General features: G+C 46.0%; 7 protein-coding genes across 7 annotated transcripts in view; all 7 read right to left on the reverse strand.

Annotated features, from left to right (window-relative positions):
• LOC145358648 (zona pellucida sperm-binding protein 4-like) overlaps positions 1-5,808 on the reverse strand; it is a 5,891-nt gene extending 83 nt beyond the window's left edge. Inside the window, exons 1-9 of the mRNA XM_080212865.1 lie at positions 5,486-5,808; positions 2,960-3,138; positions 2,789-2,886; positions 2,575-2,708; positions 2,300-2,489; positions 1,123-1,267; positions 942-1,014; positions 119-226; positions 1-48 (exon numbers count right to left, since the gene is read on the reverse strand). The exon at positions 1-48 is cut by the window's left edge and continues 83 nt beyond it. Of these exons, the coding sequence (XP_080068991.1) occupies positions 1-48; positions 119-226; positions 942-1,014; positions 1,123-1,267; positions 2,300-2,489; positions 2,575-2,708; positions 2,789-2,886; positions 2,960-3,138; positions 5,486-5,792 (1,282 nt within the window). The 5' untranslated portion in view covers positions 5,793-5,808. The remainder of the gene's footprint in view (positions 49-118; positions 227-941; positions 1,015-1,122; positions 1,268-2,299; positions 2,490-2,574; positions 2,709-2,788; positions 2,887-2,959; positions 3,139-5,485) is intronic.
• A 6,831-nt stretch (positions 5,809-12,639) lies between these two features.
• LOC145358654 (zona pellucida sperm-binding protein 4-like) lies at positions 12,640-18,831 on the reverse strand. The gene is made up of 9 exons (XM_080212869.1): positions 18,512-18,831; positions 15,192-15,370; positions 15,021-15,118; positions 14,807-14,940; positions 14,530-14,719; positions 13,668-13,812; positions 13,487-13,559; positions 12,861-12,968; positions 12,640-12,790 (listed from the first exon to the last, which is right to left on the reverse strand). The coding sequence occupies exons 1-9, from the start codon at positions 18,816-18,818 to the stop codon at positions 12,660-12,662; spliced, it is 1,365 nt and encodes a 454-aa protein (XP_080068995.1). The 5' UTR covers positions 18,819-18,831; the 3' UTR covers positions 12,640-12,659.
• A 3,902-nt stretch (positions 18,832-22,733) lies between these two features.
• Positions 22,734-29,044, reverse strand: LOC145358680 (zona pellucida sperm-binding protein 4-like). Its single transcript, XM_080212903.1, has 9 exons — positions 28,725-29,044; positions 26,995-27,173; positions 26,824-26,921; positions 26,610-26,743; positions 26,331-26,520; positions 24,325-24,469; positions 24,159-24,231; positions 22,938-23,045; positions 22,734-22,867 (listed from the first exon to the last, which is right to left on the reverse strand). The coding sequence occupies exons 1-9, from the start codon at positions 29,029-29,031 to the stop codon at positions 22,734-22,736; spliced, it is 1,368 nt and encodes a 455-aa protein (XP_080069029.1). The 5' UTR covers positions 29,032-29,044.
• Positions 29,045-32,676: 3,632 nt separating this feature from the next.
• Positions 32,677-37,919, reverse strand: LOC145358731 (zona pellucida sperm-binding protein 4-like). The gene is made up of 9 exons (XM_080212981.1): positions 37,561-37,919; positions 35,767-35,945; positions 35,596-35,693; positions 35,382-35,515; positions 35,105-35,294; positions 34,238-34,382; positions 34,057-34,129; positions 32,878-32,985; positions 32,677-32,807 (listed from the first exon to the last, which is right to left on the reverse strand). Exons 1-9 carry the CDS (start codon positions 37,865-37,867, stop codon positions 32,677-32,679), a joined length of 1,365 nt encoding a protein of 454 aa, XP_080069107.1. The 5' UTR covers positions 37,868-37,919.
• Positions 37,920-43,626: 5,707 nt separating this feature from the next.
• On the reverse strand, positions 43,627-49,185 carry LOC145358681 (zona pellucida sperm-binding protein 4-like). The gene is made up of 9 exons (XM_080212904.1): positions 48,852-49,185; positions 46,368-46,546; positions 46,197-46,294; positions 45,983-46,116; positions 45,706-45,895; positions 44,844-44,988; positions 44,663-44,735; positions 43,834-43,941; positions 43,627-43,763 (listed from the first exon to the last, which is right to left on the reverse strand). Exons 1-9 carry the CDS (start codon positions 49,156-49,158, stop codon positions 43,627-43,629), a joined length of 1,371 nt encoding a protein of 456 aa, XP_080069030.1. The 5' UTR covers positions 49,159-49,185.
• A 3,622-nt stretch (positions 49,186-52,807) lies between these two features.
• Positions 52,808-58,001, reverse strand: LOC145358682 (zona pellucida sperm-binding protein 4-like). Its single transcript, XM_080212905.1, has 9 exons — positions 57,682-58,001; positions 55,884-56,062; positions 55,713-55,810; positions 55,499-55,632; positions 55,222-55,411; positions 54,355-54,499; positions 54,173-54,245; positions 53,009-53,116; positions 52,808-52,938 (listed from the first exon to the last, which is right to left on the reverse strand). The coding sequence occupies exons 1-9, from the start codon at positions 57,986-57,988 to the stop codon at positions 52,808-52,810; spliced, it is 1,365 nt and encodes a 454-aa protein (XP_080069031.1). The 5' UTR covers positions 57,989-58,001.
• A 6,060-nt stretch (positions 58,002-64,061) lies between these two features.
• The window catches only part of LOC145358684 (zona pellucida sperm-binding protein 4-like), a 5,517-nt gene continuing 621 nt past the window's right edge, over positions 64,062-68,957 (reverse strand). Inside the window, exons 2-9 of the mRNA XM_080212906.1 lie at positions 66,789-66,967; positions 66,618-66,715; positions 66,404-66,537; positions 66,134-66,323; positions 65,272-65,416; positions 65,090-65,162; positions 64,260-64,367; positions 64,062-64,189 (exon numbers count right to left, since the gene is read on the reverse strand). Of these exons, the coding sequence (XP_080069032.1) occupies positions 64,062-64,189; positions 64,260-64,367; positions 65,090-65,162; positions 65,272-65,416; positions 66,134-66,323; positions 66,404-66,537; positions 66,618-66,715; positions 66,789-66,967 (1,055 nt within the window). The remainder of the gene's footprint in view (positions 64,190-64,259; positions 64,368-65,089; positions 65,163-65,271; positions 65,417-66,133; positions 66,324-66,403; positions 66,538-66,617; positions 66,716-66,788; positions 66,968-68,957) is intronic.

Below are 68,957 nucleotides of genomic sequence, written 5' to 3' on the forward strand. Positions count from 1 at the left end.
AGCCAATGGCTACTCCTTGCACAAGCCAAGCACGAGATTCAGCAGCACCTAGTGGAAGATTAGAAGACATTATATTCAAGAGAGCTCACAGGTGCACTATTGAAAAGTCTCTACTTACCACTTGCTTCATGCTGTTTCTTGGACTGAAGCCCCTCATCTTCCAGGATGATGGGGCCCGGAGCACTCACTAATGTTCCCTCATGGTCACGGGGACTCCTGCGTCTCTCTATTGGGAAGAGAAGTCAGACAGATCAGACCCAATTCAGATTAATTTTCCAAAATCCTCAAGTGATGAGAACAGATTGTCTGCACTCCCTTCATATTATGGATTATAATTTAGAGTTGCCAATAAATGCCTAGACTAACCCTCACTCTGATCAAACTTTAGTGCAAGTGCAGAAATCCTGAAATGGTGTCAGGCTCTGCCACACTGCACAAGCATTAGTGAAATCAGTCATCTGGCAAACACATTCACTATATTGCTATTAGATACCAGGTTTCAGGGTGAGATCTGAGCACTAACTGATGTTGATCATCAAGTTCTGTTTAGGGTTTGATATTTCAGCTTCTCACTTAACAATTCTTAGTTTACAGATTGATGACACTACAGTTCCCTAAAGAACATTTGTATCCAACATGGAGAAAAGGGATCTAACTCACTACAAATTGCTACATTGTCAACTAAACTTGGTGGCACCCTTGTTTCAGACAGAGCAGACCCATGTTTGCAATGATGGGCATTCAGAGGGGTGCAGACAGGCCTACAGTTGGAGCACCCACTGATAGAAAGGCTCCTCCCATTGATAGAGGAGCTGTTGATGCTGAGGGATAGAGGAATCCCCCAGTCACAGCACACTAACCAGATATTCCATTCAAACATCATCTCTGCCGGTCTTAATGAAGCATCATCCTGATTCAGGAGACATCAAACAAGAACTCACTTGGGACACATTTGGGTGCACAGTCATCCTGAGCAGAGGGTGAGCAGACCCCAGCACTGCAGTGCAGATAAACCTAGAATGGAAAGGAAACATTTTAGGGGGATCTTCATGTTCCTGGATGAACCAGGCTGTTAAGGAGCCAGGCACAAAGGGAGTCCAGGCTTGGATTTTTCTTACTTACCTGTCCAGTCAGAGGCTGCTCCGATTCTCTGTCCAAGAAAACAAATGTTTTCAGTTCAAACCGCTTGTGATGTGTTGGGAACTTCAGGCCAGAAAACATGACTGGGTGTAGGAGAGTCTGATAGTCATCACCCTCATAGGGACACCTGGAACAGTCAGCAAATGGTGTCAGAGCAGGGAGGAGTATTCAGTTGAGGTACTGGTGTGTACTAGAGTTGAACCCATTCTGTCAGTGAAAAATTCCCAATTTGTTCACTCCAATGTTCTAAGCTGGGTCACCATTTGGTTCAGTGTGGGGAGAATTCCATGTGGAATATTACAGAGGTCAAGAATGTTTCTGACAAACTGGACCTAAAACATATTGAAACGATTCACCACAAGTGGTACTTGCCATTTACAATGATGATCGTCATAGTAGAACCCTACAGTGCAGAAAGAGGCCCTTTGGCCCATTGAGTCTGCACCAAACAATCCCACCCAGACCCTACCCCCATATCCCTACAGATTATACCCACTAATCCCTCTAACCTATACATCTGTAAACACTAAGGGGCAATTTCTTAGCATGGCCAATCGTCCTAACCCACATCTTTGGACTGTGGTAGAAAACCAGAGGAAACCCACACAGACGAGGAGAGCATGCAAACTCCACAGAGACGGTGACCCAAGCCAGGAATTGAACCCAGGACCATAGAGCTGTGAAGCAGCAGTGCTCACCACTGTGCTATTGTGCTGCCCATGATCTGACTGTAGAGCACCAGAACCACTGGGGTAACAACCCAGAGAGATTCCCAATTTAAAGAACTTGCCACTCATTGACCTGCACCTGGAGAATTGAGTCATTGGTGGCCACAAAAAGGCTGCCTGTCATTTCCAGGTGAGGTAATTAGAACACATTTCCTTCAACTTGCCAATGAGTTTCTGGAATACTTTATTAGCTGGTACAATGGGTGCTGACACTGCAAATCAGCAAGAGGTCACAGGGGTTTCTGAGGGGAGCAGATCCATTTGGCCGAGTGCAGCCCATGTGACCTCCCTCAGACCAGAATTCCCAAGACCCTCTCCTTGGTGGGGTTATGGTTACTGGGGCAAGAAGGGAAGAGACAGGAAGCAGCCTTGTCATGTTTCTCCTTCACTGATGTCCAAAAGCCATTAGCCTTCCCATTCACACTCCTTACCCATCCACCAGCAGACTCCATTGCACCTCATGGTTTGGGGCTGGCACAGGAGTCGCCCAGCAGTCATGCAGCCTCAGGACAAGCGCTGGGTCACTGCGACCCAGGACACGAACCTCCACAAACACTGCCTCCCGAAGGATTCTCCAAATGGGGTACTCACTGTCCACATACCATGATCTGTAGTCACCATCTGAGAGGTACAGACAAGAACCAGTCACTCCCTGTATGGATACATCCCCACTAATCCCATTCTCCATTCCCCAGGGCACCTCTACCTTTTGCTATTCGAAGTTCCAGTTTCAGAATCCCATCTTCTGAAGCAGGAGGTGGTGGAGAAACCGTGTAAACTGTGACATTGATCTGTAAGCCAGTCTCTTGCCTCCCTCTGTACTTGCACTGGACGTGCAGGCTGCAGACAGACACAAGTAGTTGCAGCTTCATTCAGTAACACATCCCCTCCAATACCAACAACTCCCACCATCCTCCTACCCGAAGGTGCTGTCCCGAGTTATTGAGCCCAGCTTCCCAGTCTCAATCATCCTCTTGCCCAAGACGTCTGTTTCGTAGACCAAGGTTCCATCTTCCTCCTGCAATGAAGAGGCTGCTTAATAAGAAGCTGGCTCACTTACTGGGAGAATGCCTCGACCCTTCAATACTCACCCGCTTGCTGGAACCACAAGAGGTGACTGGAAAGCGGAAGGCCGCAAGTTGCCCAGTGGTTAGTTTAGGCTGGCACTCAGCCTCTTGTCCATCTTTCACATACAGAGATGACAGGTTGAGGGCAGGACGGGTCAGGTTCTTGGAGATCACGATGATGAAATGACCATCAGCTGTGCACGCTGCAAAGAGAGAATTTATTACCACTGATCCTATTGGGGCCTCAGATCGTTGAAAGCCACAAAAAGCTCAGTTCAACTATTGTGTTAATTGGAAACAGGAAAATTGGAACTAAACACGCTGCCTCCAAAGATGACAAGAGCTGGGGGAGGGGTGAAGAAAGTCTTCCCCAGCAGGAACATTGCTAACTTTCCAACTATTCACCCAGAGCTGGAAATCTTCATGTTCTAAAACTATCCATTCTGGATCAGTTACTGCATCAATCTATAGCACTTCGAGATATCACAGACCATTATAGTTTGACAAAGCAACTACGATTTAGTTACTCTGACCAAGAAGCAATGATATTTGCAGCTTCCACTCCCTTGAGCAGGGAGATTAGTCAATGGGACCAGTTCTTGCTTGCCCACTTGATTTAGGTCCATCAGTTATGACCCCTCAAAATCCAACTATCCCCTCATCCAAAAGGAGAATGACTCCAACCTTTTGTGAAGCCTAAAATCCCATGTACTTTACCAGTTACTCATTCTGCACTGATGCACATACTACATGCAGACTTCAGAACTGCCAATCCCCACCACCAAAATATATCACCTCATCATTATCAAATGCCATCAGCCATGTCTGCCCATTCTACAGACCATGTGTAGTCACAGGGATGTCCTGTTCCTCAGTATCTAGTCTTCCTGGCAGCTCCACATCATTCTTAGAATCTATGCAAATAGATTCTCTGTCAACTAATGTGTTCAAGCCCTGCCCCCATTGTACCTTATAACTGACACACTGCTAGGAGATTCAACTTGATTTGATGTTGACTGTTTCTCTACTTCTAGTGTCTCTCTATTAGATTTCCACTGTAAACCACCCATCATATCTGATTTCAGTCTCCCCTTAACATCCAAGGAGCCTGGTTTCTGCTTCCCTGAGATATAACTAGCCTGTATTTGGACTGTCATTTCCTTCATCTTCCATTGTTCCATCAGTCTCAGTTCCATTTTAACCAACAAATTTAGTGTTATATTAAAATATACCCTCTTCCAAAGAGGAAAGCCCCATCTCCATCAAATCCCTGCAGCACAGCCAGAGGGCTTTCAACCCATCAAGTCTGCATCAACTCTCATAAGAACATAAGAAATAAGAACATAAGAAATAGGAGCAGGAGTAGGCCATCTGGCCCTTCGAGCCTGCCCCGCCATTCAATAAGATCATGGCTGATCTGTCGTGGCTCAGTTCCACTTTCCCGCCCTCTCCCCATAACCCTTAATCCCCTCTCTTATCAAAAACCCATCAACCCGCTTCTTAAAAATATTTAGCGAGGCAGCCTCCACCACTTCAACGGGCAGAGAATTCCAGAGATTCACCACCCTTTGAGTGAAGAAGTTCCTCCTCAACTCCGTTCTGAACCGCCCCCCCTTTATCTTGAGGCTGTGCCCCCTAGTCCTACTGTCTTTTTTGAGCGGGAAGAGTCTTTCCACCTCTATCCTATCCATCCCATTCATCATCTTATACGTCTCAATGAGATCTCCCCTCATTCTTCTAAACTCTAACGAGTACAAGCCTAGTTTATTCAGCCTCTCCTCATAGCTCAACCCCCTCAACTCCGGTATCAGCCTAGTAAACCTCCTCTGCACTCCCTCCAGGGCCAAAATATACCACTCAGGCCCTATCCCCACACATCTATTCCCTCAATCCTACAGATCTCAGAACACCTAGGAATGGACAATCCATTAAACCTGCACATAATCCTGACCCTGTGAGGCAACAATCACTTACTCAAAACACCTCCATTGACATCTGGGCCAAATAACCCACCTCATGTCACACCAATGACTCCTTTGCAGTTGGGCCAATATATCAAGTTCTCCTGATCGTAACATCCCACTCCAACTCCCACGTTTCCCTGCAGATGTTGATCCTCTGCTGCTCCCATTATTTAGGGGTCTACAGAATGCTCCAAGTCACATCATTGCACAGACTTGACCCACACTCCCAAAATTAGATGGCCAATCACAGGCTTGGTTAAACAGGCCCATTGGGATGTCTCAGGGTGAGCACTATCAGTATAGGGTCACTCATTGTGGAACTGGGGTAAATATTATCAAACTGAAGCACATTTGCTGATCCCATGCCGGAGATTCTCTCTAACTCCAGTCACAGAGCCTCCCACCTTCAGAACTCGGTCTAAAACCATCCAAACCACTCAGTTAGCTCCTTCACTCAAGCTGAGGATTCCCTCCGTTCCTACACTTCACACAGTGAGGCAGCAACAAATGCCCCATTTCCCAGTTAGATTCTCTCCTCTCTCTGTCTCCACTAGACTGGGGGGGTGGGGGTGAGTCTTGTTGTTACCTGGGCTCTTTCTCAGACTGGAGAAACAGCGATGGGGGCTGGAGCTCCGGGGATCAAAGCAGCAACCCTGGCGGATACACTCAGCGCTGCTGATCCCGGAGTGACCGCACTCAAATCTCCAGCCTGCCTCTGGGACACAAACATCATCCCTCCCCAGGAGTAGCGGCTGGCCTGAGAGTGAGGAGGCGGCCAGGAAGCAGAGAGCCCAAGAAAGCAGCCAAGCTCCCATCCCGGCCAGTGAATCAGGACAATCACTTCCCGCAAACACCAGCCCGTTTTCTAGCCGGGAATCCAGCTGCAATCCCATTGCAGAGGCTCCCTGTCCCACGGGATACTCGGGAAGCGATTCCGCCTCTTCAATCAGCTCCAATTCTCTGTTTCTCTCCAGCTCCCAATCACACTTTAGTGAATGAGCCCACTCAAGTCTGTTCCAGGAAAGAAAGTTTGACTTGGAGCCGCTCTGTGGGATTTGAAAGTTAGATTTAGGGGAATATAGAATGACATCAGCATATAGTGCAGTCCACTGGTTCCCAACCCTCCAGGATTGGCCTGGACTCTCCAGGAATTGAGGATCAAATCTCCAGGACGCTGCTGTGTCCAACCCTGGAGAACAATCAGAAAGATTGGTTTCTTTTCCCATTTTCTTTCCACATTTCTCTTTCCCAGATATAAAAAAACATTGAAAATGGGGGAAGGCTGCTTGGCTGACAGTTATCCTGTTGGGTGATCAGTCTTTTTGCTTTCTAATTGGTGTAGGAATGCAGTAGGTCACAGGGATGGGTGTGTTGGTGACTAATGGCTGGAATGTTGGGGAAGATCGTGTGATGAAACCTCCAGGAATACATTGAATCCCAGTTGGGGATCCTGTCAGTGAGATGGGGTAAGGGCAGGTCCAATAGTTCCAAATAAAAGCAAATTACTGCAGATGCTGGAATCTGAAACTAAAAGGGAAAATGCTGGAAAATCTCAGCAGGTCTGGCAGCATCTCTAAGGAGAGAAAGAGCTGATGTTTCGAGTCCAGGTGACCCTTTGTAAAAGCTTTGATATTGCGCCGTTTTCTGCACTTTCCACAGCAAAAGCAATTTGTAACACCTTTTTTAGGGTTATTTCACATTCTCAACAGTTTCTTCAGTCTGGAAGTATTATTCACCCCACACACTAACCGGTCTCTGAACCACTCATTAAGAGCAGATCCAAATTCACAATGTTCAGCCTCAGCATAAAAGGTGCTTTCACCTCCCCGGGAGCTCTTCCCATTGAGTTAAATCTATATCTCTGCATAGTTACAGAGAGCTTTGGGTGATATTACCCTTTGACTATTTCTGTGAGTTCTTCAAAGGTTTTAGTGTCAGGGCATCCGGAGAAGTCAAGCTTCTTATCAATTTATTACTTTGGGCACCCCAGGCTGTTAACAGAATTGCTCTCTGCTACTCCTCCCCACGCTATTTCGATTGCTTTGAAGGAGTATCTCAGCTGTTGAACATGTTGAACCCAATCCTCCAAATTAGGGTTGAATGGGTCAAGGTTTCTGAATAGAGACATTATAATAACTCACTGGGTGCTGAATAGACGTGTTTCCAACAGCGTGCACATGAGGTCTGCTCTGTGGCAAGTGGAAAGCGTTCCGTTGATCCTCCGTTTATTTGAGGCCGCTGCTACACAAACGTCAATCATGCCGACCGCTCTAACCCCCATCCACACTTTGGCAAATTGAACCACAAGGCTGTGATCCTGCTCCTGGGTTCTATGCCTGTTCTGAGCAAGAGGTCAGTGAGAGCACACCCTTCATCCCGGAAGCCTTGGTCAAACCGGTATCCAAGGTCACCATTGCAGATCTCAGATCAACCTTCTTGACAGTTAACTCATGGAAAGTGCCTGGGGTACCCGGGCGAGCACTCAGATCCTGTGCGGACAAGCTGGCGGGGATATTTGCAGACATCTTCAATCTCTCCTTACTCTGATCTGAGTTTTCTATCTACTTCAGGAAGGCGACCATCATCCCAGCACCAAAGAAACACCAGGCAGTGTGCCTTAATACCTACTGCCCGGTAGCTCTGACTTCCATCATTATGAAGTGATTCGAAAGGTTAGTCATGGCGCAACTCCAGTCTCCCAGATTGCCTGGATCCACTACAGGTCACCTATCGCCAAAACAGGTCCACAGCAGACACAATCTCCCTGGCCCTACACTCAACCCTGGAACACCAAGATAACCTGGACACTTGATATGGCTCCTGCAACAATCTCTCCTGTAGTCTAAGCTGGCACTATAGTTAAGAAAGTTCACCGATGCCTCTCTTTTCTTAAAAGCCTGTAGAAATTTAGCATTTCCACTATGACTCTCACCATTTTTCACAGATGCACCATCGAAAGCAACCTTTCTGGTTGTGTCACAGCTCAGTATAGCTCCTGTTCTGACCAAGACCACAAGAAACTACAAAGGATTGTGAACGTAGCCCAGTTCATCCCACAAACAATTCTCCCATTTGTTGACTCCTGTCTATACTTCCCGCTATCTCGGGATAGCAGCCAATATAACCAAAGATCCCGGACATAATTTCTTCCACCATCTTTCATTGGGAAAAATATACAAACATCTGAAAACATGCACCAAACAACTCAAGAATAGCTTCTTTCCCGCTGCCATCTGACTTTTGAGCGGACCTACCATATATGAAGCTGATTTTTCTCTTCTCCCTCCCTATAACTGCGACATTATATCCTGTACGCTCTCCTTTGCTGCCCTCCTATGTGCTCTCCGAGCGGTATGTTTTGTCTGTATAGCTCACAAGAAACAATACTTTTTACTGTATCCCAATACATGCGTCGATAGTAAAACAAATCAAATTTTTGTCACCAAATGTAATATCTTGGAAAGAGTGGCAGCCACCGAATGGAGTAACTGAAGAACTATTTATTAACGGGAGTAACTTTATACACAAAGTGTGAGAGATGCTCCCAATTACAGTGACACAGTGGTTAGCACTGCTGCCTCACAGCGCCAGGGACCCGACTTCGATTCCCGGCTTGGTTCACTGTCTATGTGGAGTTTGCACGTTCTCCCTGTGTCTGCATGAGTTGCCGCTGGGTGCTCCAGTTTCCTCCCACATCCTGAAAGAAGTGCTAGTTAGGTGCATTGACCCAAACAGGCACCGGAATGTGGTGACTACTGGAATTTCGCAGTAACTTCATTGCAGTGTTAATGTAAGTCTTACTTATGACTAATAAATAAACGTTATTTTGATTCCAGTCTCTAGACTGCCTGGGGGAGGCGCACTCAGCCACAGAATTCACCCGCTTTGGCCTGATTGGCTGGATTGGTCACTTAACCCTCCAAAACCTGCCCCCTTAAAGTGACTCATTGCTGCAGCTTTCACATCTTTCCTCAAGTGTGGCGCTCAGAACTGGGTGCTGTGCTCCACTTGAGGCCTCACTAGTGTCTTATTCAAGTGCAACATGACCTCCTTATCTTGTCCTGAATTCCACTATTAATAAAGCCTCAGAGACTGTCTGCTTTATTAACCGCTCTCTCAACACACCCTGCCATCTTCAATGACTTATGTACATATTCACCGAGGTCCCTCTGTTCCTGCTCCTCCTTTAGAGTTTCTCCCTTTATTTTATACCAACTCTGCTCATTCTTCCTATGAAAATGAATCACCAACACTCTCTGCATTGAACCTCAGCTGCCACTCTGTGCCCACTGTTAGGGACCTGATCAGAAACTCCAAAGCTTAAAGTTTACATAGAAATCAAATTTTTTTGATTCTGGCATTAATGAGAGCACATGGTGTTTCATTCCAGGTGTGATTCTATTGAACAAACAGGAAGCTTTTATTGAAACAAACTTTATTTAACAACGCAGTTAAAATATAAAAAAAATCCATATTGTTCCAATTTAAGCAATAACCCCACAGACATGAATCCCTCTTCATGATCAGTTAGAGCAAAACACAGACTTACGTGTGTACAATTCTTCCAGCCTTTTAACCCCTCTGGACAGAAATACAGAAATACACCTACTGGGAGGAGAGGGAGTATTGAGATATTGAAGTGACATTGAGAGAATGGTGATGTTGTTCCAAGTCAGGATGGTGTGAGTTGGTTGGTAACTTGCAGATTGTAGTATTCCTACGCTTCTGCTGCCCTTGTCCTTCTGCGGGAGGGGCTGTGGTCTTGGAATGTATTAAAGGACCCTTGATGAACTGCTGCTGTGTATCTTGTAGATGGTCCACACTCCTCCAGTTCACAGTAGCAGCAGTGGATGGGGTGCTGATCCAAGCACTGGATAGTGCGTTCTGCCTTTGGCCTGTTATTGTAACCATGGTGTTGATATGGTTGGATGATTGGAGATAAACGTTTCTTGTTGATTAGTGATCCTTGGGACAGAGAATCTCTGGAACTTCTGTAGAATTCCAATCTTGATATGAGTTTGTCAGCTCCAATCCGGTAAAGTGCTGTCTGCACTCTCTCCAATACTGTTATCCCTAATTTAGGTACAGGACAGGGTTTCCTGTTTGAAAGCGCATTCTAACAAGTAACAAAATCTACCTCTATAGCGTTACCTTCATTTAGTTTTGCTAATACTGTTAGTGTGTGTTGAGAATGGCACATGTCTTTTGCCATTCTTCTGGGAACAAGGAGGCTGGGGGAGGGGTAGCAAGCTACAGGGAAAGAATGAAGTTGGAGTGTTGGGCTCCTGGCAGCCAATAGGTTTTCTGAACATTCTAGATTTGTTTAAAACACTGCTTTTCAGAACTAATTACAAACAGTACAGCTGTACTTGGTCCAAGCCATTAATATACATCTCCTTGCTTTACTCTATTCCAGTATATAATTAGTACTGGCTGACTACACATCTATATTCAGATATTGGTTCCTCTTCCTTTGAATATTGCTGCCAAAATCTGTGCTGTTGAAGCTTTTCATCTTGCACTCATCAGGACAAATATTATTAAAGGGAATAATTTATACTGCAGACTTCTGATTGGTTGATGAGTGAAGTCAAGGTATTGTAATGAAGAATATCCGTTGCAGCCAGAAGGACATTGCGTGTTTTTAACTAAGAAGCTTTGAAACTGCCATTCCATGGTTCACTTCCCAATCACTGTCTTGACCTGCCTGGTTTGCATTTTAAAAAACCAGAGTTAACTGCTCCCTGCTGCATTCTCTACAGAACACCAATTGGATTTATAAACCCTAGAGCACCATGCAACAGGTCAATTGTCATTCTATTTACTCCTTCCCTGAATTAAACCATCCCAAAACTGATCTGTGAACTGTTTGACAGCCAAATGCCATCTTTGCTTTTGAACAGTAATTAGCAGCCTACATCACAACTAAACTATAAACTCTCCCTGGGCTTTCTGTGCCATTGGAAACGTGTCTACCTCTTGAAAGCCTGGGGCTCTGAAGCGGAGGAAATTTCCTCAATAGTCACCAATACCCTTTTGATGCTAGAAACATGTATTATTCTGGTATGGCTTAAATCAAGAGTCTTTATATTTTCAGACAACATTTCTGCTTTGCAATTTTAGTCTAAAAGTTCATGGCTTGTCTGCATGTTAATCATATGACTTGTGATCTACAACACCCCCAACTGCCTCTTATTGGCTGTAACTAATTGTGGAAAGGTAGGTTCACCTGAACAAGGACACTACATATTGATAAGGAATGACCCTGGGTACAGCGGAGGCTGCCCAACTACAGTTAAAAATGGATGTAGTAATGACAGAAAGCTGTCAGGGACCAAACCAGCCTATGCGCTGGCTTAAATACCACAAAGGATAATCACCCAGATCTTGAGGAAGCGTGCAGGAAGAGTTTTTGACAGAATTTTTCAAGTTGAAAATGTTTTGCCTCCAGGCAGGAAGTGTAACTATTAAAAATATATACTGATGGAGGAACACTGGATGATTCAATCACCAGTGCAGCTCAAAATATATTTGAGAGCTGATCTTGGCAGCCCAAAGTTACCATTAGAATGAGACCACTTGCCTTGGTGTTGTGGAGCAGTCTGTACTGATGTTTGTAACAGGTCCGCAACCATCAGGTGGAGAATTTTGACAGAGGCCCCTGTTTGGTTTCAGGGCTATGAGCCTGTGGAGGAACCCATCCCCGTATCTCTTCTCAATCTCCCCACCTGCCTGGTGGGAGACGAAACAAATGGACTGGGAGGGGGGAAAGCAGTAATTAAAACCTGAAGACAGCCATGAGAATCAATTATCAAATATCAGCAAACATTTGAAGAAATGTATCATTGTAGTACGTACTTCCATTTTTGTGTAACACTCAAGACTTTTTTTTGGTACAACTCTAGGGTTTTCAGATTCTAAAGATGTCTTTATTAATCATAAGCCTGTTGGGTAGTAGGCAGATTATGGGGGCCAGGGGTGGGGAGAAGTGGTAATACCTGGATGGTTCTTTCAAATACCTGTGTGGGCAGATAAATGGCCTCAAGACTGCAGGATTATGTTACATCCCCATACAATATTTGTGCCTAAAAATGAGCCAAAAACTAGATCACATCATCTACAAATTCACAGCACAACAGTTAGCACTGCTGCTTCACAGTGCCAGGGACCTGGACTCGATCCCTGGCTTGGGTCACTGTCTGTGTGGAGTTTGTACATTTATGTCTGGGAGTAAACCCACACAGTCCAAAGATATGCAGGTTAGGTTGATGGGCAATTTTAGCATGGCCATTTAGTGTCCAGGGATGCATAGGTTAGAGTGATGAGTGGGTAAATGTGCAGGGATATGGGGGTTGGGCCTGGGTGGGATTGTGGTTGGTGCAGACTCGATGGGCTGAAGGGCCTCTTTCTGCACTGCAGCATTCTAATGATTCATTGATTGAAACTCAGGCAGTAGATCTGCATCTAAGGGGATCTATAGTGTTTTTTTATAAAAATAAAAGCCTGGATAAATCAGGATACAGTAGAGGCAATTTGAGGAACATGAAAACTAGGGCAACTGTTAGTATCTGCTGGTGAAGCTTAATTTGCAAATGAAAGGGACCTAAAGTACAAATACTTGTATCTTACTCTGAAGAATTGTACATCTACTATACTCAGCCAGCTGAAAACAAGACTGCATGGAAAATAATTCTACTCAACACCCAGGACACATTCATCTGAAGTTTATTTTTGTTCAGGGTCTACACTGTAGAATTTCACTACATTTGAGAAGCAATAGCTTTTGGTCTCTTCATGTACACTGTAGCCATCACCACCAGCAGGCACAGGGACACCATCATGAAGCCAATGGCTACTCCTTGCACAAGCCAAGCAGGAGATTCAGCAGCACCTAATGGAAGATTAGAAGACATTATATTCAAGAGAGCTCACAGGTGGACTATTGAAAAGTCTCTACTTACCACTTGCTTCATGCCGTTTCTTGGACTGAAGCCCCTCATCTTCCAGGATGATGGGGCCAGGAGCACTCACTAATGTTCCCTCATGGTCACGGGGACTCCTGCGTCTCTCTATTGGGAAGAGGTTATCAGACAGTTCAGAATAATCTTCCAAGATCCTCAGTGAGGAGCAGATTGTCTGCACTCAGCATTATGGATTATAATTTGCAGAGTTTGCCAATAGATGCTTAGCCCTCACTGATCACAACTTTTAGTGCAAAAATCCCACAATGGATGTTTTGTTCTGCCACACTGCACAAGCATTAGTGACATCACTTATCTGGTAAAGTCTGTCCCATCATATTGCCGTTAGAAACTAAGTTTCAGGGTCTAATATCTGAGCAATAAGTACTGAACAACTACTTGTAGAAAATCAAGATCTATTTATTAATGTTTAATATTTCAGTTTCTATTTGATTGACAATTCTTGTGACTGTTTATATATTGGTGACACTACAGCTCCCCACAGAATAAAATTCCATTACAAATTGTTACATAGTCACAGGACACTAACCAGATATTCCTTTCTTACAAAATCTGAATCAGAAATGTGCTTCATTGGCACAAACACAGATTAAACAAGAACTCACTTGGGCCACATTTGGGTGCACAGTCATCCTGAGCAGAGGGTGAGCAGACCCCAGCACTGCAGTGCAGGTAAACCTAGAATGGAAAGGAGACATTTTAGGGGGATCTTCATGTTCCTGGATGAACCAGGCTGTTAAGGAGCCAGGCACAAAGGGAGTCCAGGCTTGGATTTTTCTTGCTTACCTGTCCAGTCAGAGGCTGCTCTGACTCTCTGTCCAAGAAAACAAATGTTTTCAATTCAAACCGCTTGTGATGTGTTGGGAACTTCAGGCCAGAAAACATGACTGGGTGTAGGAGAGTCTGATAGTCATCACCCTCATAGGGACACCTGGAACAGTCAGCAAATGGTGTCAGAGCAGGGAGGGGGATTCAGTTGAGATATTGATGATTGTGCCAGAGTTGAACCCATTCTGTCAGTGAAAAATTCCCAATTTGTTGACTCCAATGTTCTAAGCTGGGTCACCATTTGGTTCAGTGTAGTGAGAATTCCATGTGGAATACTACAGAGGTCAAGAGTGTTTCTGACTGAGAGAAACTGAGCCTAAAGTGTATTGAAATGATTCACCACAAGTGGTACTTGCCATTTCCAATGATCTGACTGTAGATCACTAGGACCACTGGGGTAACAACACAGCAAGATTCCCAATTTAAAGAACTTGCCACTCTGACCTGAGAATTTAGTCATGGATGGCCACAAAAAGGCTGCCTACCATTTCCAGGTGATGTACACAAGTAGAAATAGCACATTTCCTTCATCTTGTGAAGGAGTTTCTGGAATAAGTTATTGGCCAGTACAATGGGTGCTGACTCTACAAGTAGCAAACGGTCACATGTTCCTGAAGGGAGCAAGAACATTTGGCCAAGTGCAGCCCATGTGACCTCCCTCAGACTGGAATTGCCAAGACCCTCTCCTTGGTGCAGTGTTCCCTCTCCCTGGTGGGTTTATGGTTACTGGGGTAAGGAAGAAGAGACAGGAAGCAGCCTTGTCATGTTTCTCCTTCACTGATGTCCAAAAGTGATTAGCCTTCCCATTCACACTCCTTACCCATCCACCAGCAGACTCCATTGCACCTCATGGTTTGGGGCTGGCACAGGAGTCACCCAGCAGTCATGCAGCCTCAGGACAAGAGTTGGGTCACTGCGACCCAGGACACGAACCTCCACAAACACTGCCTCCTGAAGGATTCTCCAAATGGGGTACTCACTGTCCACATACCATGATCTGTAGTCACCATCTGGGGGGCACACACACAAGAACCAGTCACTCCCTGTATGGATACATCCCCACTAATCCCATTCACCATTCCCCAGGGCAGCTCTACCTTTTGCTATTCGCAGTTCCAGTTTCAGAATCCCTTCTTCTGAAGCAGGAGGTGGTGGAGAAACCGTGTAAACTGTGACATTGATCTGTAAGCCAGTCTCTTGCCTCCCTCTGTACTTGCACTGGACGTGCAGGCTGCAGACAGACACAAGTAGTTGCAGCTTCATTCAGTAACACATCCCCTCCAATACCAACACCTCCCACCATCCTCCTACCCAAAGGTGCTGTCCCGAGTTATTGAGCCCAGCTTCCCAGTCTCAATCATCCTCTTGCCCAAGACGTCTGTTTCATAGACCAAGGTTCCATCTTCCTCCTGCAATGAAGAGGCTGCTTAATAAGAAGCTGGCTCACTTACTGGGAGAATGCCTTGACCCTTCAATACTCACCCGCTTGCTGGAGCCACAAGAGGTGACTGGAAAGCGGAAGGCCGCAAGTTGCCCGGTGGTTAGTTTAGGCTGGCACTCAGCCTCTTGTCCATCTTTCACATACAGGGATGACAGGTTGAGGGCAGGACGGGTCAGGTTCTTGGAGATCACGATGATGAAATGACCATCAGCTGTGCATGCTGCAAAGAGAATTTATTACCACTGCTCCTATTGGTGGGTAGGGGCCCCAATGACAAAGTGTTAAGTCTCAAAAAGATACAAATAATTAATTGTTGAATGGATGAGTGAGCACAGAACAGCAAGTTACTGGAACAACCCCAGTCTTCTAAAACTCAACATGCTGTTTTGCCAGTTACTCTACATGCACTGATATTCCAATACATACAGTCCCTCCCAGCTTCAGAATTGCCTCTGTTCGATAACAAGATACATTATGAGCTCAGTCAAAGGGAAAAAAAATGAAGCATTTGTCAAAGTTAGGAGGCTGGGAACACATAAAGCAAGTGCGGAATACAAGAAACTTAAGCAAGGAGCAAGATTAAAGAGAAAACAAGGCTGTTTACATAAAATGATTGAAGAAAATGTAACTGGATTGATTCTTAACTTTGCAGGTGACAGAAAGATTGGTGGATTTGCAGATAGCAATGAGGACTAGAGGATACAGATCAGTTGAAGACTTGGGCAGATGGAGTTTAATTGGGACAAATGTGATGTAATGCAGTTTGCAAGGTCTAATACAGATAGGAAATATATTGTAAATGGCAGAACCCTAAAGAGTATTGATAGGGAAAAGGTTCTGGATCTACAGGTCAAAGTAGCAATGGAGGTGAAGAAGGTAGTCAAGAAGGCTTACTTGCCTTCAGCCAGAGTATTGAGTTTAACAATTGACAAGTCATGTTGCAGCTTTATAGAAGCTTAGTGAGGCCACACTTGGAATATAGTGTTCAATTCTGGTCACCACACTACAAGTAGTACGTGTGGAGGCTTTGGAGAGGGTACAGAAAAGATTTACCAGGATGTTGCCTGGTATAAGAACATAAGAAATAGGAGCAGGAGTAGGCCATCCAGCCCTTCAAGCCTGCCCCGCCATTCAATAAGATCATGGCTGATCTGTCGTGTCTCAGTTCCACATTCCCACCCTCTCCCCATAACCCTTAATCCCCTCGCTTATCAAAAAGCCATCAACCCGCGTCTTAAAAATATTTAGCGAGGCAGCCTCCACCACTTCAACGGGCAGAGAATTCCAGAGATTCACCACCCTTTGAGTGAAGAAGTTCCTCCTCAACTCCGTTCTAAACCACCCCCCCCCCCTTTATCTTGAGGCTGTGCCCCCTAGTCCTACTGTCCTTTGAGCGGGAAGAGCCTCTCCACCTATATCCTATCAATCCCATTCATCTTATGTCTCAATGAGATCTCCCCTCATTCTTCTAAACTCTAACAAGTACAAGCCTAGTTTATTCAGCCTCTCCTCATAGCTCAACCCCGGTATCAGCCTAGTAAACCTCCTCTGCACTCCCTCCAAGGCCAAAATATCCTTGCGTAAATACGGCGACCAAAACTGCACACAGTACTCCAGCTGCAGCCTCACCAATGCCCTATACAGCTGCAGCAAGACCTCCCTACTTTTATATTCAATCCCCCTCGCTATGATGGCCAGCATCCCATTAGCCTTCCTGACCACCTGCAGGCTGGGTTTTTGCAACTCATGCACAAGGACCCCGAGGTCCCTCTGTACCGTCGCCTGCTGCAGTTTTTCACCCCGTAAGTAATATTCCTTCCTACCATTATTCCTACCAAAGTGGACCACCTCGCATTAGCTACGAGGAGGGGTTGGAGAAACTTGGTGTGTTCTCACTGGAGCGAGAGGGGTTGAGGGGAGACCTGATAGAAGTCTACAAGATTGAGAGAGATGGCTGGAGTGGATAGTCCCAGCGTGGAAGAGTCAGTTACCAGGGGGCATAGGTTTAAGGCAGAAGACAATTTTTAGAGAGGAGGCAGATTTTTAAAAAAAAACCAGATGATAGCAGTGTGTGCCTGGAACTCATTGCCAGGGGAGATAGTGGAACCAGATATGGTAGTAACTTTTAAGGGGCATCTTGACAAGTACATGACTAGGATGGGAAGAGAGGGATTTGGTCCCCAGAAGGATAGGGGGTTTTAGTTCAGTCAGGCAACATGGTCAGTGCATATTTGGAGGACCAGTTTTTGCACTGTAATTTTCTTTGTTCTATCCCCACCACCAAAATACATCACATCACCATCAAATGCCATCAGCCTTGACTACCCATTCTGCTGATCTGTTATTACAGGACTCTCTCCCATTCTTCATTGAATGAAGTCTCCATAGTCAGTATCCACAACATTCCCTGCATCAACCTTCTGTTATTTCAAAATGCCCACAGAGTCATTGTCACTCCTTGATTCTCAAAAGTACCTGTTAGTATCCATAGAATCCCAACAGTGCTAAAGGAGGCCATTCAGCCCATCAAATCTGCACTGACCACAATCCCACCCAGGCCCAATCCCTACAACCTACCCATTTACCCCACTAACCCCCTGACACTAGGGTCAATTTAGCACAGGCAGGCAATCAACATAGCCTGCTCATCTTTGGACTGCAGGAGGAAACCCATACAGACATGGGGAGAACATGCAAACTCCACAGACAGCAACCCAAGCCAGAAATCAAACCTGGGTCCCTGGCAGTGAGTCAGCACCTGTTAACTTCTTAATAAAATCTCAATCTAACAACTGACAGGTACAACCTGCACTGTTACACTGAGGGTATCACATTTGATCTACTCCAATCCTCCCAACACCTCACCCATATCCTGGGGAGGAGAGATTGTGGCAAAACCCTTCCACCATCATCACTTCCCCCAACAAGTTGAGCTACAAACCATCCAGAGCAAGTGACCCATCTGTGCCAAGCACAGCCAGCCTCACTGTCACACCAGTGTATCAGATTCTTCATTAATAGAGCAAACGTGCAAGTTTTGTCCTGCACCTTTGTCCCCAATAAGACCCATTGCACTTCTTTCACACTGGTAATAGGAGTAAATATTACCAAACTGAAGCACATTTGCTGATCCCATGCCGGAGATTCTCTCTAACTCCAGTCACAAAGCCTCCCACCTTCAGAACCCGGTCTAAAACCATCCAAACCACTCAGTTAGCTCCTTCACTCAAGCTGAGGATTCCCTCCGTTCCTACACTTCACACAGTGAGGCAGCAACAAATACCCCATTTCCCAGTTAGATTCTCTCCTCTCTCTGTCTCCACTAGACTGGGGAGATGTGGGGGGTGAGTCTTGTTGTTACCTGGGCTCTTTCTCAGACTGGAGAAACAGCGATGGGGGCTGGAGCTCCGGGGATCAAAGCAGCAACCCTGGCGGATACACTCAGCGCTGCTGATCCCGGAGTGACCGCACTCAAATCTCCAGCCTGCCTCTGGGACACAAACATCATCCCTCCCCAGGAGTAGCGGCTGGCCTGAGAGTGAGGAGGCGGCCAGGAAGCAGAGAGCCCAAGAAAGCAGCCAAGCTCCCATCCCGGCCAGTGAATCAGGACAATCACTTCCCGCAAACACCAGCCCGTTTTCTAGCCGGGAATCCAGCTGCAATCCCATTGCAGAGGCTCCCTGTCCCACGGGATACTCGGGAAGCGATTCCACATCTTCAATCAGCTCCAATTCCCCCTCATTGTTTCGGGGGGGTCAAAGGAGAAGGGAAGGAGGGGAGAAGGGCAGGAAGGGGTGGGTTGGAGGGGGGAATGGGTGAAGACCCTCTCTGCCCAGGTGTCAGGGTGGGGTCAGAGAGGGAATGAGGGAGGGTGGGATAGGGTGGGGGGGTCAGGTGCGCTCTCCCGGGAGTTAGAGAGGGAGAGAGGAGGTTGGAAGAGCAGGAGGGAGGATGAGGGACAGGGCACTGAGGAGGGTCAGTGCCCCAGTCAGGAGGAATGGGGGGGGGTGCCTGCATTGGGGGCAGCAGCAGTGGGTGGGGGGACTTCACTCCTTCCTCCCTCCTGTAGTTGGTAAAAAGAAACTCTCTGTGTGTCTCCCTCTCTCCCCCCAGGGAGGGAGCACCCTCCAGCAGCCGAACAGCAGGTAGGCGATGGCTCCTCCTCCTTCCCTCCCTCCTTCTGGTTCGAACTCAACAATTCTGCAGGAGAATCCTCCACACAAACTCTCTGCCTCTTTTAGGGCAAAGCAAACAAATTAACTCAGGGACAAAGTAAAAGGGGCAGCTCCCCAAAAGGAGGGGGGAATGGCCCGAACAGAAACAAAGTGCAAAGGAAACTTAAAACATTAAATCATAATGTGATTGTTGGGGTCTGTAATGCACCCCAACCCCTGCGGTGCCCAACGGGCTCGTAAGGTGTCATCTGCGCCCGCGGACACTGCATGCTCCCTCTCCAGGGACACCTGGCCATGAACGTAGCTGCGATAGAGGGGCAGACAGTTGGGATGGACACCACCCCCCCCACCCCGATCGCCCGCTGCCTGGACCTGTTAATGGTGCGTTTCACCAGGCCCAGGAGCAGGTTCATGAGGAGGTCACCATCCCGACCCTCCCCTCTCCGCACCGGGTGTCCGGAGATCAGGAGCGCGGGACTGAAGTGCAAACAAAACATCAATAAAATGTTCTTCAGGAAAACAAAAAGAGACAGCGACCTAAAACACAAAACGTAGACATGGTCCACGGACTCCACAAGGCCACAGAAGGGGCAAGCGTGGGAGCCCCTGAGCCTATATAACTTACGGTTGTGTGAGACTGCTGCGTGTAACACCCTCCAGCCCAGGTCCCCATGATAATTGGGGGAGATCCCGCTGTAGAGGGACCTCCACTGGGGACCTCCACCGCCCGGCGGCAACACGGCCCACCAAGGTGTACCGGGCAATGAGCAAGGGGAATTGGAGCCTCCCTGTGGGATTTGGAAGTTAGATTTAGGGGAATATAGAATGACATCAGCATATAGTGCAGTCCACTGGTTCCCAACCCTCCAGGATTGGCCTGGACTCTCCAGGAATTGAGGATCAAATCTCCAGGACACTGCTGTGTCCAACCCTGGAGAACAATCAGAAAGATTGGCTTCTTTTCCCAGTTCTCTTTATTAAATGGAGCTCTGTGTGCTCTCCTGGGTATTTTGTCAGGAGGGCAGTCTTCAATGATTTAAGTCATTGGGGAGAACCACAGCTACTGTCTGAGTTCCCTGCAAAGACCCGTTGCACAATGGCCATCGCCAGTGAGGAATCTGTTGCCCAATGTTGGAGTGAGAGGCTGAAGCTGGGTGGATTCTGTGGTGAGGAGGTGTATTTTAATGGTGATGTGTTGATTCCATTCCAGCTGCCACAGGGTCCCTGTGATTATTCCTTGGCACCAGGTTGGCATGATGGGCAGTGTGAGCAGCAGGTGGATTGGTAAGGTCCATGTGTAGTGCCAGTCTTGGGTTAATGTACACCTTCTCCAGGAGCTTTCTTGTTGCAGTTGCCCTGTTTATATAAGGGGGCGGGGGTGCGGAAGGAAGTGGGATGTTGCTCAGGACTGGGAGGAAGAGAGTTGGGTTGTTTGGAGGGTACCTGAGATGATGTGCATTGATGTGTTTAGTCAGTTCACAAAACACTGACAACAAGGACTTGTAACAAACAGTAGTTTATTAGCTTAACGTTTATTTATTAGTCACAAGTAAGGCTTACATTAACACTGCTATGAAGTTACTGTGAAATTTCCTAGCTGCCACATTCCGGCGTGCGTTCAGGTCGGTGCACTGAACAAGCACATCTTTCAAACTTTGGGAGGAAACTGGAGCACCCAGAGGAAACCCCCAGACACTGGGAGAACGTGCAAACTCCATACAAACATTGAACCCTGGAGCTGTGAAGCAGCAGTACCACCCACATATTGTTATTCGATAATAACCCTTTGTCTTGAAATCCTAATGAGTTGACTTCAGTGTCATTGCACTGGCGACAAGGAAAAGCTTTGTCAGTCACTCTGTACAGCTTGAAGGGTGCGTATCAAAACTACAAAGAGACAGATCCATATGCCATATAGAAATTCCTTTAATTAGAAAGGCTGAGAGACATTTGACCCCAAAGAGGAAAAGTGGAGTTTGTTTATTGAAAGGCTGTATTATATCTTTGTAGCAAGTGAGATCATAGTGGAGAAAAACAAAAGATGAATCTACTCAGTTCATGGCTGAATAGGGCATAGACCAGTGAGGATTCTAACTCTGCCTAATGCTACAGATCGTCAAAATGGTCAAAGGTAATTTTGACTCCCAATCATCAAGTTCGGGTATAAATTTGATTCTTCAGTCTAGCAGCCATAGGAGACCATCCCCAGTTTCGTGGCCAGATTAAAGTAAATTTATTTATTTGTCAGTCATAAGGCAGCTTACATTAACACTACAATGAAGTTACTGTGAAAATCCTGTAGTCAAACCCCAGCACTTGTTTGGGAACACTATTGAGAATTTCGCATAGTCAATCCATCTAACCAACACGTCTTTCAGACTGTGGGAGGAAACCGGAGCACACGCAAGCACAGGGAGAATGTGCAAACTCCCACAGATCCAAGCCAGAGATCCAAGCTGGGTCCCTGTAACTACGCAGCAGAAAGTGTTAGTCACTGAGCTGACACCTACTTCTGAGCCTGTGGAGGAATCCATCCCTTTAAAAAAACCCACCAAGATTGATTAACACTCTTGCATCTCAATCTTTCTCCTTCTACCACCCATCTGGTGGAAGGAGAAATCAAGGGGGCTGGGAGGAAGCAGTAATTAAAACTTGCAGACAGCTATTTATCAGCAAACATTTGATAGGAAACCTGCATCATTGCATGATCATTCTTTCAAAGAATGAAGGCCAATACAACACAACAGGCCATTCATCCTTCCAAACCTGCACTGATGATGCCCAACTAAAACTCTATGAACTTATGGAGTCCCTGTTCCTCCATTCCCATCTTATTTGTCTAGTTGCCCTTAAAATGAAACTATTGTGCCTGCTTCCACCACCTCCCCAGGCATTCAACACAGTTTGTATTGCACATCTCTAAACTGTTCCCTACACACCTTAAAACTGATGTCCCCAGTGTCTTTTTTAACCCTCCCCCAGTTATTCTTGGATTTCTGCATAGTGCCTGTGGCTATTCTAAAATCTGGGAGTTTTCAAATTCTTAGCATGGCTCTGGTACTCATGCTCTTGTCCACTATCTAACCCAGGGCTATGGGACAGGGAGACAGCACTACCTGGATTGTGCTTTCAAATAGCTGTTTGGGGGCAGGTGAATGGCCTTTGAGGCTGCAGGTTGTGTCACAGCCTCTGATACAGGCTGTAGTAGAGGCAATTTGAGTAAATTAAAACTCTGGTAGCTATGTTAGAATCTGCTTAATTTGCAAATACTTCTGTATCTTGCCTTGAAACAGGTGTCTAAAATCCTTAGCCAACTGAAAACAAGGTTTTATTGCAAATAATTCTACTCAACATCCAGGACATGTTCATTTCAGGTTTATTTTTGGTCAGATTCTACACTGCTCAATTTCACCACATTTGAGAAGCAACAGCTCTTGGTCTCTTCATGTACACTGTAACCATCACCACCAGCAGGCACAGAGACACCATCATGAAGCCAATGGCTACTCCTTGCACAAGCCAAGCACGAGATTCAGCAGCACCTAATGGAAGATTAGAAGACATTATATTCAAGAGAGCTCACAGGTGGACTATTGAAAAGTCTCTACTTACCACTTGCTTCATGCTGTTTCTTGGACTGAAGCCCCTCATCTTCCAGGATGATGGGGCCAGGAGCACTCACTAATGTTCCCTCATGGTCACGGGGACTCCTGCGTCTCTCTGAAGAAAGAAGAGAGTTCAGACCCAATACAGATTAATTTTCCAAGATCCTCAGTGATTATGATCAGATTGCTGATGCTCACTGCCTATTATGGATTGTAATTTGCAGAGTTTTACTAATCATAGAACCCTACAGTGCAAAAAGATGCACTGAACAATCCCACCCAACCCCTACCCCCATATCCCTACACATTATACCCACTAATCCCTCTACCCTACAAATCCCTGGACACTGAGGGATAATTTCTTAGCCTGGCCAATCAACCTAATCTGCACATCTTTGGACTGTGGGAGGAAACTGGAGCACCCAGAGAAAACCCACACTGACATGGGGAGAATGTGCAAACTCCACACAGATGACCTGAGCTGGGAATCAAACCAAGGACCCTGGAGCTGTGAAGCAGCAGTGCTAACCACTGTGCTGCCCTCAAATGCCTAACCCTCAATCTGACCACAATTTAGTGTCAGTGCTGAAATCCTGCTGTCTTGCTTGTGCAGTGTGGCAAAGCATCAGTGAAGTCAATTATCTGGTAAATACTTTCCTGATGTGGAGATGCTGGCATTGGACTGGGGTAACAGTAAGTAGTCTCCAATACCAGGAGAAAGTCTAGTGTTACTAGGGGGCATAAATACAAGGTTTGTGGTGGGAGATATGGGAGGGATGTCAGAGGTAGATTCTTCACCCAGAGAGTGGCTGGGGTGTGGAATAGACTGCCTGCTGAGATAGTGGAGTCAGACACTTTAGAAACTTTCAAGTGGTTATTGGATAGGCACATGGAGCACACCAGCATTATAGGGAGTGGGATAGCTTGATCTCAGGATTGGACACAGCTCAGCACAACATTGAGGGTCAAAGGGCCTGTACTGCTCTATGGCCAGCAGGATTATTTGGTAGTAAACGCCACTAGCTTTCAGAGTGCTGCTCCTTTGTCAGGTGAGTGGGGAGTTCAGACCACAAAACATGCCCTGTTTGTGGTAGAGGAGCTGTTGATGCTGAGGGATAGAGGAATCCCCCAGTCACAGCACACTAACCAGATATTCCATTCAAACATCATCTCTGCCTGTCTTAATGAAGCATCATCCTGATTCAGGAGACATCAAACAAGAACTCACTTGGGACACATTTGGGTGCACAGTCATCCTGAGCAGAGGGTGAACAGACCCCAGCACTGCAGTGCAGATAAACCTAGAATGGAAAGGAGACATTTTAGGGGGATCTTCATGTTCCTGGATGAACCAGGCTGTTAAGGGGGTCTTGGCTTGGATTGTTCTTGCTTACCTGTCCAGTCAGAGGCTGCTCTGACTCTCTGTCCAAGAAAACAAATGTTTTCAGTTCAAACCGCTTGTGATGTGTTGGGAACTTCAGGCCAGAAAATATGACTGGGTGTAGGAGAGTCTGATAGTCATCACCCTCATAGGGACACCTGGAACAGTCAGCAAATGGTGTCAGAGCAGGGAGGGGGATTGAGTTCATGAATTGGACAATTGTTAGTTTAGCCTCTTAAGGTCAAATCAAATAAACTCAAATTAAATTCAGACAAAGTAAAAGGAGCAGCTTTGCAAAAGGAAAGGGAACAGCCTGAACAAAACCAAAATACATAAGAAAATTTGTAATTTTCATAAATGACCTGGATGAGGAAGTGGAGGGATGGGTTGGCAAGTTTGCTGGTGTCATGAAGGTTGATAGTGTTGTGGATAGTCTGGAGGGACGTCAGAAGTTGCAGCGAGACAGATAGGATGCAAGGCTGGCTGGAGAAGTGGCAGATGGACTTCAACCCCGATAAATGTGTAGTGGTCCATTTTGGCAGGTCAAATGGGATGAAGGAGTACAATATCAAGGGTAGGACTCTTAGTGCAGAGGATCAGAAGGACCTTGGGGTCTGGGTCCACAGTGTTCTTAAATCAGCCTCACAGGTAGAGGATGTGGTTAAGGCGGCGTATGGTGTACTGGCCTTCATCAATCATGGGATTGAGTTTAGGAGTCGGGAGGTAATGCTGCAGCTTTGTAAGACCCCAGTCAGACCCCACCTGGAGTACTGTGCTCGGTTCTGGTCACCTCATTACAGGAAGGATGTGGAAGCTATAGAAAGGGTGCAGTGGAGATTTACAAGGATGTTGCCTGGATTGTGTGGCATACATTATGAGGATAGGCTGAGGGAGCTCAGTCTTTTCTTCTTGGAGAGACAAAGGATGACAGGTGACCTGGTAGAGATGTACAAGATGTTGAGACGTGGAGATGGGTGGATTCTCAGGCTTTTTCTCCAAGGCTGCAATGGTTGCTATGAGAGGACACAGGTTTAAGATGCTGGGGAGTAGATATAGGGGAGATGTTAGGGGCAAGTTTTTCCACTTGGGGTGGTGGGTGAGTGGAAGCGGCTGCTGTCGGTGCTGGAGGCAAATTCAATAGGGTCTTTCAAGAGACTTCTGGATGAGTACATGAGACTTAATAGAATTGAGGGTTATATATAAGCCTAGTAGGTAGGGATATCAGTGCAACTTGTGGGCTGAAGGACCTGTTTGTGCTGTAGTTTTTCATAGAATGTAGAAACTTAAATGTCAAGTTAAAATGTAATTAAGGTCAATAATGCACACACCAGCCTCTGGTGCCCAATGGGCACAGAACAACAAATATTCAATTCGTTTGAATGTTTTCCAATTAGTTTACTCCATTGTTCTAAGCCAGCTCACCCATTTGGCTCAGGGTAGCGAGAATTCCATGTGGAAATTACTGGAGATCAAAACATGGTGACTGAGAAGCTAAAGTGTGCTAAGATGCTGAAATGATCAAATTAAGGGGAATTTGTGATTTACAGTGGTCTGACTGTAGAACACCAGAACCACAAGGTAACAAACCAGAAATTCCCAGTTTAAAGAACTTGCCACTCATTGACCTGCACCTGAAGAATGGAGCCATGGCAGGGCCATAAGCAGCTGCAGATGTTGCACAGGACATCAGGAAGTAGAAATAGCAAGCACATTTCTTTCATCTTGCTAAAGACTAGTTTCTGGAATATATTGACAGGCACAATGGGTGCTGTCTCTACAAATCAGCAAGAGGTCACAGGTTCCTGAAGGGAGCAGGTCCATTTTGCTAGTCTGGCTCATGTGACTTCCCTCGCGAGAATTACCCAGTATTGGAGCAAAGTTCCTTTTCCTGGTGTGTTTATGGTTATTGGGGCAAGGGGGGGGGTGGTGGGGGATGTGGGGAAAGAGACAGAAAGCAGCCTCATGTTTCTCCTTCACCGATGTCCAAAAGCCATTAGCCTTCCCATTCACACTCCTTACCCATCCACCAGCAGACTCCATTGCACCTCATGGTTTGGGGCTGGCACAGGAGTTGCCCAGCAGTCATGCAGCCTCAGGACAAGCGTTGGGTCACTGCGACCCAGGACACGAACCTCCACAAACACTGCCTCCTGAAGGATTCTCCAAATGGGGTACTCACTGTCCACATACCATGATCTGTAGTCACCATCTGAGAGACACACACACACAAGAACCAGTCACTCCCTGGATGGATACATCCCCACTAATCCCATTCACCATTCCCCAGGGCACCTCTACCTTTTGCTATTTGCAGTTCCAGTTTCAGAATCCCTTCTTCTGAAGCAGGAGGTGGTGGAGAAACTGTGTAAACTGTGACATTGATCTGTAAGCCAGTCTCTTGCCTCCCTCTGTACTTGCACTGGACGTGCAGGCTGCAGACAGACACAAGTAGTTGCAGCTTCATTCAGTAACACATCCCCTCCAATACCAACAACTCCCACCATCCTCCTACCCGAAGGTGCTGTCCCGAGTTATTGAGCCCAGCTTCCCAGTCTCAATCATCCTCTTGCCCAAGACATCTGTTTCATAGACCAAGGTTCCATCTTCCTCCTGCAATGAAGAGGCTGCTTAATAAGAAGCTGGCTCATTTACTGGGAGAATGCCTTGACCCTTCAATACTCACCCACTTGCTGGAGCCACAAGAGGTGACTGGAAAGCGGAAGGCCGCAAGTTGCCCGGTGGTTAGTTTAGGCTGGCACTCAGCCTCTTGTCCATCTTTCACATACAGGGACGACAGGTTGAGGGCAGGACGGGTCAGGTTCTTGGAGATCACGATGATGAAATGACCATCAGCTGTGCACACTGCAAAGAGAATTTATTACCACTGCTCCTATTGGTGGTTAGGGGCCTCAGATCATTGAGGAAGTGTTAACTCAAAAAGCTATATAAACAACTATTATTGGTAGTAGTAATGAACAACAATCAATGAAGTTATTGGAACAAGTCCAGTCTTGTCAAGCCCAACAGTTACTCAATGTGCACCGATATTCACACTGATGCACAAGCAGTGTCCCCCAGCCCCTGCAGACTTCAGAATTGTCTTGATCCCCATTACCAAAATACATCACCTCCCCATCAAATGCCATCAGCCTTGTCAGCACATTCTGCTGACCTCCTGTTATTACAGGACTCCCCCATTCATTATCCAGCCTTTATGCTGCTTGCATCTCATGCTTTCCATAGCCAGCATCCACTCTATTCCATTAAATAACCTTCTGTTACATCAACATATCCAGCACAACATCTTTGCACTCCTTGATTCTCAAGTGCCTGTTTTTCCCTTTATAAAATCTCAATCCTTACCACTGACAGGTAACACACCCATATCTTGGGAGGGATGATGTCAAGAAAACCCTTCCACCATCTCCACCTCCACAAACTGAGCTGCAAGCCATCCAGACCAGGTGACCCATCTACCCCAAGCACAGCCAGACTCAGTTGTCACTCCAGTATCTCAGATTCTAGCTCATTAACAGTGAATGTTCAAGCTTTACCCTACACCTTTGTGAAGGTGCAATGGGTCTTACTGGGGGACAATGGTCAGAGGCTCAAGTTGCTTTGTTGACTGCTACTTTGCAGCCAATCCACGTGAGCTGATTTTCACATAGCAATTACACCTCCCCAGCAATGCCACTTTTCTGTTGAGTCAAGAACAAACTAATTGAGGAGGTTCTCCTAAATGATTACCATCCAATCCCCAGGATTTCCCTGGGGATGTTGTTCCTTTACTGCTCTGGCTATTTGGAGGTCTACAGAATACTCCAAGTCACATCATTGCACAAACATGATCTACACTCACTCAGTTTAGGTGACCAATCACAGGCTTAGCTAACCAAAAGCAAATCTCAGCAGGTTTGACAGTCTCTGAGGGGAGAAAGGCGCTGATGTTCCGAGTCCAGAGCTTTGACAAAGAGTCACGGACTCAGAACATCAGCTCTTTTCTCTCCTTACAGATACTGTCAGACCTGAGATTTTCCAGCATTCTGTTTTGTTTCCAGATTCCAGCATCCACAGACATGGCTAAACAGGCCCACTGGGATGTCTCAGAGTGAGCACTATCAGTATAGGGTCACTCATTGTGGAACTAGGGTAAATATTACCAAACTGAAGCACATTTGCTGATCTCATGCCGGAGATTCTCTCTAACTCCAGTCACAGAGCCTCCCACCTTCAGAACTCGGTCTAAAACCATCCAAACCACTCAGTCAGCTCCTTCACTCAAGCTGAGGATCCCCTCCGTTCCTACACTTCACACAGTGAGGCAGCAACAAATGCCCCATTTCCCAGTTAGATTCTCTCCTCTCTCTGTCTCCACTAGACTGGGGGGGATGTGGGGGTGAGTCTTGTTGTTACCTGGGCTCTTTCTCAGACTGGAGAAACAGCGATGGGGGCTGGAGCTCCGGGGATCAAAGCAGCAACCCTGGCGGATACACTCAGCGCTGCTGATCCCGGAGTGACCGCACTCAAATCTCCAGCCTGCCTCTGGGACACAAACATCATCCCTCCCCAGGAGTAGCGGCTGGCCTGAGAGTGAGGAGGCGGCCAGGAAGCAGAGAGCCCAAGAAAGCAGCCAAGCTCCCATCCCGGCCAGTGAATCAGGACAATCACTTCCCGCAAACACCAGCCCGTTTTCTAGCCGGGAATCCAGCTGCAATCCCATTGCAGAGGCTCCCTGTCCCACGGGATACTCGGGAAGCGATTCCACCTCTTCAATCAGCTCCAATCCTCAGCCTCTCTCCAGCTCCCAATCACACTTTAGCGAATGCGCCCGGGGAAAGAAAGTTTGACTTGGAGCCGCTCTGCGGGATTTGAGAATTAGATTTAGGGGAATATAGAATGACATCAGCATATAGTGCAGTCCACTGGTTCCCAACTCTCCAGGAATTGAGGATCAAATCTCCAGGACACTGCTGTGTCCAACCCTGGAGAACAATCAGAAAGATTGGTTTCTTTTCCCAGTTCTCTTTACTAAATGGAGCTCTGTGTGCCCTCCTGGGTTTTTTGTCAGGAGGGCAGTCTTCAATGATGTGAGTCATTGGGGAGAACCACAGCTACTGTCTGAGTTCCCTGCAAAGACCCATTTGTGCCAACCCGTTGCACAATGGCCATCGCCAGTGAGGAATCTGTTGCCCAATGTTGGAGTGAGAGGCTGAAGCTGGGTGGATTCTGTGGTGAGGAGGTGGATTTTAATGGTGATGTGTTGATTCCATTCCAGCTGCCACAGGGTCCCTGTGGTTATTCCTTGGCACCAGGTTGGCATGATGGGCAGTGTGAGCAGCAGGTGGATTGGTAAGGTCCATGTGTAGCACCAGTCTTGGGTTAATGTACACCCTCTCCAGGAGCTTTCTTGTTGCAGTCGCCCTCTTTATATAAGGGGGGGGGGGTGCGGAAGGAAGTGGGATGTTGCTCAGGACTGGGAGGAAGAGAGTTGGGTTGTTCGGAGGGTACCTGAGATGATGTGCATTGTTGTGTTGAGTCGGTTCGCAAAACACTGACAGCAAGGACGTGTAACAAACAGTAGTTTATTCACTGGCTTAAAGCTTATATATTAGTCACAAGTAAGGCTTACATTAACACTGCAATGAAGTTACTGTGAATTTCCTAGCTGCCACATTCCGGTGTGTGTTCAGGTCAATGCACCGAACCAGCACATCTTTCAAACTGTGGGAGGAAACCGGAGCACCTGGAGAAAACCCACACAGACACTGGAAGAATGTGCAAACTCCACACAGACATTGAACCTGGGTCCCTGGCGCTGTGAGGCAGCAGTGCTAACCACACTGCCACCATGCCACCCCTAAACTGTACAGTTTCTTCGTATTTGTACTCTGCCCTCAATCCTGGGAAGAACTCCCACACTTCCAGCATGTGACCCTTTTCGTAGCCATTTCATCACATCATCATTCTGTCTTCAAATTCCCCATTTAGTTGGGACAAGCAGTGAGATGGAGTGTGCGTGAATGGAATCTGTGTACAGACCATTTTATAACATACAAATTAAGCAGCCTAACAATCTATTTACAGATGGTTAGGCACCAATTAACCTGCTGCAACTGGTGTATCGTCCATTGCATCTCTTCTCTTCCCCCCTTTTTCGTTGTGGGAGTGGGATCCCTTTGGGGAGGGGGTGGGTGGATCCCTGAGGGTCACATGATCAGGCTGGATCCTACAGAATGGCTACGTGGAAAGCTGAGCCAATTGGATGCAAGGGGATGAGCCCTGGGGTCAGGGAGGAACCTCAGTTGAAGCCAGGGAGGAGGAGAAGTGTGTGGACATGTATTACAGTTCTGTTGACCATCACTTGTACATTTATAAATATTCTTAGAACTTAGAAAGCCTACAGTACAGAAAGAGGCCATTTAGCCCATCGAGTCTGCACCGACCACAATCCCACTGAGGCCCTACCCCCATATCCCTACATATTTTACCCACGAATCCCTCTAACCTACACATCTCAGGACACTAAGGGCAATTTTAACATGGCCAGTCAACCTATTGTGGGAGGAAACCCATGCAGACCCAAGGAGAACATGCAAATTCCACACAGACAGTGACCCAAGCCAGGAATCAAACCCAGGAGCTGTGAAGCAGCAGTGCTAACCACTGTGCCACCCACATATTGTTGTTGATAATAACCCTTTATATCTTGAAATTGCAATGAGTTGACTTCAATGTCATTACACTGTCAATGAGGAAGAGCTTTTTCAGTCATTGGGGAAATTGTTGTACGCAGCAAGAAGGGGAGAAGAGGAAGCATCAAGACTACAAACAGACAGATCCATATGCCATATCGAAATTCCTTTAATTAGAAAGATTGAGAGGCATTTGACCCCAAAGAGGAAAAGTGGGGGTTGTTTATTGAAAGGCTGTATTATATCTTCATAACAAGTGAGATCGTAGTGGAGAACAACAAAAAAGATTAATCTACTCACAGCCTGTGGCTCAATAGCACATGGACCAGTGAGGAGTCTAACTCTGCCTGATGCTACAGATAGTGAAAACAGTCAAAGGCAATTTTGACTCCCAGTCTTCAATCATGTCCAGGTATAAATTTGATTCTTCAGTCTAGAAGCCATAGGAGACCATCCCCAGTTTCATAGCCTGATTTAAATAAATTTGTCACAAGTTGGCTTACATTAACACTGCAATGAAGTTACTGTGAAAATCCCATAGTCAAACTCCAGCACCTGTTTGGGAACACTTGAAAATTTAGCATTGTCAATTTATCTAACCAGCACATCTTTCAGACAGGGAGGAAACTGGAGCACCCAGAGGAAACCCACACAAGCACAGGGAGAATGTGCAAACTCCCACAGATCCAAGCTGGAGATCTGACCTGGGTCCCTGTATCTGCACAGCAGACAGTGATAGTCACTGAGCTGACACTTACTTCTGAGCTTGTGGAGGAATCCATCCCTATATTAAAAAAAAAACAAGATTGATTAACGCTCCTGCATCTCTCAATCTTCCTCCTCCCACCACCCACCTGGTGGAAGGAGAAATCTAGGGGGCTGGGAGGAAGCAGTAATTAAAACTTGCAGACAGCTATTTATCAGAAAACATTTGATAGGAAACCTGCATCAGTGCATGATCATTCTTTTGAAGAACAAAGACCAATACAACAGAACAGGCCCTTCATCCTTCCAAACCTGCACTGATGATGCCCAACTAAAACTGTATGAACTTATGGAGTCCCTGTTCCTCCATTCCCATCTTATTTGTCTAGTTGCCCTTAAAATGAAACTATTGTACCTGCTTCCACCACCTCCCCAGGCATTCACCCCCTCTCTTCAATACAGTTTGTGTTGCACATCTTGAAACTGTTCCTTACACACCTTAAAACTGATGTCCCCAGTGCCTTTTAACCCTCCCCCAGTTATTCTTGGATTTCTGCATAGTGCCTGTGGCTATTCTAAAATCTGGGGGTTTTCAAATCCTTAGCATGGCTCTGGTACTCATGCTCTTGTCCACTATCTAACCCAGGGCTATGGGACAGGGAGACAGCACTATCTGGATTGTGCTTTCAAATAGCTGTTTTGGGGCAGGTGAATCACCTTTGAGGCTGCAGGTTGTGTCACAGCCTCTGATACAGGCTGTAGTAGAGGCAATTTGAGTAAATTAAAACGCTGGTAGCTACATTAGAATCTGCTTAGTTTGCAAATACTTCTCTATCTTGCCTTGAAAGTGGTGTCTAAAATCCTTAGCGAACTGAAGAACAAGGTTTTATTGCAAATAATTCTACTCAACACCCAAGGCACGTTCATCTTGGTTTATTTTTGTTCAGATTCTACACTGTTCAATTTCACTACATTTGAGAAGCAACAGCTCTTGGTCTCTTCATGTACACTGTAACCATCACCACCAGCAGGCACAGAGACACCATCATGAAGCCAATGGCTACTCCTTGCACAAGCCAAGCAGCAGATTCAGCAGCACCTAATGGAAGATTAGAAGACATTATATTCAAGAGAGCTCATAGGTGGACTATTGAAAAGTCTCTACTTACCACTTGCTTCATGCTGTTTCTTGGACTGAAGCCCCTCATCTTCCAGGAAGATGGGGCCAGGAGCACTCACTAATGTTCCCTCATGGTCACAGGGACTCCTGCGTCTTCCTATTGGGAAGAGAGGATAGTTCAGACCCAATGCAGATTAATTTTCCAAGATCCTCAGGTGAGGATGATCAGATTGTTGACACCTGCTGCCTATTATGGATTGTAATTTGTAGAGTTTTACTAATTATAGAACCCTACAGTGCAGAAAGAGGTCCTTCAGCCCATTGAGTCTGCACTGAACACAATCCCACTCAGACCCTACCCCCGTATCCCTACACATCCCTGGACACTAAGAGGCAATTTCTTACCATGGCCAAATCAACCTAACCCACACACCTTTGGACTGTGGGAGGAAACCCATGCAGACATGAGGAGAATGTGCAAACTCCACACAGACAGTGACCTGAACCAGGAATCAAACCCAGGACCCTGGAGCTGTGAAGCAGCAGTGCTAACCACTGCCACCCTCAAACTGACCACACTTTAGTGCAAGTGCTAAATCCTGTAAATGGTGTCTTGTTTTGCCACACTGCATAAGCAGTGAAAGTTATCTGGTAACTACTTTCCTGATGTGGAGATGCCAGTGTTGGACTGGGGTAAACACAGTAAGAAGTCTCAACACCAGGTTAAAGTCTGCTGTTACTCAGGGGCATAAATATAAGATTCATGGGAGGGATGTCTGAGGTAGATTCTTCACCCAGAGAGTGGTTGGGGTGTGGAATAGACTGCCTGCTAAGATGGTGGAGTCAGACACTTTAGGAATTTTCAAGTGGTTATTGGATAGGCACATGGAACACACCAGAATGATAGGGAGTGGGATAGCTGCATCTCAGGATTGGACATAGCCCAGCACAACATTGAGGGCTGAAGGGCCTGTACTGTTCTATGTTCTATGTCCAACAAGTTTATTTGTCAGTAAAACATCACTAAGTTTTTGGAGTGCTGCTCCTTTGTCAGTGGGGAGTTCAGATCACAAAACATGCCCTGTTTGTGATAGAGGAGCTGTTGATGCTGAGGGATAGAGGAATCCCCCAGTCACAGCACACTAACCAGATATTCCATTCAAACATCATCTCTGCCTGTCTTAATGAAGCATCATCCTGATTCAGGAGAGATCAAACAAGAACTCACTTGGGACACATTTGGGTGCACAGTCATCCTGAGCAGAGGGTGAGCAGACCCCAGCACTGCAGTGCAGATAAACCTAGAATGGAAAGGAGACATTTTAGGGGGATCTTCATGTTCCTGGATGAACCAGGCTGTTAAGGAGCCAGGCAGAAAGGGAGGCTTGGCTTGGATTTCTCTTGCTTACCTGTCCAGTCAGAGGCTGCTCCGACTCTCTGTCCAAGAAAACAAATGTTTTCAGTTCAAACCGCTTGTGATGTGTTGGGAACTTCAGGCCAGAAAACATGACTGGGTGGAGGAGAGTCTGATAGTCATCACCCTCATAGGGACACCTGGAACAGTCAGCAAATGGTGTCAGAGCAGGGAGGGGTATTCAGTTGAAGTACTGAAGAGTGTGCCAGAGTTGAACCCATTCTGTCAGTGAAAAAGTCCCAATTTGTTCATCCCAATGTTCAAATGGTGGCCCAGCTTCAGTTCAGTGTAGGGAGAATTCCATGTGGAATATTATGGAGGCCAAAAGTGTTTGACTGAGAAACTGGACCTAAAATGTATTCAAACTATTCACCACAAGTGGTACTTGCCATTTACAATGATCTGACCATAGAGCACTAGAACCACTGGGGTAACAACCCAGAGAGATTCCCAATTTAAAGAACTTGCCACTCATTGACCCACACCTGGATAATTGAGTCATGGGCAGCTACAAAAAGTCTGCCTGTCATTTCCAGGTGATGCATGGAACTAGAAAGAGCACATCTTTCATCTTGAAAATGAGTTTCTGGAATACTTTATTGGCTGGTACAATGGGTGCTGACTCTACGAATCAGCAAGAGGTCACAGGCGTTCCTGAAGGGAGCAGATCCATTTGGCCAAGTGCAGCCCATGTGACCTCCTGAGACTGGAATTGCCAAGACCCTCTCCTTGGTGCAGTGTTCCCTCTCCCTGGTGGGTTTATGGTTACTGGGGCAAGGAGGAAGAGACAGGAAGCAGCCTTGTCATGTTTCTGCTTCATTGATGTCCAAAAGCCATTAGCCTTCCCATTCACACTCCTTACCCATCCACCAGCAGACTCCATTGCACCTCATGGTTTGGGGCTGGCACAGGAGTTGCCCAGCAGTCATGCAGCCTCAGGACAAGCGTTGGGTCACTGCGACCCAGGACACGAACCTCCACAAACACTGCCTCCCGAAGGATTCTCCAAATGGGGTACTCACTGTCCACATACCATGATCTGTAGTCACCATCTGAGAGAGACACACACAAGAACCAGTCACTCCCTGGATGGATACATCCCCACTAATCCCATTCACCATTCCCCAGGGCACCTCTACCTTTTGCTATTCGCAGTTCCAGTTTCAGAATCCCTTCTTCTGAAGCAGGAGGTGGTGGAGAAACCGTGTAAACTGTGACATTGATCTGTAAGCCAGTCTCTTGCCTCCCTCTGTACTTGCACTGGACGTGCAGGCTGCAGACAGACACAAGTAGTTGCAGCTTCATTCAGTAACACATCCCCTCCAATACCAACAACTCCCACCATCCTCCTACCCGAAGGTGCTGTCCCGAGTTATTGAGCCCAGCTTCCCAGTCTCAATCATCCTCTTGCCCAAGACGTCTGTTTCATAGACCAAGGTTCCATCTTCCTCCTGCAATGAAGAGGCTGCTTAATAAGAAGCTGGCTCACTTACTGGGAGAATGCCTTGACCCTTCAATACTCACCCGCTTGCTGGAGCCACAAGAGGTGACTGGAAAGCGGAAGGCCGCAAGTTGCCCGGTGGTTAGTTTAGGCTGGCACTCAGCCTCTTGTCCACCTTTCACATACAGCGATGACAGGTTGAGGGCAGGACGGGTCAGGTTCTTGGAGATCACGATGATGAAATGACCATCCGCTGTGCATGCTGCAAAGACAGAATTTATTGCCACTGCTCCTATTGGTGGATAGGGGCCTCAGATCATTGACCAAGTGTTAAGTCTCAAAAAGCCAAAAACACAATTGTTGATTAACAGCCTGAGCAAGAAACAGTCAAGTTATTGGAACAAGCAGTTTTGTAAAGACCAACATCCCATACACTCTGCCAGTTACTCAATATGCACTGATATTCACATTGATGTGAATGTAGTCCCTCCCAGCCCCTGCAGACTTCAGAAATGTCTTGATCCCATTACCAAATACATCACCTCCCCATCAAATGCCATCAGCCTTGTCTGCCCATTCTGCTGATCTTCTGTTATTACAGGACTCCCCTATTCCTCATTGTCCAGCCTTCATCTACCCATAGAATACCAAGTGTTGAAGGACGCCATTCAGGCCATCAAGTCTCACTGACCACAATCCCCCCCAGCCCCATTTACTCCACTAACCACCTGACACTAGGGTCAGGTTAGCATGGCCAGCCAACCTAGCCTGCACATCTTTGTCTGTGAGGGTTTCCTCCCACAGTACATAGGAGAACATGCAAACTCCCCACAGTGACCCAAGCCCGGTCTCTGACACTACAAGGCAGTAGTGCAAACCACTGCTGTTTTTTTTTAAATCTTTAATTGCAATTCTTACTAGTGACAGGTATTACCAGTAGTGTAAAACAGTCACATCTGATCTACTCCAAATCATCTCAACACCCCACCCGTATCTGGAGGAAACAATTATGGTAAATCCTTCCACCAGCTCCACCCCCACTTCCCCAACAAACTGAACACCATCCAGAGCAGGTGACCCATCCACCCCAAGCACAGCCCGCCTCAATTGTCACACCAGCCAGTGTATCGGATTCTACCACATTAGGACAGGTGTTCAAGCCTTACCCCATATCTCTGTCCCCAATAAGACCCACCGCACCTCATACTTCACACTGGCAGCAGATTCAATTGCTTTGTTGATGACTGCTATTCTACAGTCTATGCCACTTTCTTCATGGGACCTACTTATCACTTAGAAAGTCACCCAAACTGCATAAAACACCACTGCAGCAATGACCCCATTCCAGTTGGGCCAACTGGTGTTCAGGAGAACTTAACTGGCAATACTCACCCTCCAACCCACCACCCCCCATCCCATGATTTCCCTGCAGATGTTGTTTCTCTGCTGCTCCCACTATTTGGGGGTCTACAGAATGCTCCAAGTCACATCATTGCACAGACTTGACCCACACTCCCAAAATTAGATGGCCAATCACAGGCATGGCTAAACAGGCCCATTGGGATGTCTCAGGGTGAGCACTATCAGGATAGGGTCACTCACTGTGGAACTGGGGTAAATATTACCCAACTGAAGCACATTTGCTGATCCCATGCCGGAGATTCTCTCTAACTCCAGTCACAGAGCCTCCCACCTTCAGAACTCGGTCTAAAACCATCCAAACCACTCAGTTAGCTCCTTCACTCAAACTGAGGATTCCCTCCGTTCCTACGCTTCACACAGTGAGGCAACAACAAATGCCCCATTTCCCAGTTAGATTCTCTCCTCTCTCTGTCTCCACTAGACTGGGGGGATGTGGGGGTGAGTCTTGTTGTTACCTGGGCTCTTTCTCAGACTGGAGAAACAGCGATGGGGGCTGGAGCTCCGGGGATCAAAGCAGCAACCCTGGCGGATACACTCAGCGCTGCTGATCCCGGAGTGACCGCACTCAAATCTCCAGCCTGCCTCTGGGACACAAACATCATCCCTCCCCAGGAGTAGCGGCTGGCCTGAGAGTGAGGAGGCGGCCAGGAAGCAGAGAGCCCAAGAAAGCAGCCAAGCTCCCATCCCGGCCAGTGAATCAGGACAATCACTTCCCGCAAACACCAGCCCGTTTTCTAGCCGGGAATCCAGCTGCAATCCCATTGCAGAGGCTCCCTGTCCCACGGGATACTCGGGAAGCGATTCCGCATCTTCAATCAGCTCTGTATTGTTGGCCAAACGAGCAAAACTAACTCAAATTAACTTAGGGACAAATTAAGAGGGGCGGCCCCCCAAAAAAAAAGGAAGCAGGGGGACAGCCCAAACAGAAACCAAAGTCCAAAGGAAACTTAAAACATTAAATCAAGATGTGATTAAAGGGGTCTATAATGCACGCCAGCCCCTGCGGTGCCCAGCGGGCACGGAAGGCGTCGACTGCACCCGTGGACACCGCGTGCTCCCTCTCCAGGGACACCCGGCCGCGAACGTAGCCGCGGTAGAGGGGCAGATGGATCCATAAAGGGACCCATAGAGGAAGGAAACCTACGCAAACTCAAGGAAAATGTGCAAACTCCACACAGAGACTCACCCAAAGTCGGAATTGAACCTGGACCCCCTGGTGCTGTGAGGCAGTAGTTCTAATGACTATGCCACTGTGAAACTGTGTATACATCAGATCCTTCTTCAGACTTACTCTCTAGCCTGTGCACTGATGCTCTGGCACCCGGCAGGTCCTATTTAGCCTTGCACTTGCTTCCTACATGCCCCTTTCAGCTACAGGCGTAACACATAGCATCCCTAAACCCACACTCCCCTGGGGGTGGCCTCCCCCACACTGACACATTCTTCACAGTTCTTGGTTTGTAGACCGAACCGCCAAAACCTCTGCATTCTCTCTGTTTGATTAATTCTTTATTCTTGAAGCTCTGCGCCCACATCCCTGGCTCTACTGCCATTGGCAGTTTCCTTCCAAACTGGGGGAATTTGCCAGCTGGCACACTTTGAAGTTCCATTGTGCCTTTTTGTGCATTTTCCACAGCAAGGACAATTTCTAATGCTTTCTTACGGTTATTTCAGATTCCCAACAGTTTCTTCTGTATGGCCGTATTATTCACCCCGCACATTAGCCAGTCTCTGAACCGCTCATTAAGAGCAGATCGAAATTCACAAAGTTCAACCATTTGTCTCAGCCTCAGCATAAAAGGTGCTTTCACCTTCCCATTGAGTTAGATCTATATCTCTGCATAGTTACGGAGAGCTTTGGGTGATAATACCCTTTGACTATTTCTGTGAGTTCTTCAAAGGTTTTAGTGTCAGGGCATCCGGAGAAGTCAAGCTTCTTATCAATTTATTGCTTTGGGCACCACAGGCTGTGAACAGAATTACTCTCTGCTACTCCTCCCCACGCTATTTCGATTGCTTTGAAGGAGTATCTCAGGTGTTGAACATGTTGGAACCAATCCTCCAAATTAGGGTGAATGGCTCAAGGTTTCCAAATGGAGACATTATAATAACTCACTGATTGTTGAATAGACATTCTTCCTAACTCTCACATAGTCACCTATGTTGTTTAGATAAATGAACATCAGATGCAGAGATCTATTTTCGACAGTACCCAGACTCCAGAGTGAGAGACAGGGAGTTACTTCTCTCTGCAGCTCCCAAGCAGCAACTGAACTTATTTTTTCCATGAGGCCATCTCTGCCCTCACTTAACTTTTCCTGTCAATGAACGTAACCAAGCACAGCTCTGAACAACCCCAGGGGAAAACACTAAACTAACAGATCTGCATTATCTCAGATTAAAACTAACATTCCAGTCATTAGGACCAATTACACTTCTGCAGCATCAACTTGTTGGCTGCCGATTACAGACAAAGCAACACCGATAATAGAACTGACCGCTAAAAAAATCCTGCACAAGAAACATGACACAAATACATTTCTTAAAGGCACAGTATCATCACACTGGCAAGATGTTTATTGCTCGAGTGGTGAACTAACTTTGAATAGCTGCAGACCGTCAAGTGTCAGTACAGTGCTGTTGGGAGGGGAGGGAGTATGAGGATTTTGAAACTACATTGAGAGAATGGTGATGTCGTTCCAAGTCAGGATGGTGTGAGTTGGTGGGTAACTTGCAGATTGTAGTATTCCTATGCTTCTGCTGCCCTTGTCCTTCTGCAGGAGGGGCTGTTGTCTTGGAATGTATTAAAGGACCCTTGATGAACTGCTGCTGAGTATCTTGTAGATGGTCCACACTCCTCCAGTTCACAGTAGCAGCAGTGGATGGGATGCTGATCCAAGCACTGGATAGTGTGTTCTGCCTTTAACCTGTTATTGTAACCATGGCGTTGATATGCTTGGATGATTGGAGGTAAAGGTTACTTGTTGATTGGTGATCCCTCGGCTGTTGGAGAATTCATCAATTTATTGATGTTAGAATATCAAGGGGAGATGGTACATTCTCCCCACCCACTCTCACAACTTGTCCTCCACAGCTTGCTGCCCACCGGGTTTTATCATTGAATATATTCCTCAGTGCCCTCGTCAACACTGCTCACTACACCCCACTAGATTCAGCCTGCTGACGTGATGCCCATATGAATCATGTTACCCATCCCATGTGTCCTTGTCTTATGCCTATTTTAATCAGTCTTGCTATATCCAAACACCTTCTGAAATTGCAGATATGCTACATTGACCTTTATTTAAACCCTTTAACATGTTTGATCCCCATCGCCTGTATCCCAATATTTTGCTAACGAATGTCAAAATAATTCCCCAAACACTCTCCAACCTAAAGAATATTTGGAAGATCAGACAATACAACACCCACACAGATGTGGCAGTGACTTTCCCTGAGAATTAGCGTTCCTGAGGATTATTTGCCTCATTATTTGTTCATGATGCGAACAAATGGAGGGTATGAAGAAACTCTGGAAATTCTACAGTGAATTCCAGTCTTGATCTGAGTTTGCCGACTCCAGTCTGGTAAAGACCTCTCTGCACTTTCTCCAGTATTTCAATTTAGTTCCAAATTTGGGGTGGCCCAGTGGTTAGCACTACTGTTTCACAACACCAGGCACCTGGGTTCGATTCCCAGCATAGGTCACCATCTGTATGGAGTTTGCATGTTCTCCCCGTGTCTGCATGGTTTCCTCCCATATTCTGGAAGATGTGCTGCATTGACCCAGATTGACAATGCATCAGATGCATTGACCCAATCAGGCACTGGACTGTGGTGACAAAGGGAATTTCACAGTAACTTCATTGCAGTGTTAAGGTAAGTCTTACTTGTGACTAATAAGTAAACTTTACCTTGTGCACAGTACAGGCATACAGAAAGCACATGCTAACATTTTAGTAGTAACAAAACCTACATCTAACATTCCCTCCATTTAGTTTTGCTAATACTTCTAGTGTGTGTGCCGAGAATGGCACATCTTTTGCCATCCTCCAGGGTACAAGGGGGCTGGGGAGGGGGTCACAAGCTACAGGGAAATAATGAAGATGGATTGTTGGGCTCCAGGCAACCAATAGGCTTGGTGAACATTCTAGATCTGTGTAGCACACTGCTTTCCAGGACTAATTAAACATGGTCCAGTTGTACTTGGTCTAAGCCATTAATATACAAATCAATATCAACTCCTTGCTTTACTCTATTTCAGAATATTATTTGTACATGAATGTATACCTGTATTCAGATATCTACTCCTCTTCCTGATTATTGCTGATGAAGCTTTTCATCTTGCACTCACCAGGAGATTCTATCCTTCAATCCCTTTGTTTCCATTTTTTACTGTTCTACCTTTTATTTCTCTTCTTCCCCCCCCCACTCTTTCCCTCTATTTTGTCCCCTTCAATTCCTGTTTCTCCTTAATTTTACCTCTCTCCCACACATTCCTCCCATCTTCAGCTGTCGCAGCTTACCCTTATTTCAGCTACTCTGCCATTTACACCTTCCATTCTCTCTAATGGGCTGCCATTAGCAGCCTTTCCCCTGGTTTCTGTGGCTATGACTCATCTTTCATTCTCTGTCCCCTGCAGCACAAATACCTCCCACTTTCTCTGCCTTTTAGCTTTGACAAAGGATCATCTGGACTCAATGTCAACTTTTCTCTCCTTACAGATGCTGCCACACCTACTGGGATTTTCCAGTATTTTCTCTTTTGGTTGGAGGACAGATAATAATATTGGAGGCAACAACTTATACCATATAAAAGTTGTGATTGGTTGATAAGTGGACTCTATGTTGTCATGAATAATGTTCTTTACAGACAGAAGAGCAGGTGCACACAGCTTCCCCACCCCCAGCTAAACAGCTTTCAGACAGCCCCTCCCTTGTTCATTTCCCAATGGCTGCCTTGACCAAACACCCTGCCTGATTTGGAAATTCAGCCAAATCTTGCAAGTTAATTGTGCCCTGGTGCATTCTCAGTAGCAACACTAATTGGATTATAAACCATACAGCAAGATGGTTCATTCATTCATTCTATTTAAATATCACCTTGAATCAAATCTACCCCAAACTGATCCATGAGCCATTCCTGAAAGCAAAAATGCCCAGTTTGCTTTTTAAGCATTTTGTCTATGTCACAGCTAAACTCAAACCTGGGTATTTTCTGTGCAGTGGAAATATGTCTCCCCCTTGAATTTCAGGCTATTTCCTCAGTTGGAACTTGTCACCTCCCATTTGATAGGGGATTAAATGTGTCATTTTTCCTAGTACAGTTCAACCAAGATTCTTTGCAAAAGTAGAAATGTTATCGTGAATTGCAATTTGAGTCTAGAAGTTTATGGGGGTGACCTGTAAACCCTCCCACTCCCCAATTACAGAAAGGATGTTGACCTGAACAAGGACATGACAGATTGACAAGGAATGATTCTACCACAGACTAGAGGCTGCCTAACTGCAATTAGAGAGAGATGTAAATCGTGTAGGGAAAGCTGTTAGAGACCAAACCAAAAAAAAAAACTGTGCATTGGCTTAAACAAAGATGAGTCACCCAGAAGAACAGCACAGGAAGAGTTTTTACAGAATTTTCTCAATTTGAGAAGTTCAGCTACACAGCCTGGAGGAAAACAAATTTAGTGGGGTAATTTAAATAGATCACCAATGCACTTCTATATTGAGGGGATTTTTTTCCATTATCAGGAGGCTACTTGTCTTGATATTCTGGGGCAGTCTGATGGTTGTACTAGGGATTGGAAAACTTGGACCATCCCATCCAGAACTACATCATAGCTTCAGAAGTTGCCCTGAAACAATGTGGGAATCCATCCCTTAAGATGGATAACTCATGCATCTTAGTCTCTCTTCCTCCCCCAGGAAGTTCAACTTGTAGAAAGCTATGGATAAAAACTACCAAATTGGAGAAAATGTTCTGAAAAGTAATCTGTCATTGTTCCATAATGGTTTAAGTATTCATGTTCTTGGATTTCTGTACAAGATTTGTGGCTATGCTAATAAAGATTGGGGGTTTTCAGATCCTAAACAAGGACCTGATACTCATCGTCTTGTCCACTACCTACCCCAAGACAATGGGGCAGGGAGAAGTGGTACGAAGCAGACAGTCCTTTCAAAGACTGGTGTGGGCAGGTGAATTGCCAATTCTGCAGCAAGGTTGTGTTCCAGCCTCTGATACAACGTTTGTGGTCAAGGGTGGGTCAACCACTGGAGCCAGAAGCTCCAAGATTCACACATCACCTGGATTGCATGCTCCACAAACAAGAGTTTGTATTATTTGAAAAGCCTGGATCAAGCAGGATGCAGTAGAGGCTGTGAGTAAATCACAAAAACAATGATAGTATCTAATACTTTTGTATCTTCTTGCTTTGAAGTAGTGTCTACAATCCTTAGCCAGCTGAAAACAATTCTACAACACCCAGGACTCATTCATCTGAAGTTTATTTTGGTTTTTTGGTTCAGATTCTACACTGAGAAGCAACAGCTCTTGGTCTCTTCATGTACACTGTAGCCATCACCACCAGCAGGCACAGGGACACCATCATGAAGCCAATGGCTACTCCTTGCACAAGCCAAGCAGCAGATTCAGCAGCACCTAATGGAAGATTAGAAGACATTATATTCAAGAGAGCTCACAGGTGGACTATTGAAAAGTCTCTACTTACCACTTGCTTCATGCTGTTTCTTGGACTGAAGCCCCTCATCTTCCAGGATGATGGGGCCAGGAGCACTCACTAATGTTCCCTCAGGGTCACGGGGACTCCTGCGTCTCTCTATTGGCAGGAGAAAAGTCAGACAGTTCAGACACAATACAGATTAATTTTCTAAAATCCTCAAGTGATGAGAACAGATTGTCTACACTCCCTTCATATTACTGATTGTCATTTATAGAGTTTGCCAAAAAATGCCTAGACTAACCCTCACTCTGATCAAACTTTAATGCAAGTGCAGAAATCCTGAAACTGTCTTGCTCTGCCACACTGCACAAGCATTAGTGAAATCAGTCATCTGGCAAACACATTCACTATATTGCTATTAGATTCCAAGTTTCAGGGTGACATCTGAGCACTAACTGATGTCAAACATCAAGGCTTGTTTAGGGTTTGATATTTCAGCTCATCACTTGACAATTCTTCTGACAGTTTACATATTGTTGACACTACAGTTCCCTGAGAACATTTAGATCCTGAGCCACATGTTGGATACAACTCACTACAAATTGCTACATTGCCAACTAGGCTTGGTATCACCCTTGTTTCAGGCAGAGCAGACCCATGTTTGCAATGATGGGCATTCAGAGGGCTGCTGACAGGCCTACAGTTGGAGCACCCACTCATAGAAAGGCTCCTCCCATTGATAGAGGAGCTGTTGATGCTGAGGGATAGAGGAATCCCCCAGTCACAGCACACTAACCAGATATTCCATTCCAACATCATCTCTGCCTGTCTTAATGAAGCATCATCCTGATTCAGGAAACATCAAACAAGAACTCACTTGGGACACATTTGGGTACACAGTCATCCTGAGCAGAGGGTGAGCAGACCCCAGCACTGCAGTGCAGATAAACCTAGAATGGAAAGGAAACATTTTAGGGGGATCTTCATGTTCCTGGATGAACCAGGCTGTTAAGGAGCCAGGCACAAAGGGAGGCTTGGCTTGCATTTTTCTTGCTTACCTGTCCAGTCAGAGGCTGCTCCGACTCTCTGTCCAAGAAAACAAATGTTTTCAGTTCAAACCGCTTGTGATGTGTTGGGAACTTCAGGCCAGAAAACATGACTGGGTGGAGGAGAGTCTGATAGTCATCACCCTCATAGGGACACCTGGAACAGTCAGCAAATGGTGTCAGAGCAGGGAGGGGTATCTGATCTGTTAAATATCAATAAAATTAGTTTGGGGCCACTGGTGTTGTGTTCCAGAGGTGATTGCATTCTTTCAATGAAAGATTTCCCAATTTGTTCATTCCATTATTCCAAGCTGGGAGAATTCCATGTGGGATATTACTGGAGGTCAGGAATGTTTCTGACCAAGAAACTGGAGCTGAAATGTATTAAAACTACTCACCACAGGTGGCATGTGCCATTCACAATGGTTTGACTGTAGAGCATTAGAACCACTGGGATAACAACCCAGGGAGATTCCCAATGTAAAAAACATGGGACACATTGACCGGAACCTGGAGAATGTACCATGGGGGGGCCACCAAAGTGCTGCAGATGTCATTGCAGAGGATAAGGAAGTAGAAATGGAGAACATGTTTATTTCAACTTGCTAAAGACTAGTTCTGGAATACATTGGTGTCTGCACCCATTGTACCAATGACAAATCAGCAAGGGGTCATATGGGTTCTTGAAGGGAGCAGATCCATTTGGCCAAGTGCAGCCCATGTGACCTCCCTGGAATTGTCCAAGACCCTCACTGATCAGCAGAGGCAACTCTGCACCAGTTTATGGCCATTTGGTGAGGGGGAAAAGAGATAAGAAGCAGTCCAGTCATTTTAATGTCCAAAAGCCATTAGCCTTCCCATTCACACTCCTTACCCATCCACCAGCAGACTCCATTGCACCTCATGGTTTGGGGCTGGCACAGGAGTTGCCCAGCAGTCATGCAGCCTCAGGACAAGCGTTGGGTCACTGCGACCCAGGACACGAACCTCCACAAACACTGCCTCCTGAAGGATTCTCCAAATGGGGTACTCACTGTCCACATACCATGATCTGTAGTCACCATCTGGGGGGCACACACACAAGAACCAGTCACTCCCTGGATGGATACATCCCCACTAATCCCATTCACCATTACCCAGGGCACCTCTACCTTTTGCTATTCGCAGTTCCAGTTTCAGAATCCCTTCTTCTGAAGCAGGTGGTGGTGGAGAAACCGTGTAAACTGTGACATTGATCTGTAAGCCAGTCTCTTGCCTCCCTCTGTACTTGCACTGGACGTGCAGGCTGCAGACAGACACAAGTAGTTGCAGCTTCATTCAGTAACACATCCCCTCCAATACCAACAACTCCCACCATCCTCCTACCCGAAGGTGCTGTCCCGAGTTATGGAGCCCAGCTTCCCAGTCTCAATCATCCTCTTGCCCAAGACGTTTGTTTCATAGACCAAGGTTCCATCTTCCTCCTGCAATGAAGAGGCTGCTTAATAAGAAGCTGGCTCACTTACTGGGAGAATGCCTTGACCCTTCAATACTCACCCGCTTGCTGGAGCCACAAGAGGTGACTGGAAAGCGGAAGGCCGCAAGTTGCCCAGTGGTTAGTTTAGGCTGGCACTCAGCCTCTTGTCCATCTTTCACATACAGGGATGACAGGTTGAGGGCAGGACGGGTCAGGTTCTTGGAGATCACAATGATGAAATGACCATCCGCTGTGCACGCTGCAAAGGAATACAATCCAACCACTCAAAGCACAATAATATCATCAAACTCTAGATAAATGGAATGTTAGGAAGAAGCTCAGTTTCAAAGACAGATTTTTGAGATTACTTTATGAAAAGTGACATGGTAAGAGGAGAAAGATCTCAGCCACTGTTGTTCTTCATTTACATAAAATTGGAGATGGAAATTAAATCATTTGACAATACAAGGGCAGATCAATAGCAAGCAAAAAGGACATAAATGACAATGAAAGGCAATTTTACAGTTAGACAGAGGTGAAGCAACTGATTAAAGGCATTATTGACTCAGAGCATGGGAATGTGAATGACCATGGGGAAATGGTAGACTGCAAGTATTTTACTTCAGTATTCACAGTAGAAAGGGAAGACAGCCAAAGGAAACTAACAGAGGACCAAAGAGAGTCAGCATGGATTCATAAGGGCAGATCATGCCTGACCAACTATAATTTGTTGAAGTGACAAAGATGGTGGGCAGAGGCAAGTTGACTAGATGTTATTCATATGGACTTCCAGACGGTCTTTGATAAAATCCTGCACAAGAGATTAAACAGGGTGTGAGCCCATGCAATTCAAGGTTGATCGCTGTTCATGGATAGAAAATTGGTTGAGAGAGAGAGTTGTAGTAATGGACACGCACTCGAACTGGGAGGATGGGCTGAGTGGTGTCCCACAGGGAATTGGCTCAGGGCCTTATTTATGATATTCATTCTTAGATAATGGCATAAAAAGCTCAAATATACAAATTTAGACAAAACAGGGTATTATTAGATTAGGCAAATGGACAAAGTTGTAGCAAATAAATTTTAACAAGTTGATATTATTCATTTCAAATAAAAAAGGATCTATCAGCCTATTTAAGGCAAAGTTAAACTCTGTCGACGGCCAGTGAGATTTGGGGGTTCAGGTGCTCAGTTACCCAAAACACCACCAACAGGTACAGAAAATAGTCCAGTTCAGAACATCTAAAGGGCTGGACTTAGAGAGATGCAGATGTTGTGCTGCCATTGGACAAAACCCTAGTTAGACCCACAGAACTGTGAACAGGAATGGGCACAAGAAATAGGAGCGGGAGTAGGCCATCTAGCCTGCCCCACCATTCAATAAGATCATGGCTGATCTGAAGTTGATCAGTTCCACTTTCCTGCTTTCTCCCCATAACCCTTAATTCCCCTGTCTATCAGAAACCTATCTACCCATGACTTTAAATATATTTAGCGAGGTAGCCTCCACCACTTCAACGGGCAGAGAATTCCAGAGATTTATCACCCTTTGAGGGAAGAAGTTCCTCCTCAACTCCAATCTAAACTACAGCCCCGCCGCCCCCCCCCCCCTTATCTTGAGGCTATGCCCTCTAGTTCTGCTATCATTTCTAAGCAGAAGAATCTCTCTACTTCTACCCTATCCAGCCCCTTCATTATCTTATACATCTATAAGATTCCCCCCTCATCCTTCTAAACTCCAACAAGTACAGACCTAATCTACTTAGTGAACCTGGTGATGAGACAATTATGCCCAACACCAACATCCATATACATTACTGAATTCCTGAGAGTTTACTGTAGTACAAATACCAGCAAAGTGGATCAGTTAACAGTGAGTGAATCCCATTCAATAGATACTGGAGCCAATTGGTGCTCCTCTTACTCAATGCAACCTTCCTTCAACACCAGTTAGTCATCTGACTAGGCATCTGTAATTAACTTAATTTCTCTTTACTGGGTGATCATTTCAAACACTAGTTTCCATTAATAAGGAATAGTGAGCAAGTGGCCATCATCACAGCACCCAGAAGCAGCAAATATTATCCCAGCCCCGAATGAACCATGTATCATTAGCAACAAACCCATCACATGGGTCAGACAGAGTCTAATACCACCCAAACTCCCAGTCACCCCAAACCTCAGCTTCACCAAGCAGGGAAGCTGCTCCCTGTGGGATGGTCACCTCCATGCTTTCGGTGGCGGATTATCCACAGAAAATTAAAGCGTCCAGTTGTTTAGACAGAGTCACCGGAGATAAATTCCACAATAAAAGATCAGCACAGGGTTAAAGCAGCCAGCTGTTTAGTGTATTTGTCATTATTGCCAACAGGCTAGAGAGAGTGAACATTAACATTTCACTGAAGGAATTTAACACTTGAAGCTTCAGATGCCGAATAGCCATTCCTCCCCATCTCCATCACACAGTGAGGCAACAACAAATGCCCCATTTCCCAGTTAGATTCTCTCCTCTCTCTGTCTCCACTAGACTGGGGGGGGGATGTGGGGGTGAGTCTTGTTGTTACCTGGGCTCTTTCTCAGACTGGAGAAACAGCGATGGGGGCTGGAGCTCCGGGGATCAAAGCAGCAACCCTGGCGGATACACTCAGCGCTGCTGATCCCGGAGTGACCGCACTCAAATCTCCAGCCTGCCTCTGGGACACAAACATCATCCCTCCTCAGGAGTAGCGGCTGGCCTGAGAGTGAGGAGGCGGCCAGGAAGCAGAGAGCCCAAGAAAGCAGCCAAGCTCCCATCCCGGCCAGTGAATCAGGACAATCACTTCCCGCAAACACCAGCCCGTTTTCTAGCCGGGAATCCAGCTGCAATCCCATTGCAGAGGCTCCCTGTCCCACGGGATACTCGGGAAGCGATTCCGCCTCTTCAATCAGCTCCAATTCTCCGCCTCTCTCCAGCTCCCAATCACACTTTAGCAAATGAGCCCACTCAAGTCTGTTCCAGGAAAGAAAGTTTGACTTGGAGCCGCTCTGTGGGATTTGAAAGTTAGATTTAGGGGAATATGGAATGACATCAGCATATAGTGCAGTCCACTGGTTCCCAACCCTCCAGGATTGGCCTGGACTCTCCAGGAATTGAGGATCAAATCTCCAGGACACTGCTGTGTCCAACCCTGGAGAACAATCAGAAAGATTGGTTTCTTTTCCCAGTTCTCTTTACTAAATGGAGCTCTGTGTGCCCTCCTGGGTATTTTGTCAGGAGGGCAGTCTTCAATGATGTGAGTCATTGGGGAGAACCACAGCTACTGTCTGAGTTCCCTGCAAAGACCCATTTGTGCCAACCCGTTGCACAATGGCCATCGCCAGTGAGGAATCTGTTGCCCAATGTTGGAGTGAGAGGCTGAATCTGGGTGGGTAGGCTGTGGATTCTGTGGTGAGGAGGTGTATTTTAATGGTGATGTGTTGATTCCATTCCAGCTGCCACAGGGTCCCTGTGGTTATTCCTTGGCACCAGGTTGGCATGATGGGCAGTGTGAGCAGCAGGTGGATTGGTAAGGTCCATGTGTAGCACCAGTCTTGGGTTAATTTACACCTTCTCCAGGAGCTTTCTTGTTGCAGTCGCCCTCTTTATATAAGGGGGGGGGGGCGTGGAAGGAAGTGGGATGTTGCTCAGGACTGGGAGGAAGAGAGTTGGGTTGTTCGGAGGGTACCTGAGATGATGTGCATTGTTGTGTTGAGTCGGTTCGCAAAACACTGACAACAAGGAATTGTAACAAACAGTAGTTTATTCACTGGCTTAAAGTTTATTTATTAGTCACAAGTAAGGCTTACATTAACACTGCAATGAAGTTACTGTGAATTTCCTAGCTGCCACATTCCGGTGTGTGTTCAGGTCAATGCACCGAACCAGCGCATCTTTCAAACTGTGGGAGGAAACCGGAGCACCTGGAGAAAACCCACACAGACACTGGAAGAATGTGCAAACTCCACACAGACATTGAACCTGGTTCCCTGGCACTGTGAGGCAGCAGTGCTAACCACACTGCCACCATGCCACCCCTAAACTGTACAGTTTCTTCGTATTTGTACTCTGCCCTCAATCCTGGGAAGAACTCCCACACTTCCAGCATGTGACCCTTTTCGTAGCCATTTCATCACATCATCGTTCTGTCTTCAAATTCCCCATTTAGTTGGGACAAGCAGTGAGATGGAGTGTGCGTGAATGGAATCTGTGTACAGACCATTTTATAACATACAAATTAAGCAGCCTAACAATCTATTTACAGATGGTTAGGCACCAATTAACCTGTTGCAACTGGTGCATCGTCCATTGCATCTCTTCTCTTCCCCCCTTTTTCGTTGTGGGAGTGGATCCCTGAGGGTCACATGATCAGGCTGGATCCTACAGAATGGCTACGTGGAAAGCTGAGCCAATTGGATGCAAGGGGATGAGCCCCAGGGTCAGGGAGGAACCTCAGTTGAAGCCAGGGAGGAGGAGAAGTGTGTGGACATGTATTACAGTTCTGTTGACCATCACTTGTACATTTATAAATATTCTTAGAACTTAGAAAGCCTACAGTACAGAAAGAGGCCATTTAGCCCATCGAGTCTGCACTGTCCACAATTCCACCGAGGCCCTAGCCCTATATCCATACATATTTTACCCACTAATCCCTCTAACCTACACATCTCAGGACACTAAGGGCAATTTTAACATGGCCAGTCAACCTATTGTGGGAGGAAACCCATGCAGACATGAGGAGAACATGCAAATTCCACACAGACAGTGACCCAAGTCAGGAATCAAACCCTGGAGCTGTGAAGCAGCAGTGCTAACCACTGTGCCACCCACATATTGTTGATAATAACCCTTTATATCTTGAAATTGTAATGAGTTGACTTCAATGTCATTACACTGGCGATGAGGAAAAGCTTTTTCAGTCATTGGGGAAATTGTTGTACGCAGCAAGAAGGGGAGAAGAGGAAGCATCAAGACTACAAAGAGACAGATCCATATGCCATATAGAAATTCCTTTAATTAGAAAGATTGAGAGGCATTTGACCCCAAAGAGGAAAAGTGGGGGTTGTTTATTGAAAGGCTTTATTATATCTTCGTAACAAGTGAGATCATAGTGGAGAACAACAAAAAAGATTAATCTACTCACAGCCTGTGGCTCAATACCACATGGACCAGTGAGGAGTCTAACTCTGCCTGACGCTACAGATAGTCAAAACAGTCAAAGTTAATTTTGACTCCCAGTCTTCAATCATGTTCAGGTATAAATTTGATTCTTCAGTCTAGAAGCCATAGGAGACCATCCCCAGTTTCATAGCCAGATTTAAATAAATTTGTCACAAGTTGGCTTACATTAACACTGCAATGAAGTTACTGTGAAAATCCCATAGTCAAACTCCAGCACCTGTTTGGGAACACTTGAAAATTTAGCATTGTCAATCCATCTAACCAGCACATCTTTCAGACCAGGAGGAAACTGGAGCACCCAAAGGAAACCCACACAAACACAGGGAGAATGTGCAAACTCCCACAGATCCAAGCTGGAGATCTGACCTGGGTCCCTGTAATTGCACAGCAGACAGTGATAGTCACTGAGCTGACACCTACTTCTGAGCCTGTGGAGGAATCCATCCCTATATAAAAAAAAAAACAAGATTGATTAACGCTCCCACATCTCTCAATCTTCCTCCTCCCACCACCCACCAGGTGGAAGGAGAAATCAAGGGGGCTGGGAGGAAGCAGTAATTAAAACTTGCAGACAGCTATTTATCAGAAAACATTTGATAGGAAACCTGCATCATTGCATGATCATTCTTTAAAAGAATGAAGGCCAATACAACACAACAGGCCATTCATCCTTCCAAACCTGCACTGATGATGCCCAACTAAAACTCTATGAACTTATGGAGTCCCTGTTCCTCCATTACCATCTTATTTGTCTAGTTGCCCTTAAAATGAAACTATTGTACCTGCTTCCACCACCTCCCCAGGAATTCACCCCCTCTCTTCAATACAGTTTGTGTTGCACATCTTGAAACTGTTCCTTACACACCTTAAAACTGATGTCCCCAGTGCCTTTTAACCCTCCCCCAGTTATTCTTGGATTTCTGCATAGTGCCAGTGGCTATTCTAAAATCTGGGGGTTTTCAAATCCTTAGCATGGCTCTGGTACTTGTGCTCTTGTCCACTATCTAACCCAGGGAGACATAGCACTGCCTGGATAGTGCTTTCAAATAGCTGTTTGGGGGCAGGTGAATGGCCTTTGAGGCTGCAGGTTGTGTCACAGCCTCTGATACAGGCTGTAGTAGAGGCAATTTGAGTAAATTAAAACACTGGTAGCTACATTAGAATCTGCTTAGTTTGCAAATACTTCTGTATCTTGCCTTGAAACAGTGTCTAAAATCCTTAGCCAACTGAAAAACAAGGTTTTATTGCAAAGAATTCTACTCAACACCCAAGGCACGTTCATCTTGGTTTATTTTTGTTCAGATTCTACACTGTTCAATTTCACTACATTTGAGAAGCAACAGCTCTTGGTCTCTTCATGTACACTGTAGCCATCACCACCAGCAGGCACAGAGACACCATCATGAAGCCAATGGCTACTCCTTGTACAAGCCAAGCACGAGATTCAGCAGCACCTAATGGAAGATTAGAAGACATTATATTCAAGAGAGCTCATAGGTGGACTATTGAAAAGTCTCTACTTACCACTTGCTTCATGCTGTTTCTTGGACTGAAGCCCCTCATCTTCCAGGATGATGGGGCCAGGAGCACTCACTAATGTTCCCTCATGGTCACGGGGACTCCTGCGTCTCTCTATTGGGAAGAGAGGATAGTTCAGACCCAATGCAGATTAGTTTTCCAAGATCCTCAGGTGAGGATGATCAGATTGTTGACACCTGCTGCCTATTATGGATTGTAATTTGTAGAGTTTACTAATCATAGAACCCTACAGTGCAGAAAGAGGTCCTTCAGCCCACTGAGTCTGCACTGAACACAATCCCACTCAGACCCTACCCCCATATCCCTAGACACTAAGAGGCAATTTCTTAGCATGGCCAAATCAACCTAACCCACACACCTTTGGACTGTGGGAGGAAATCCATGCAGACATGAGGAGAATGTGCAAACTCCACACAGACAGTGACCTGAACCAGGAATCAAACCCAGGACCCTGGAGCTGTGAAGCAGCAGTGCTAACCACTGCCACCCTCAAACTGACCACACTTTAGTGCAAGTGCTAAATCCTGTAAATGGTGTCTTGTTTTGCCACACTGCACAAGCAGTGAAAGTTATCTGGTAACTACTTTTCTGATGTGGAGATGCCAGTGTTGGACTGGGGTAAACACAACAAGAAGTCTCAACACCAGGTTAAAGTCTGGTGTTACTAGGGGGCATAAATATAAGATTCATGGGAGGGATGTCTGAGGTAGATTCTTCACCCAGAGAGTGGTTGGGGTGTGGAATAGACTGCCTGCTGAGATGGTGGAGTCAGACACTTTAGGAACTTTCAAGTGGTTATTGGATAGGCACATGGAACACACCAGAATGATAGGGAGTGGGATAGCTGCATCTCAGGATTGGACATAGCCCAGCACAACATTGAGGGCCGAAGGGCCTGTACTGTTCTATGTTCTATGTCCAACAAGTTTATTTGTCAGTAAAATGCCACTAAGTTTCTGGAGTGCTGCTCCTTTGTCAGTGGGGAGTTCAGATCACAAAACATGCCTTGTGATGGAGGAGCTGTAGATGCTGAGGGATAGAGGAATCCCCCAGTCACAGCACACTAACCAGATATTCCATTCAAACATCATCTCTGCCTGTCTTAATGAAGCATCATCCTGATTCAGGAGACATCAAACAAGAACTCACTTGGGACACATCTGGGTGCACAGTCATCCTGAGCAGAGGGCGAGCAGACCCCAGCACTGCAGTGCAGGTAAACCTAGAATGGAAAGGAGACATTTTAGGGGGATCTTCATGTTCCTGGATGAACCAGGCTGTTAAGAAGCCAGGCAGAAAGGGAGTCTTGGCTTGGATTTTTCCTCGCTTACCTGTCCAGTCAGAGGCTGCTCCGACTCTCTGTCCAAGAAAACAAATGTTTTCAGTTCAAACCACTTGTGATGTGTTGGGAACTTCAGGCCAGAAAACATGACTGGGTGGAGGAGAGTCTGATAGTCATCACCCTCATAGGGACACCTGGAACAGTCAGCAAATGGTGTCAGAGCAGGGAGGGGTATTCAGTTGAAGTACTGAAGAGTGTGCCAGAGTTGAACCCATTCTGTCAGTGAAAAAGTCCCAATTTGTTCATCCCAATGTTCAAATGGTGGCCCAGCTTCAGTTCAGTGTAGGGAGAATTCCATGTGGAATATTATGGAGGCCAAAAGTGTTTGACTGAGAAACTGGACCTAAAATGTATTCAAACTATTCACCACAAGTGGTACTTGCCATTTACAATGATCTGACCATAGAGCACTAGAACCACTGGGGTAACATCCCAGAGAGATTCCCAATTTCAAGAACTTGCCACTCATTGACCCACACCTGGATAATTGAGTCATGGGTGGCTACAAAAAGTCTGCCTGTCATTTCCAGGTGATGCATGGAACTAGAAAGAGCACATCTTTCATCTTGAAAATGAGTTTCTGGAATACTTTATTGGCTGGTACAATGGGTGCTGACTCTACAAATCAGCAAGAGGTCACAGGCATTCCTGAAGGGAGCAGATCCATTTGGCCAAGTGCAGCCCATGTGACCTCCTGAGACTGGAATTGCCAAGACCCTCTCCTTGGTGCAGTGTTCCCTCTCCCTGGTGGGTTTATGGTTACTGGGGCAAGGAGGAAGAGACAGGAAGCAGCCTTGTCATGTTTCTGCTTCATTGATGTCCAAAAGCCATTAGCCTTCCCATTCACACTCCTTACCCATCCACCAGCAGACTCCATTGCACCTCATGGTTTGGGGCTGGCACAGGAGTTGCCCAGCAGTCATGCAGCCTCAGGACAAGCGTTGGGTCACTGCGACCCAGGACACGAACCTCCACAAACACTGCCTCCTGAAGGATTCTCCAAATGGGGTACTCACTGTCCACATACCATGATCTGTAGTCACCATCTGAGAGAGACACACACAAGAACCAGTCACTCCCTGGATGGATACATCCCCACTAATCCCATTCTCCATTACCCAGGGCACCTCTACCTTTTGCTATTCGCAGTTCCAGTTTCAGAATCCCTTCCTCTGAAGCAGGAGGTGGTGGAGAAACCATGTAAACTGTGACATTGATCTGTAAGCCAGTCTCTTGCCTCCCTCTGTACTTGCACTGGACGTGCAGGCTGCAGACAGACACAAGTAGTTGCAGCTTCATTCAGTAACACATCCCCTCCAATACCAACACCTCCCACCATCCTCCTACCCGAAGGTGCTGTCCCGAGTTATTGAGCCCAGCTTCCCAGTCTCAATCATCCTCTTGCCCAAGACGTCTGTTTCATAGACCAAGGTTCCATCTTCCTCCTGCAATGAAGAGGCTGCTTAATAAGAAGCTGGCTCACTTACTGGGAGAATGCCTTGACCCTTCAATACTCACCCGCTTGCTGGAGCCACAAGAGGTGACTGGAAAGCGGAAGGCCGCAAGTTGCCCGGTGGTTAGTTTAGGCTGGCACTCAGCCTCTTGTCCATCTTTCACATACAGAGATGACAGGTTGAGGGCAGGACGGGTCAGGTTCTTGGAGATCACGATGATGAAATGACCGTCAGCTGTGCATGCTGTAAAGAGAGAATTTATTGCCACTGCTCCTATTGGTGGATAGGGGCCTCAGATCATTGACCAAGTGTTAAGTCTCAAAAAGCCAAAAACACAATTGTTGATTAACAGCCTGAGCAAGAAACAGTCAAGTTATTGGAACAAGCAGTTTTGTAAAGACCAACATCCCATACACTCTGCCAGTTACTCAATATGCACTGATATTCACACTGATGTGAATGTAGTCCCTCCCAGCCCCTGCAGACTTCAGAAATGTCTTGATCCCATTACCAAATACATCACCGCCCCATCAAATGCCATCAGCCTTGTCTGCCCATTCTGCTGATCTTCTGTTATTACAGGACTCCCCTATTCCTCATTGTCCAGCCTTCATCTACCCATAGAATACCAAGTGTTGAAGGAGGCCATTCAGGCCATCAAGTCTCACTGACCACAATCCCCCCAGCCCCATTTACTCCACTAACCACCTGACACTAGGGTCAGGTTAGCATGGCCAGCCAACCTAGCCTGCACATCTTTGTCTGTGTGGGTTTCCTCCCACAGTACATAGGAGAACATGCAAACTCCCCACAGTGACCCAAGCCAGGTCTCTGACACTACAAGGCAGCAGTGCTAACCACTGTGCTGTTTTTTTTTAAACCTTTAATTGCAATTCTTACTTACTAGTGACAGGTATTACCAGTAGTGTAAAACAGTCACATCTGATCTACACAAATCATCTCAACACCTCACCCATATCTGGAGGAAACAATTATGGTAAATCCTTCCACCAGCTCCACCCCCACTTCCCCAACAAACTGAACACCATCCAGAGCAGGTGACCCATCCACCCCAAGCACAGCCCACCTCAATTGTCACACCAGCCAGTGTATCGGATTCTATCACATTAGGACAGGTGTTCAAGCCTTACCCCATATCTCTGTCCCCAATAAGACCCACCGCACCTCATACTTCACACTGGCAGCAGATTCAATTGCTTTGTTGATGACTGCTATTCTACAGTCTATGCCACTTTCTTCATGGGACCTACTTATCACTTAGAAAGTCACCCAAACTGCATAACACACCACTGCAGCAATGACCCCATTCCAGTTGGGCCAACATGTGTTCAGGAGAACTTAACTGGCAATACTCACCCTCCAACCCACCACCCCCCATCCCATGATTTCCTTGCAGATGTTGTTCCTCTGCTGCTCCCACTATTTGGGGGTCTACAGAATGCTCCAAGTCACATCATTGCACAGACTTGACCCACACTCCCAAAATTAGATGGCCAATCACAGGCATGGCTAAACTGGCCCATTGGGATGTCTCAGGGTGAGCACTATCAGTATAGGGTCACTCATTGTGGAACTGGGGTAAATATTACCCAACTGAAGCACATTTGCTGATCCTATGCCGGAAATTCTCTCTAGCTCCAGTCACAGAGCCTCCCACCTTCAGAACTCGGTCTAAAACCATCCAAACCACTCAGTCAGCTCCTTCACTCAAGCTGAGGATCCCCTCCGTTCCTACACTTCACACAGTGAGGCAGCAACAAATGCCCCATTTCCCAGTTAGATTCTTTCCTCTCTCTGTCTCCACTAGACTGGGGGGATGTGGGGGTGAGTCTTGTTGTTACCTGGGCTCTTTCTCAGACTGGAGAAACAGCGATGGGGGCTGGAGCTCCGGGGATCAAAGCAGCAACCCTGGCGGATACACTCAGCGCTGCTGATCCCGGAGTGACCGCACTCAAATCTCCAGCCTGCCTCTGGGACACAAACATCATCCCTCCCCAGGAGTAGCGGCTGGCCTGAGAGTGAGGAGGCGGCCAGGAAGCAGAGAGCCCAAGAAAGCAGCCAAGCTCCCATCCCGGCCAGTGAATCAGGACAATCACTTCCCGCAAACACCAGCCCGTTTTCTAGCCGGGAATCCAGCTGCAATCCCATTGCAGAGGCTCCCTGTCCCACGGGATACTCGGGAAGCGATTCCGCCTCTTCAATCAGCTCCAATCCTCAGCCTCTCTCCACTGCCTCATTCCTGCTCCCAATCCCACTTTAACTGGGCTGCATTATTGACCCTAATCATCACATTTTCATTTGATTTGATTTTTGCACTTTATTTTTGTGCGGGCCATTCCCCCTCCTTTTGGGGGTCTGCCCCCTTTTTCTTTGTCCGAACGTAGTTTAAGTTTGTCTACTTGGTTTGACCCGCAAGATCAAGAAACTGAAAGACCCTGATTTAACTTGAGTTTGTCTATTTGGTTTTGACCTTGAAGAGACCAAACACACTTTAGCAAACTCGCCCACTCAAGTCTGTTTTTTTGTCTTTTGGGACAGCACTTTTGACACCATCCAAATAAACAAACTCAAATTAACTTAGGGACAAATTAAAAAGGGGCAGGTCCCAAAAAGGCAGGGGTAAAAGTCCGAACCAAAAACCAAACTCGAAAAGAAACTTAAAACATTAAATCATAATGTGATTCTCAGGGTCGATGATGCACCCCAGCCCCTGCGGTGCCCAACGGGCACGGAATGTGTCAACCGCGCCCATGGATACCGTATGCTCCCTCTCCAGGGACACGTAGCCATGAACGTAGCCGCGGTAAAGGGGCAGATGGATCCATAAAAGGATCCATAGAGGAAGGAAACCTACGCAAACTCAAGGAAACTGTGCAAACTCCACACAGAGACTCACCCAAAGTCGGAATTGAACCTGGACCCCCTGGTGCTGTGAGGCAGTAGTTCTAATGACTATGCCACTGTGAAACTGTGTATACATCAGATCCTTCTTCAGACTTACTCTCTACCCTGTGCACTGATGCTCTGGCACCCGGCAGGTCCTATTTAGCCTTGCACTTGCTTCCTACATGCCCCTTTCAGCTACAGGCGTAACACATAGCATCCCTAAACCCACACTCCCCTGGGGGTGGCCTCCCCCACACTGACACATTCTTCACAGTTCTTGGTTTGTAGACCGAACCGCCAAAACCTCTGCATTCTCTCTGTTTGATTAATTCTTTATTCTTGAAGCTCTGTGCCCACATCCCTGGCTCTACTGCCATTGGCAGTTTCCTTCCAAACTGGGGGAATTTGCCAGCTGGCACACTTTGAAGTTCCATTGTGCCTTTTTGTGCATTTTCCACAGCAAGGACAATTTCTAATGCTTTCTTACGGTTATTTCAGATTCCCAACAGTTTCTTCTGTATGGCCGTATTATTCACCCCACACATTAGCCGGTCTCTGAACCACTCATTAAGAGCAGATCGAAATTCACAAAGTTCAGCCACTTGTCTCAGCCTCAGCATAAAAGGTGCTTTCACCTTCCCATTGAGTTAAATCTATATCTCTGCATAGTTACGGAGAGCTTTGGGTGATAATACCCTTTGACTATTTCTGTGAGTTCTTCAAAGGTTTTAGCGTCAGGGCATCCGGAGAAGTCAAGCTTCTTATCAATTTATTGCTTTGGGCACCACAGGCTGTTAACAGAATTACTCTCTGCTACTCCTCCCCACGCTATTTCGATTGCTTTGAAGGAGTATCTCAGGTGTTGAACATGTTGGAACCAATCCTCCAAATTAGGGTGAATGGCTCAAGGTTTCCAAATGGAGACATTATAATAACTCACTGATTGTTGAATAGACATTCTTCCTAACTCTCACATAGTCACCTATGTTGTTTAGATAAATGAACATCAGATGCAGAGATCTATTTTCGACAGTACCCAGACTCCAGAGAGAGACAGGGAGTTACTTCTCTCTGCAGCTCCCAAGCAGCAACTGAACTTATTTTTTCCATGAGGCCATCTCTGCCCTCACTTAACTTTTCCTGTCAATGAACATTATCAAGCACAGCTCTGAACAACCCCAGGGGAAAACACTAAACTAACAGATCTGCATTATCTCAGATTAAAACTAACATTCCAGTCATTAGGACCAATTACACTTCTGCAGCATCAACTTGTTGGCTGCCGATTACAGACAAAGCAACACCGGTAATAGAACTGACTGCTAAAAAATCCTACACAAGAAACATGACACAAATACATTTCTTAAAGGCACAGTATCATCACACTGACAAGATGTTTATTGCTCAGGTGGTGAACTAACTTTGAATAGCTGCAGACCGTCAAGTGTCAGTACCGTGCTGTTGGGAGGGGAGGGAGGATGAGGATTTTGAAATTCCAATGAGAGAATGGTGATGTCATTCCAAGTCAGGATGGTGTGGGTTGGTGGGTAACTTGCAGATTGTAGTGTTCCTATGCTTCTGCTGCCCTTGTCCTTCTGCGGGAGGGGCTGTGGCCTTGGAATGTATTAGAGGACCCTTGATGAACTGCTGCTGAGTATCTTGTAGATGGTCCACACTCCTCCAGTTCACAGTAGCAGCAGTGGATGGGATGCTGATCCAAGCACTGGATAGTGCGTTCTGCCTTTAACCTGTTATTGTAACCATGGTGTTGATATGGTTGGATGATTGGAGGTAAAGGTTTCTTGCTGATTGGTGATCCCTAGGCTGTTGGAGAATTCATCAATTTATTGATGTTAGAATATCAAGGGGAGATGGTACATTCTCCCCGCCCACTCTCACAACTTGTCCTCCACAGCTTGCTGCCCACCGGGTTTTATCATTTAATATATTCTTCAGTGCCCTCATCAACACTGCTCACTACACCCCACTAGATTCAGCCTGCTGACATGATGCCCATATGAATCATGTTACCCATCCCATGTGTCCTTGTCTTATGCCTATTTTAATCAGTCTTGCTATATCCAAATACCTTCTGAAATTGCAGATATGCTACATTGACCTTTATTTAAACCCTTTAACATGTTTGATCCCCATCGCCTGTATCCCAATATTTTGCTAACGAATGTCAAAATAATTCCCCAAACACTCTCCAACCTAAAGAATATTTGGAAGATCAGACAATACAAACCACCCACACAGATGTGGCAGTGACTTTCCCTGAGAATTAGCGTTCCTGAGGATTATTTGCCTCATTATTTGTTCATGATGCGAACAAATGGAGGGTATGAAGAAACTCTGGAAATTCTACAGTGAATTCTAGTCTTGATCTGAGTTTGCCGACTCCAGTCTGGTAAAGACCTCTCTGCACTTTCTCCAGTATTTCAATTTAGTTCCAAATTTGGGGTGGCCCAGTGGTTAGCACTACTGTTTCACAACACCAGGCACCTGGGTTCGATTCCCAGCATAGGTCACCATCTGTATGGAGTTTGCATGTTCTCCCCGTGTCTGCATGGTTTCCTCCCATATTCTGAAAGATGTGCTGCATTGACCCAGATTGACAATGCATCAGATGCATTGACCCAATCAGGCACTGGACTGTGGTGACAAAGGGAATTTCACAGTAACTTCATTGCAGTGTTAAGGTAAGTCTTACTTGTGACTAATAAGTAAACTTTACCTTGTGCACAGTACAGGCATACAGAAAGCATATGCTAACATTTTAGTAGTAACAAAACCTACATCTAATATTCCCTCCATTTCGTTTTGCTAATACTTCTAGTATGTGTGCCAAGAATGGCACATCTTTTGCCATCCTCCAGGGTACAAGGGGGCTGGGGAGGGATCACAAGCTACAGGGAAATAATAAAGATGGATTGTTGGGCTCCAGGCAACCAATAGGCTTGGTGAACATTCTAGATTTGTATAGCACACTGCTTTCCAGAACTAATTAAACATGGTCCAGTTGTACTTGGTCTAAGCCATTAATATACAAATCAATATCAGCTCCTTGCTTTACTCTATTTCAGAATATTATTTGTATATGAATGTAGACCTGTATTCAGATACCTACTCCTCTTCCTCTGATTATTGCTGATGAAGCTTTTCATCTTGCACTCACCAGGAGATTCTATCCTTCAATCCCTTTGTTTCCATTTTTTACTGTTCTACCTTTTATTTCTCTTTCCCCCCACTCTTTCTCTCTATTTTGTCCCCTTCAATTCCTGTTTCTCCTTAATTTTACCCCTCTCCCACACATTCCTCCCATCTTCAGCTGTCGCAGCTTACACTTATTTCAGCTACTCTGCCATTTACACCTTCCATTCTCTCTAATGGGCTGCCATTAGCAGCCTTTCCCCTGTTTTCTGTGGCCATGACTCATCTTTCATTCTCTGTCCCCTGCAGCACAAATACCTCCCACTTTCTCTGCCTTTTCGCTTTGAGAAAGGATCATCTGGACTCAACGTCAACTCTTCTCTCCTTACAGATGCTGCCACACCTACTGGGATTTTCCAGTATTTTCTCTTTTGGTTGGAGGACAGATAATAATATTGGAGGCAACAATTTATACCATATTAAAGTTCTGATTGGTTGATAAGTGAACTCCATGTTGTCATGAATAATGTTCTTTATGAACAGAAGGAGCAGGTGCACACAGCTTCCCCACCCCCAGCTAAACAGCTTTCAGACAGCCCCTCCCTTGTTCATTTCCCAATGGCTGCCTTGACCAAACACCCTGCCTGATTTGGAAATTCAGCCAAATATTGCAAGTTAATTGTTCCCTGGTGCATTCTCAGCAGCAACACTAATTGGATTATAAACCATACAGCAAGATGGTTCATTCATTCTATTTAAATATCACCTTGAATCAAATCTACCCCAAACTGATCCATGAGCCATTCCTGAAAACAAAAATGCCCAGTTTGCTTTTTAATCATTTTGTCTACATCACAGCTAAACTCAAACCTGTATTTTCTGTGCAGTGGAAATATGTCTCCCCCTTGAATTTCAGGCTACTTCCTCAGTAGTTGGAACTTGTCACCTCCCTCCATTTGATAGGGGATTAAATGTGTCATTTTTCCTAGTACAGTTCAACCAAGATTCTTTGCAAAAGTAGAAATGTTATCGTGAATTGCAATTTGAGTCTAGAAGTTTATGGGGGTGACCTGTAAACCCTCCCACTCCCCAATTACAGAAAGGATGTTGACCTGAACAAGGACATGACAGATTGACAAGGAATGATTCTACCACAGACTAGAGGCTGCCTAACTGCAATTAGAGAGATGTAATCGTGTAGGGAAAGCTGTTAGAGACCAAACCAAAAAAAAAAACTGTGCATTGGCTTAAACAAAGATGAGTCACCCAGAAGAACAGCACAGGAAGAGTTTTTACAGAATTTTCTCAATTTGAGAAGTTTAGCTACACAGCCTGGAGGAAAACAAATTTAGTAGGGTAATTTAAATAGATCACCAATGCACTTCGAGATTGAGGGGATTTTTTTCCATTATCAGGAGGCTACTTGTCTTGATATTCTGGGGCAGTCTGATGGTTGTACTAGGGATTGGAAAACTTGGACCATCCCATCCAGAACTACATCATAGCTTCAGAAGTTGCCCTGAAACAATGTGGGAATCCATCCCTTAAGATGGATAACTCATGCATCTTAGTCTCTCTTCCTCCCCCAGGAAGTTCAACTTGTAGAAAGCTATGGATAAAAACTACCAAATTGGAGAAAATGTTCTCCAAAGTAATCTGTCATTGTTCCATAATGGTTTAAGTATTCATGTTCTTGGATTTCTGTACAACATTTGTGGCTATGCTAATAAAGATCAGGGGTTTTCAGATCCTAAACAAGGACCTGGTACTCCGTCTTGTCCACTACCTACCCCAAGACAATGGGGCAGGGAGAAGTGGTACGAAGCAGACAGTCCTTTCAAAGACTGGTGTGGGCAGGTGAATTGCCAATTCTGCAGCAAGGTTGTGTTCCAGCCTCTGATACAATGTTTGTGATCAAGGGTGGGTCAACCACTGGAGCCAGAAGCTCCAAGATTCACACATCACCTGGATTGCATGCTCCACAAACAAGAGTTTGTATTATTTGAAAAGCCTGGATCAAGCATGATGCTTGAGAGGCCGTGAATAAATCACAAAAACAATGATAGTATCTAATACTTTTGTATCTTCTTGCTTTGAAGTAGTGTCTACACTCCTTAGCCAGCTGAAAACAATTCTACAACACCCAGGACACATTCATCTGAAGTTTATTTTGGTTCAGATTCTACACTGAAGCAACAGCTTTTGGTCTCTTCATGTACACTGTAGCCATCACCACCAGCAGGCACAGGGACACCATCATGAAGCCAATGGCTACTCCTTGCACAAGCCAAGCAGCAGATTCAGCAGCACCTAATGGAAGATTAGAAGACATTATATTCAAGAGAGCTCACAGGTGGACTATTGAAAAGTCTCTACTTACCACTTGCTTCATGCTGTTTCTTGGACTGAAGCCCCTCATCTTCCAGGATGATGGGGCCAGGAGCACTCACTAATGTTCCCTCATGGTCACGGGGACTCCTGCGTCTCTCTATTGGGAGGAGAAAAGTCAGACAGTTCAGATGCAATACAGATTAATTTTCTAAAATCCTCAAGTGATGAGAACAGATTGTCTACACTCCCTTCATATTATGGATTGTCATTTATAGAGTTTGCCAAAAAATGCCTAGACTAACCCTCACTCTGATCAAACTTCAGTGCAAGTGCAGAAATCCTGAAACAGTGTCTTGCTCTGCCACACTGCACAAGCATTAGTGAAATCAGTCATCTGGCAAACACATTCACTATATTGCTATTAGATTCCAAGTTTCAGGGTGACATCTGAGCACTAACTGATGTCAAACATCAAGGCTTGTTTAGGGTTTGATATTTCAGCTCATCACTTGACAATTCTTCTGACAGTTTACATATTGTTGACACTACAGTTCCCTGAGAACATTTAGATCCTGAGCCACATGTTGGATACAACTCACTACAAATTGCTACATTGCCAACTAGGCTTGGTATCACCCATGTTTCAGGCAGAGCAGACCCATGTTTGCAATGATGGGCATTCAGAGGGGTGCAGACAGGCCTACAGTTGGAGCACCCACTGATAGAAAGGCTCCTCCCATTGATAGAGGAGCTGTTGATGCTGAGGGATAGAGGAATCCCCCAGTCACAGCACACTAACCAGATATTCCATTCAAACATCATCTCTGCCTGTCTTAATGAAGCATCATCCTGATTCAGAGAGATCAAACAAGAACTCACTTGGGACACATTTGGGTACACAGTCATCCTGAGCAGAGGGTGAGCAGACCCCAGCACTGCAGTGCAGGTAAACCTAGAATGGAAAGGAGACATTTTAGGGGGAATCTTCATGTTCCTGGATGAACCAGGCTGTTAAGGAGCCAGGCAGAAGGGGAGGCTTGGCTTGGATTTCTCTTGCTTACCTGTCCGGTCAGAGGCTGCTCCGACTCTCTGTCCAAGAAAACAAATGTTTTCAGTTCAAACCTCTTGTGATGTGTTGGGAACTTCAGGCCAGAAAACATGACTGGGTGTAGGAGAGTCTGATAGTCATCACCCTCATAGGGACACCTGGAACAGTCAGCAAATGGTGTTAGAGCAGGGAGGGGTATCTGATCTGTTAAATATCAATAAAATTAGTTTGGGGCCACTGGTGATGTGTTCCAGAGGTGATTGCATTCTTTCAATGAAAGATTTCCCAATTTGTTCATTCCATTATTCCAAGCTGGGAGAATTCCATGTGGGATATTACTGGAGGTCAGGAATGTTTCTGACCAAGAAACTGGAGCTGAAATGTATTAAAACTACTCACCACAAGTGGTATGTGCCATTCACAATGGTTTGACTGTAGAGCATTAGAACCACTGGGATAACAACCCAGGGAGATTCCCAATGTAAAAAACATGGGACACATTGACCAGAACCTGGAGAATGTACCATGGGGGGGGCCACCAAAGTGCTGCAGATGTCATTGCAGAGGATAAGGAAGTAGAAATGGAGAGCATGTTTATTTCAACTTGCTAAAGACTAGTTCTGGAATACATTGGTGTCTGCACCCATTGTACCAGCCACAAATCAGCAAGGGGTCATATGGGTTCTTGAAGGGAGCAGATCCATTTGGCCAAGTGCAGCCCATGTGACCTCCCTGGAATTGTCCAAGACCCTCACTGATCAGCAGAGGCAACTCTGCACCAGTTTATGGCCATTTGGTGAGGGGGAAAGAGATAAGAAGCAGTCTAGTCATTTTAATGTCCAAAAGCCATTAGCCTTCCCATTCACACTCCTTACCCATCCACCAGCAGACTCCATTGCACCTCATGGTTTGGGGCTGGCACAGGAGTTGCCCAGCAGTCATGCAGCCTCAGGACAAGCGTTGGGTCACTGCGACCCAGGACACGAACCTCCACAAACACTGCCTCCCGAAGGATTCTCCAAATGGGGTACTCACTGTCCACATACCATGACCTGTAGTCACCATCTGAGAGACACACACACAAGAACCAGTCACTCCCTGGATGGATACATCCCCACTAATCCCATTCACCAGGGCACCTCTACCTTTTGCTATTCGCAGTTCCAGTTCCAGAATCCCTTCTTCTGAAGCAGGAGGTGGTGGAGAAACCGTGTAAACTGTGACATTGATCTGTAAGCCAGTCTCTTGCCTCCCTCTGTACTTGCACTGGACGTGCAGGCTGCAGACAGACACAAGTAGTTGCAGCTTCATTCAGTAACACATCCCCTCCAATACCAACAACTCCCACCATCCTCCTACCCGAAGGTGCTGTCCCGAGTTATGGAGCCCAGCTTCCCAGTCTCAATCATCCTCTTGCCCAAGACGTCTGTTTCATAGACCAAGCTTCCATCTTCCTCCTGCAATGAAGAGGCTGCTTAATAAGAAGCTGGCTCACTTACTGGGAGAATGCCTTGACCCTTCAATACTCACCCGCTTGCTGGAGCCACAAGAGGTGACTGGAAAGCGGAAGGCCGCAAGTTGCCCGGTGGTTAGTTTAGGCTGGCACTCAGCCTCTTGTCCATCTTTCACATACAGAGATGACAGGTTGAGGGCAGGATGGGTCAGGTTCTTGGAGATCACGATGATGAAATGACCATCAGCTGTGCACACTGCAAAGGAATACAATCCAACCACTCAAAGCATAATAATATCATCAAACTCTAGATAAATGGAATGTTAGAAAGAAGCTCAGTTTCAAAGACACATTTTTGAGATTACTTTATGAAAAGTGACATGGTAACAGGAGAAAGATCTCAGCCACTGTTGTTCTTCATTTACATAAAAATGGAGATGGAAATTAAATCATTTGACAATACAAGGGCAGATCAATAGCAAGCAAAAAGGACAAATGACAATGAAAGGCAATTTTACAGTTAGACAGAGGTGAAGCAACTGATTAAAGGCATTATTGACTCAGAGCATGGGAATGTGAATGACCATGGGGAAATGGTAGACTGCAAGTATTTTACTTCAGTATTCACAGTAGAAAGGGACGACAGCCAAAAGGAAACTAACAGAGGACCAAAGAGAGTCAGCATGGATTCATAAGGGCAGATCATGCCTGACCAACTATAATTTGTTGAAGTGACAAAGATGGTGGGCAGAGGCAAGTTGACTAGATGTTATTCATATGGACTTCCAGACGGTCTTTGATAAAATCCTGCACAAGAGATTAAACAGGGTGTGAGCCCATGCAATTCAAGGTTGATCGCTGTTCATGGATAGAAAATTGGTTGAGGGGGAGTTGTAGTAATGGACACGCACTCGAACTGGGAGGATGGGCTGAGTGGTGTCCCACAGGGAATTGGCTCAGGGCCTTATTTATGATATTCATTCTTAGATAATGGCATAAAAAGCTCAAATATACAAATTTAGACAAAACAGGGTATTATTAGATTAGGCAAATGGACAAAGTTGTAGCAAATAAATTTTAACAAGTTGATATTATTCATTTCAAATAAAAAAGGATCTATCAGCCTATTTTTAAGGCAAAGTTAAACTCTGTCGACGGCCAGTGAGATTTGGGGGTTCAGGTGCTCAGTTACCCAAAACACCACCAACAGGTACAGAAAATAGTCCAGTTCAGAACATCTAAAGGGCTGGAGTTAGAGAGATGCAGATGTTGTGCTGCCATTGGACAAAACCCTAGTTAGACCCACAGAACTGTGAACAGGAATGGGCACAAGAAATAGGAGCGGGAGTAGGCCATCTAGCCTGCCCCACCATTCAATAAGATCATGGCTGATCTGAAGTGGATCAGTTCCACTTTCCTGCTTTCTCCCCATAACCCTTAATTCCCTTGTCTATCAGAAACCTATCTACCCATGACTTAAATATATTTAGCGAGGTAGCCTCCACCACTTCAACGGGTAGAGAATTCTAGAGATTTACCACCCTTTGAGGGAAGAAGTTCCTCCTCAACTCCAATCTAAACTACAACCCCCCCCTCCATTATCTTGAGGCTATGCCCTCTAGTTCTGCTATCATTTCTAAGCAGAAGAATCTCTCTACTTCTACCCTATCCAGCCCCTTCATTATCTTATACATCTATAAGATTTCCCCCCTCATCCTTCTAAACTCCAACAAGTACAGACCTAAATCTACTTAGTGAACCTGGTGATGAGACAATTATGCCCAACACCAACATCCATAAACATTACTGAATTCCTGAGAGTTTACTTTAGTACAAATACCAGCAAAGTGGATCAGGTAACAGTGAGTGAATCCCATTCAATAGATACTGGAGCCAATTGGTGCTCCTCTTACTCAATGCAACCTTCCTTCAACACCAGTTAGTCATCTGACTAGGCATCTGTAATTAACTTAATTTCTCTTTACTGGGTGATAATTTCAAACACTAGTTTCCATTAATAAGGAATAGTGAGCAAGTGGCCATCATCACAGCACCCAGAAGCAGCAAATATTATCCCAGCCCCGAATGAACCATGTATCATTAGCAACACACCCATCACATGGGTCAGACAGGGTCTAATACCACCCAAACTCCCAGTCACCCCAAACCTCAGCTTCACCAAGCAGGGAAGCTGCTCCCTGTAGGATGGTCACCTCCATGCTTTCGGTGGCGGATTATCCACAGAA

This window comes from Carcharhinus amblyrhynchos, chromosome 26, assembly GCF_965287045.1.
Source record: "Carcharhinus amblyrhynchos chromosome 26, sCarAmb.v2.hapA, whole genome shotgun sequence".
Classification (NCBI taxonomy): Eukaryota; Metazoa; Chordata; class Chondrichthyes; order Carcharhiniformes; family Carcharhinidae; genus Carcharhinus; species Carcharhinus amblyrhynchos.

Coding starts and splice junctions, on each gene's coding strand:
- LOC145358731 (XM_080212981.1), bottom strand. CDS start 37,867: ATGGGATTGCAGCTGGATTCCCGGCTAGAAAACGGGCTGGTGTTTGCG. Junction 35,694..35,766: donor CTTGTGGCTCCAGCAAGCGG/GTGAGTATTGAA, acceptor TCTTCATTGCAG/GAGGAAGATGGAACCTTGGT. Junction 35,295..35,381: donor GGAACTGCGAATAGCAAAAG/GTAGAGGTGCCC, acceptor TGTCTCTCTCAG/ATGGTGACTACAGATCATGG.
- LOC145358680 (XM_080212903.1), bottom strand. CDS start 29,031: ATGGGATTGCAGCTGGATTCCCGGCTAGAAAACGGGCTGGTGTTTGCG. Junction 23,046..24,158: donor TGCACCCAAATGTGTCCCAA/GTGAGTTCTTGT, acceptor TTCTTTCTTCAG/AGAGACGCAGGAGTCCCCGT. Junction 22,868..22,937: donor GAAACAGCATGAAGCAAGTG/GTAAGTAGAGAC, acceptor ATCTTCCATTAG/GTGCTGCTGAATCTCGTGCT.
- LOC145358654 (XM_080212869.1), bottom strand. CDS start 18,818: ATGGGATTGCAGCTGGATTCCCGGCTAGAAAACGGGCTGGTGTTTGCG. Junction 14,941..15,020: donor ACTCGGGACAGCACCTTTGG/GTAGGAGGATGG, acceptor GTCTGTCTGCAG/CCTGCACGTCCAGTGCAAGT. Junction 14,720..14,806: donor GGAACTGCGAATAGCAAAAG/GTAGAGCTGCCC, acceptor TGTGCCCCCCAG/ATGGTGACTACAGATCATGG.
- LOC145358681 (XM_080212904.1), bottom strand. CDS start 49,158: ATGGGATTGCAGCTGGATTCCCGGCTAGAAAACGGGCTGGTGTTTGCG. Junction 46,295..46,367: donor CTTGTGGCTCCAGCAAGCGG/GTGAGTATTGAA, acceptor TCTTCATTGCAG/GAGGAAGATGGAACCTTGGT. Junction 43,942..44,662: donor TGTACCCAAATGTGTCCCAA/GTGAGTTCTTGT, acceptor TCCTGCCAATAG/AGAGACGCAGGAGTCCCCGT.
- LOC145358682 (XM_080212905.1), bottom strand. CDS start 57,988: ATGGGATTGCAGCTGGATTCCCGGCTAGAAAACGGGCTGGTGTTTGCG. Junction 55,633..55,712: donor ACTCGGGACAGCACCTTCGG/GTAGGAGGATGG, acceptor GTCTGTCTGCAG/CCTGCACGTCCAGTGCAAGT. Junction 54,246..54,354: donor AGCAGCCTCTGACTGGACAG/GTAAGCGAGGAA, acceptor TTTCCATTCTAG/GTTTACCTGCACTGCAGTGC.